This window comes from Dipodomys merriami, unplaced genomic scaffold (genome assembly GCF_024711535.1).
Source record: "Dipodomys merriami isolate MVZ:Mamm:240054 unplaced genomic scaffold, mDipMer1.0.p SCAF_38, whole genome shotgun sequence".
NCBI classification, from domain to species: domain Eukaryota; kingdom Metazoa; phylum Chordata; class Mammalia; order Rodentia; family Heteromyidae; genus Dipodomys; species Dipodomys merriami.
The window spans coordinates 4,829,776-4,901,864 of NW_027205381.1; the positions used below are offsets into that span (position 1 = coordinate 4,829,776).

The 72,089-nt window shown below is 42.2% G+C and overlaps 1 protein-coding gene and 1 pseudogene across 3 annotated transcripts; both read left to right on the top strand.

Moving 5' to 3' along the window:
- The first annotated feature begins 22,776 nt into the window (after positions 1-22,776).
- Tex51 (testis expressed 51) lies at positions 22,777-25,602 on the top strand. 3 transcript variants are annotated; one of them, XM_069989565.1, is made up of 8 exons: positions 22,777-22,976; positions 23,071-23,145; positions 23,358-23,447; positions 23,662-23,679; positions 23,769-23,852; positions 24,438-24,516; positions 24,599-24,647; positions 25,023-25,602. In XM_069989565.1, exons 1-8 carry the CDS (start codon positions 22,778-22,780, stop codon positions 25,128-25,130), a joined length of 702 nt encoding a protein of 233 aa, XP_069845666.1. In that variant the 5' UTR covers position 22,777; the 3' UTR covers positions 25,131-25,602. The 3 variants fall into 3 exon arrangements, with proteins under 3 accessions (XP_069845666.1, XP_069845668.1, XP_069845667.1); XM_069989567.1 differs by having other exon boundaries at positions 22,777-22,879; positions 23,076-23,145; XM_069989566.1 differs by lacking the exon at positions 23,662-23,679.
- Positions 25,603-37,612: 12,010 nt separating this feature from the next.
- On the top strand, positions 37,613-46,495 carry LOC138804968 (E3 ubiquitin-protein ligase RNF168 pseudogene; annotated as a pseudogene).
- Positions 46,496-72,089: the final 25,594 nt, after the last annotated feature.

Consider the following 72,089-nt stretch of genomic DNA (forward strand, 5'->3'; position numbering starts at 1 on the left):
GGCCTAGTGGGAGGTCTTTAGGTCACTGAGTGTGTGTCGTTGAAGAGAATAGTAGGATCATAGCCCCTTCCTCTTCTGTGCATTTTGGTGGCAAGGTTTTGCTTCACTAAATGTGCTGCCTCCCAAAAGGCCTGAAACCAACCTAGCCAACCTATTCTTGCCACCTCACCCTCCCCAACCATACATATTCTCCCACCAATTCATCTCAGAGAACATAAACAAGAAACAGTTTGGGAGGAATGTCTTTTTTATTTCCCATGAATGAGAATATCATTGCCTTTTTAAGACATTTTAGAAATTTTAATCCAATGGCAAAAAAATCATTATTTTCTCAAATTTAATTAATTTACTAAACTCCTCATGGTTCATTGGATTCAATCCTGTATCTGTGATCTTTCTGGGTCCATTACACTCATGGGATTCGACTTCATCTCTTCTAACTCATAAAAATCTCATCAAAATGGAAATAAAATGCAATTTTGAACTTTCTAATGAAAGTGCTTGTCTTGGCTCCCCAGCTCTTGGAATTAATAGCCCTTCTCCTCCACCCTGTCTGTCAAGAACACTTTAGTTCTGTGCCAACAGGAGGAAAAAGAAGATGCCAACATCATGCACAATTCCTGTAACCCTGGCCATTCCAGCTCCCACATCACATAGGAGGGTCAGAGGTAGATCACTGCCTACCTGTCCACAAACCCATTGACAATTATGGCTGGTTCTTAGGGTTACAGGTCCCACAGAGATTTTGTATTTTTTAATAAAAAGAAGGGAAGTACCATTTCAATTAAGGCAAAGAGGAGCCAATTTTCAGTTGGCCCTGGCACGGAAGTCAGAATAACAGGCTAGTTATCCAGGGTTGCACCCAAGTCATCTCTGCCTGCTCCTTCCACCAGACACACCCTGCCCTCCTGGGCTCAACCCTCAGAGGCCTCACACACTTATCATGGCACTGGATGGAAATAGAAATATCATTGTCTCCATGACCAAATTGAGGGTGTAAGAAGGTATGTAATAGCTTGCTTATGCTCACATAGCTGGCAGAAAGTGGAGCAGGATTAGTAAAAAGCACCACAGGGCCAACCTACATGATGCTGAAAGCTTGCTCCAGGCCAGCCTGGACTGAAAGCTATCTGGCTATGATCTTGTCTAGACTCCACAGCTTTCAAAGAGTAAGGTCAGTTATCAGGCTCAGTTAAAGAAGAGAGGAGCTCCAGAGAGTATCTGACCTGACCTGTCCTGCTGAAAGGTCTATCCCCAACCTCAAAGCCCATTTTGCTTCCCCTTCACCACCCTACATTTGACCCCTAACTAAAGTACAAATGGATGCTCTTCTCTCTGAACATACATAAGAGACTGGAATTTTTCAAATTGAACTTCTATTTAATCTGGGTGCCTCTGAGTATATCCAAACTGCTCTAGTCCAGGAAGTGTCTAGGGGCATATTTGGTTTTTCCAATTAATGTTTCCCCATCTAATCTCTGGATCTTGGATCCTGCCTCAGTTCCCAGATATTGAGGGAGCAAAGATGGTTGTTCCAATTGGTCCCCAGTATCTCTCAGCTCCTGTGATGATACACAAGAATATTTATAAGGATTTTAGCTCTCTGCTCCTCCCGAGAAAGACTATTCTTCCTCCTAGAGCAATTAGGTTAGGCCAGAGGATGTGTTCTAATCAAAAAAGAAAAAACATGAGATAAAATGATGTGTCTCACTTTGGGGAAGAAGCACTAAGAAGTATACAATTCACCATATTTCTTGCTATCTAGTACAGTCTGATGGTTAGTCATAATTGTTAACTTCATTGGCTTGAGAAAAATCTAGGGGATCAATAAAGCATGCCTCTGGGTTTGTCTGTGATAATGTTTCCAGAGACACATGCCAGGAAGGCTCTAACTTAGTGAATAGAGTGATATGTTAATAACTTCATAATATGATGGTGTATTGGGAGGTAGTAAAAGATAAAAGGTAGAGCCTAGTTGAAGGAAGCAAGTCACGGGGGATGTGTCTTTGAGGGCTATGGCTTACCTGGACTCTGCCTGTATCCTTCTTCCTCCTCTGCTTCCTGGCCATTATGATATGAGTTGATCAGCAACCACCATGTTTTCTCCTCCATAATGGACTCATGCTTCTGAAACAATGAGCCAAAATAAGTAATTCCTTCCTTTAAATGTTCTCAGATATTTGATCACAGGAATACAAAAGTAACTAACACAGAAAATCAATAATGTGGGTGGAGTCATTGCTGTAGTGTCATTCAGAAGCTTTTGGAAGTGATTTGGGGCAGAAAACTGAAAAGTTTGGAGAGAAGGGCTATAGAAGCCCTAGAATATGTAAGCCTAGTTTAATAGGTAATTCTGGTAAGAGCTCAGAAGACCAGATTGCTAGTAAGAATTCAAGCAGTGAAAGCCAAGCTTATGAGTTTCAGATTGGGAAATGGGAACCCTATCAGGAATTAGACAAGGAGTCAGTCGGTTCTATTCTGGAAAAATAATTATCTATATTTCGTCCTTGCCCTGAAACTTGCGATGAGGATGAGGTTAAAGGTGATAGACTAATTAATCTGTCAGGAAACCACAATTCCACTTGACCATGATTATTGCTAGTTGCTTTGAGGCAAATTTACAGTGATAATCAGGAGCACAAAAGGCAGAGCAGAATGACTTGATAAAGATACTGTCTGACCAGAAAAAGGGTGCACTGAAATTTGTGGACAAAGAGAATGATAATAGTGTCATTAAAAAGAAGCAAAGCACTTCAGAGCAGGACAATAGGAAAGCCTTTGGAACATTTTGTGAAATTGGCCAGACCCTACCCATCACAGAATCCAGGGTGTAAAATTATAAGCTTATTTGGGAGATATTCCCATGAGTAGATAGCATCTCTGGGGCATCCAACTAGAAAAAGGCCTACCCAAAGGAGTATTTCCCCATTGTTAGCCATCCACATACTCAGTGGCCCATGAAGCCTTTGTCCAAGGAGGCCTGGTAACTGCTTGAGCTGACACCAAACATTTTATTATCCATATGATGCTAGTCAGTGTAGGCACATGGAAAGTAAGAGTTAGGGGTCATGGAAGCTTCCACACAGATTTCACAGGAAAGCCTAGGAGACAGGAGAGTGTGGAGCAAGGGTAGGATTCCTGCAGGTAGCCCCTGAGGTATGCATGCATGAAGTTGTTGGGGTGACAAATATGCTACCTTAAGACTCTCCCCCAGGATGTGGAGGTTCTAGGAGCCTGGAAATCCAGCCGAGGAAAGCAGCAGTCAGTAAACATAGCCAGTCCAAGATAGAGGCCATATGGGCTGCAAGCACAAAGCCATGGAATGGTGTTGCTCAAGTCCACTGAACGTCACAGCACAATACCAAATGCCCAGACACTTGACATTGAGCTCTGGGATTTAATGTGTTCCCTGAAGGGTTTCAGGTTTGCTTTGGTCCCATTTCTCTTTTCTATACCCCATTCCTGCCCATTGGAATTAGAATACTTACTCTGTGCCATTATACCTTAAAATTACATAACTTGTTAGTTAGTTATGTGTATTGTTGTTTGTTTTTCCTCAGGGTTAGCACTCTCCTACTTGAGCCACAGCTCCACTTCCAACTTTTTAGGTGGTTAAAGATAAAAGTCTCCCAGATTTTCCTTCCCAGGCTGGCTTCAAACCACAATCCTCAGATCTCATCCTCCTGAGTAGCTAGGATTACAGGTGTGAGCCACCAGCACCAAGCTGTTTTTCCATTTTATTTAAGGGTTTTCCTAAAGTCTCAGAAAAGACTTTGGTCTTTGGCTTTTGAACAATAATGAAACTGTTAAGGCCAGGCTGACTCTTAAAGTTGAGCTGAATTATTTCACATTATGATATGGACTCAAGCCTTTTATTTATTTTTTTTCAAGCCTCTGAGAAGCCAAGAGTTGAATACTGTCATTTAAAATAATGCATTTGGACATTGACAATGGGTAGATTTGAAATGGTAATCATAATTTTAAACATTTTTTAGGGAATTAGTAAAACACACCTCTGAAGATCTGTGTGTAATGAAAGACAATTAGATACTGAGGGCTCTGACCTAATAAATTAATTACTCCCTTGGCGGATTCCTACTGTGATGGCCTCATTGAGAAGTGGTAAAAGGTGCAGATAGTCACTGGGGATATATCCTTAAGGGATACATCTTGCTTTGGCCTCTTTGTGTATTTCTTCTTTCTGCTTCCTCTCCACTATGGGGGAGACAGCCTCTGCCACATACTCTCATTGCCATAATGTTCTGCCTCACAACAGGCCCAAAAACACAAAGCCAGGTGACCCTGGAGTGAATCCTCTGAAGTCACAGGCCAAAATAGATCTTTTCTCCTTTTAAGTTGCTTATGGCAGATGTTTCATCACAAAGATGCAAAAGTAATGAATACATTCAGTGATGGTGCCAGCTTGCTGTCTTGCTGACAAAATACCTGAGCTAATCAACTTACAATTTCCGAGGTTTCAACTTAAAATTGTTTCACAGTCTTGTTTTGGTCCTGTGGTGGCACAGTATATCACAGCAGGACTGTGTAGAAGGGAAGGAAGCTGAGAAACAATGAATGGGAAGAAAGAGACCAAGATCCCAATATCTTCCTTAAGGCCATACCCCCAATGACCCAACTTCCTTTTCCTAGGCCCCCTCCGCCTAAAGGTCTCACTGTGATCCAATAATGCCACAGGTTGGGAGCCAAGTATTTAACATGTTGGCCTTTGTGGAGCATTCCAGATCCAAACTATAGCAGTGATGGAAGACTGGTACTTAGACAGCATCTTCATTGTCCTGAGTCCCTGAACATGTATAAATGTGGAGGCCCTTCATTAAAAGGGTGTTAAATTCTTCCCATGTATATTCCCAGAGAGTCATGTGGGTGACTTTTTGCAGCACAACCTAGCCACAAACATGTAATATATATATATATATATATATATATATAGTACTCTAACAAGTTACATACACACACCCTACAACCTCACCTATGCACGCACACACACACACACACACACACACACACACACACACACTCCTACAACCCCTGCATACATATGCCCCTATAGCCATACATATACTAATACCTACAGTCCCCCTGCCCCTGCCATGCATACTCATACTCCTATAACCACACACACAATTTACTGCTTTCCACTCCCACCCTGGGAAGGAATGTGTTTTAAGCATCAGCAAGATCCCGGCTCTGTGCTTGTCTTCAGGGAGCAAAAATGAGACAGCAGGATCCCTGCATCAACAAAATATGCACCTGAAAAACAGCTATGCAATTATACATGTAAAGCCACCAGAAAATCTCCCTCCTTTAACTTTTTCAGAATCGGTCTTCCAAAGCTTGTGTGAAACTACCTCACCAACATTTTGAGCGAGGCAGACATAATTCCACAAGTCTCACCAGTCCTTTATTCAGTCATCTCACTCTTCACTCTTTCTTAAACATCTCATCACCATTTTCAGGGTTTCTCTAGGTCTTCATCAGGCCCCATCTCAAAGAGCTTTTGTCAGGAAGATTCTTGTCTGGGACTGAGGCAATGTGGAATGATGGATTCTATCACCAGATGAGGGGCCATGTCTGTGGCTGTTCCTGGGTAACAAGATCAGCACCCAGTGGAGTAAGTAGCAGGTTAGGCAGTGTCTGGGGAATGAATGAGTGCTCACAGATGAAAACTGGGCTCTGTACTGGCCAGGCACTGCAAGAGGCAAAGCAAAGGGGTTAAAGCAACTTCCTTAGGAAGCTAGGTGGGCTAGCCAGACCCTAAGTACACAGCCAGAACAAGGGCTAAAGGTGAGACCTGGAAATGGGCAAGGCAAGATGGTGGCCTGGGCACCCTCCTCATACAATCTATTGCAGCTTTACAATATGGGAGCTTTGTATTCTCCAGTCTTAGAGCTTGAACTCAGGGCTTGGGCACTGTCTCTGTGCTTTTTTGCTTAAAGTTAATACTCTACCACTTGAGCTTTACTTCAAGTGTTTGGGGCAGTTAATTGCAGATAAGAGTCTCACATACTTTCCACCTGGCTTTCAAAACATGATCCTCTGATTTTAGCCTCCTAAGTAGCTAGGATCACAGGCATGAGCCTAACTTGTGGAGATTTTAAAAGATTCTGTCTTTAAACATCAGAGAACAAGTTAGTGATCCTGTGTTGGACAGTTATACCATCTAGTTTGCACGGAAAGACTTGTGTGAAAAGATAGGCCACTGTCCAGAGAATGCTTTAGAGAAAATAGATGAGAAACGGTCCAGCCAACAGGGGTACAAGAAGTGGAAGAGAAGATAGATACAGTGGACATTTCAAAGTCAAGGTATGGAAGAGCTGCCACCTCACTGATGCTTTTAAAACATTTCTACTCATGACCTCCCTCCATCCTCAAGATGTGTAAGAGCTTATTTATAACCCTTTCTGCATCTGAGAAACCTGAAACTCCAGTGGTCACAGGCATACCGGTATAGCCGAGAGCAGAGCAGCAAGGAAAACTACATGGTCATCGTTCCTCATTTCTATGCATGGGATGAAGAAAGTGGCTGAGTTCCAACTACCTGCACATCTTCCACATATCTGGGTCTCAAGTCTTCTGTACCCATAGCAGGTCTCATTCATGTGCTACTCACTGACTGATGTGGAAACTCCACATAGTCTGATTGTACATTTGAATTGGGTGCATTCTATGCTCCAAGTGTGAATATTAAAATCTACACTTATAAGCTGGGCACTGTTGGTTCACACCTATAATCTTAGCTACTCAGGAGACTGAGCTCTGAGGACTGCAATTCGAAGCCAGCCCACGCAGGAAAGTCTGTGCAACTCTTATCTGCAATTAACCACCAAAAAACTAAGCTGTGGCTTAAAATGATATAGCACTAGCCTTGAGTAAAAAAGCTTAGAGACAATGTCCAGGCCCTGAATTTAAGCACTATGACGGAGGGGAAAAAAATCCAGGCTTACATTACTAGTGAAGAGTAAATGAAAGAATATCACTCACATCCATTCAGAAGATCATTGTCAAAAGCAGAAAATAATAAGTAGTGGTGAGAATGTGGAAAGACTAAAACCCGTATGCACTGTTGAATGAAATGTAAAATGATGGAGCCACTATGGAAAATAGTACGGGGTGTCCTAAAACCAGCCAATCATCCACAGTCCCACTTCTAGTAAATACTTAAAGAATTGATAGCAAAATCTCAAATTGACACTTATACTCTTAAAACACAGCAGCTTTATTCACAACAAGCCAAAGGAAAGCAACATAGCAGCCCATCAGCAGGTAAACAGATGAACTAAATATGGTATATACCGCATTCAGCTTTAGAAAGCAAGGAAATTCTGACACATTCTATCACAGGAATGAACCTTAAGATTACAATGCTAAATTAAATAAGGCAGTCACAAAACAACAAACAGTGTTAACGGTTCTTCTGATATAAGGCCTCTAGAGTAGTCAACGTTTCAGAGACTGAAAATTGAATGGTGGATTGGGGATTGGGGAATTAGACTTTAATGGATACCAACTTTCGGTTGGAGAAAATGAAAAGAATTCTGGCGATGGATTGTGTTGCTGGGGTCTGAGCTCAGGGCTTCATACTTGCTGGGAAAGTAATCCACCACTAAGAGCCCTTTTTAATCTGGTTACTTTGAGTAGTGTTTTATTTTTTGCCTGGGCCAGCCTCAGCCGTGATCCATCTATTTACATTTCCTACCGTAACTGAGTGTGGTGGTGCTTGTTTATCATTGCTGGCTTTATCTGACTAAGCTACCACAGCTAGCATTTTCTGTGGAATCTCATAAACTTCTTCCCCTTGGCTAGCCTAGAACTGTGATTCTGCCAATCTCAGTCTCTTAAGAAGCTGGGATTACAGGTAGAAGCCACTTGACTCAATCATAGTATTTTATAATAAAATACTTTAATGTCCATATCTTTCACTTCCAACTGTGCAATGCTGGGAAACTAACTTTCTCTAAGCCTCAGGCCACTCATTCTAGTGTAGAGGTGCATTCCTGTTGGTATACTATTCAGGTTTCATAATGATGATGCATATAAACTTCCCTACATGTTGCCTGGCTCGATTGAGGTACTTAGCAAGTAGGCACAGTAACCTGCCTCCTGTGTGTCCTTGGTATGTACAGGGTACTTATCAAGGTCACAACTGGAAGAAGCCCTGTTGAAAATTCTGGATAATAAAGATGTAAGTTGAACACCCAGAAAGCAGGCAGAGAGTTGCCTGTTTGAAATAGGTTCCCAGACAAGATTCTTTAGCTCAAAGGGAAGCAAGGCCTGGCAGAAGCAACACCAGGTGGTAGGGAGAATGGACCTGCTAAGAAGTCAGCAGGGAGAGCAACTGTTGGGCATCAAGGTCTCAAAGGTTTGTTTATCAGCTTTTCTTGTGGAGTTCTAAGGATGCTTCTGGGAGAATGTGGTCTGCCTGCCCAGTACTGCCTGTCATAGCCTAGTGTCTAAGGTTATGCTGACAATTGGGGACCCATCCATCCACATGGCAGCACTTGGAATCTTGCTGGAAAGAGCCTCCATGGACCTGTAGTACAAAATCCTCACCCACCAAGCCAAGGGCAAGGAGGGGTGAGTGACCTCTGCCTCCCACCCAGCCCAGCTGTGAATGGAGAGACACAAGCCAAATCCCTATTCAAATTATGGCCCATACTGCTGCACTCCATAGGACAAGTCCTGTCCCATCATTCGGAGCCTAAATGCCCTTCTCACCTCCACTGCTCCCCAGTACTTACCTGCCTAGCCTGGCTTCACCCAGGCTCAAATGATCTTAGCTGGACCATGAATGAAGATATCTAGTCTTTGGAGACCCTCCCTTAGGCTAAGTCCTGCCTGAGCTCCAGTTCCTGATCCTCAGCCAGCTTCTTTCTTGCCCCATCCTTGGCCATAAGAATTCCCTGATACCAAACCAATTATGCCAGCACCATTTACTGAAGAGGCTGTCTTTCTTCCATTCTATTTTTTTAGCTCCCTTATCAAAGATTAGATGGCTATAAGTCTGTGGGTTTACTCCTGGGTTTTTCAATTCTATTCCATTAGTCCTGAGGTTTCTTCTTGTGCCAGTACCAAGCTGTTTTGATTACTATGGCTTTGTAGTAGAGTTTGAAATTTGGTGTTGATATTCCTCCAGCACTGTTCTTTCTGTTAAGGATCAGTTTTGCTATTTGGGGTCTTTTATTGTTCCTTATGAATTTTTGGATTGCCTCTTCTATTTCCTTGAAGAATGAGGTTGGAATATTGAAACCAATTGCTGATCCTAAAGCAGTCCTGTTTTCCTCAATCTCTTCCATCTGCCCATCTCCTTCCCCAGTTGACACTTACATATCCACAAGTAATTTTCCACCTGTCACACCCTTCCTGGCCTACAACCTTTGAAATTCAGAGGTTCAGCTTATGTCTCCTTGAGCAAAATGGCATAGAATTGTATTCAGTGTCCTGCTTTTTGCCTTACCTCATCTATTTGTACTCAAAGTCTGTAGATTCATAGGAGGGGTTCCCCTTAAGCCAGGACCCTCAGATCTAAATACACACAGTTATGTGTCATCTAGAGTCTACACCTATGGCTTCTTTCAGCTGTGGGCTCAGAGGTGCTCCAAGTCTATTCCAGAGTAATTTATGCTCCAATTGTTATCTTCAAGGTTATTCCCATGTGAATGAGAGTTTGTGGGGCCAAACCTAATACTGCCTAATGATGCCCAAAGAAACCAGGACAGGAGAAAGACTCGCCTGTGTGAAGAAACAGTTAGATAGCAGACATATGAGAGGAAACATATCTAATGTTTGTTATGTGTATGTATGTGTGTGCATGTGTATATGCTTGTGGTGCACGAATGTGTATGTATGTGTATATGTGTGTGTGTGTGTGTGTGTGTGCGCGTGCGCGCGTGTGCATGGGTGATATGGAAGGACTGCATCAGGCAAGAAAATAGTTTCTCATCATGGCTTTTTAGAACCACAGAATCAAAGCTGGGATATGGAGCTGAGACACCTGTTTTTAGGGAATGGGTTTAAGCATGATATTCAGGTTCTCTGAGCCTCTATTTTCTCATCTGTAAGATGGTAATAAACATGAACCTTAGGGTTGTGCAAAGGGTTAAAAGAACTGCTAGTATGAAGACTCCATGCCCACTTGGAAGGGAGAGGCAAATGTGCACACCATCCTCCCCACTCCATCCTTGGAGAGGAAGAACATAGGAACCATGAGGACCCCTCACCCACACAAAGAATAAGCAAAACCTGCCAGACAACTGGGCTCAATGCTGGGAAATTGTAAATGCAGTGTTATTATGGAGTGCTCCTATGTGATTTTCAGTATAATTAAGATGGATGGCTCGAATAATCCTGCAGGGCCCAATTCCGAGCCACATTAGCAGGCATTTACAGGGAGTTTTCATGCACTTTGTTTCCATGAGCATCAGGGGCCATCAAAGGGATGCATGGAAGGTGAGTTTTTAAACCAATGGCCCTAGACCAAAGCCAGTGGAGTGCTTAGATCAAAGCCCCAAGGGGACTCCTGGGCCACCTGCCCCGGAAAGCCCTTCTAACCTCTTGTCTCTACAGAACAAAGATATTCTCTGTGCTTACTCTCAGACTCTCAGATGTGGTACTTTAGTCACCGCACAGGCAGGACTCTGTATTGTCACCCTTTCAGCCTGGCAAGACAGGACTGGTTGGGAAAGAAGACTCTGAAACCTATCCAAGTCAGAGGAAGCATCTAATGAGGGTCAAGCCCACTTTGTTCAATTGCACAGGCCTCTTCTCTCCTATAGCATAGGCCACCCATCCATCACTGGAGGCTGATATAAGCTCTGTGCTAAAGATTTGGCCAACCCCTTCTCCCTACAATTGTATGCCATCCACAGCATCAATGCCAAGCTTACTATGTACTAAGCAGTATCCTTAGCTCTTTGTATGAATTATTTTAAAAAATTCCTACTACAACTATGTCATTATGGCTACAGAGTAAGTGGTGGGCTAGCAACTATGGCTGAGATTCAGACTCTCTCAGACTTTCTCATAACTGCTGCCCAGAACTGATTTCTGGGCACTAGGATGTTGTTCTTTATAAAGATGAACAATCCAAACTCAACCTACCAGATAGCCATGTTCCTTCAGGACTGAGTAGTCCCCAACCTCCTCCCCAGAGCCAAGCTGCTCCCCCCAAAGATATGTTCACAGATGGTTTACCTTGAGCATAAACTGTTCCACAGTGGGGCTTCCTCCATCATGACTGCACAGGCAGGATGCTCAGCAGAATCTGGGCAGTTCTGCATGGTACCCTACATGGTACCATCTCCAGGTCCCTTTTCTCTCCACAGTGGATGTATAGATAGGTAGCACTTCCTTGAAGTCAGACCTGGTTCAGTGTTTTTCTCATTCCTTGACAGCTTTGAACAAGCCACAATACTCTCTAAGCCTTAGTTTCCCCACTTTGAAATAAAGATAGACATACCTGCTGCACAAGGTTTTGGAGATGACCAATGGTGGCCATGCCATCCATATGATAGGAACCACAAGGGGCTATGGCAGGTGTGAGTAAGTGGGGGGAAATGTCCTCCTCTAAGGAAGATGGTCCTTTGCCCTCCAATGCACACCTGGGACAGAGCCTTAGACTAAATGCTATGAGATGAAGAAATCAAGTAGGAAGGAAATTCCAGCTGCAGATGCTCATCCCTTGGGCCTATTGGGGGACAGGGCTTCCTCACTGCAGAAGGAGCCTTCAAGCATGGCTGCTCTAACAGAATAGGACCTGGAGATCCCAGCCCCCAGCTCTAGATACTATTGCCTATGGAGAGGTGACAGGGGTGGGGGGAAAAGGCACCTATAAAACTTCATACCTACTCCTTCTGGGCCATGGCCCATAGTGTCCTCATGTAATGAGTCCCTCCTCAGTTCTGGCCTCTGCCTCCTTGGCTCCCAGAGATTCCCATGTTGCAGATCAGTGGCCTCCTTCTGGACACTGGCACAGACCAGAAACTGCCTTCACTGGGCTCTAAGAACCCTTAGGGTCTTATGAATCATAGAATCATCTGAAGAGACTCACTGGTTCTAACACTTCCAAGGTTGTAGTAATCATGCAGAGAACATGGCTTAGGGAAGGTCTCTAATGGCTTTATGTGGAGATTTCTAGCTATGACCTTGGCTTGCCCTTTTGTCTCAACTCTACACTCTGCACCCTTGGTGGAGCTACAGCATGATGCAGGAGGGAAAGGACAAGAACCAATGTCATCCACTGTACCCAAGAGTTTCTTCCTTGGAGTTCCAAACGACAAGAAAGTTTTCAAGCTTGGGGCTCTATGTAGGTCCAAAGCCCTTTTAAGATCCTATGAATAACCCCATCATAAAGATTGAGAAGTTGGGAAAATAAAACTTCACCTATAGCAGGAGTGACTCCTGCATCTTATATCCTTTGCTCACGCATTTCTTGCAGATGAAGCAGAGAATTCTCCTTACTAGGTGCCAGACATTGCCTCTTCTCCTGGGTCCTGAACAGAATCACACTTCTCAGTCACTTTGTAAGATACCATCATTTTTTTCTTCAGAGTCTTGGGCTTACAGTTGTTACACACAGCTGGTACTTTACCACTTTAGCTACCTCTCCAGCTCCACTTTTTGCTGATAATTTTGGAAATGGAATCTCACAGGCTTTTCTGACTTCAAAACACAATCCTCTAGATTTCAGATTCCTGAGTAGTTAGAATTAAAGGTGTGAGCCACCAGTGTCAGACATGAGGTACCCTCTTTGAAGTTAGGAGAGGTTATTTGACCACATTTCACACTGATGAGTGGAACTGTCATCTACCACTTGTCAGTCAGAAATATTAAGTATCCATGGGGAAAACTCCCATGCTTCCTCCTCATGGCAAAATGGCCCACAAGGACCACAAGAGAAACTGTTCCATCTTCTGGGTCTTTGGGTAGCTCAAGAAGTGGACACCCTACCAATACATACTGTCAATATATAACATGAAAGATAATTTTCCTTGTTTTTTCAAAGCTGCTGAGATTGGGCAGTGTTTGTTATCAGCCCCCCCCCCCACCTGTGTGCCTGACCGATACAATTACTATAAAGATCATAACGCTTGGGACTTCCAAGTATCAACAGAGGATGCTGAATATACGTTTTACTTTGGTCAAATGACTATGGATCTGATTTTTTATTTAATTTTATTTTATTTGTGAACATACTGTACAGAGGAGTTACAATTACATGGGCAGGATAATGCATACATTTGTTACCAAGCATTGCAGCCTCCTCCTTTGTTTACCCTTCACATCCTTTCCCAGCCTCCCCCCATCTCCCCCAATCCCAATCCTTCTCCTTCCCCCCCCCTCTTCCCCCCGCCCCCGCACCGACGTTGCAAAGCTCGTTTTGGACATGACAACTTGTACTTCTCATTGTTGCAACGGGTCCACCTGTATCCTTAAACAACTGGTTTTTCCCCATCTCCTCCACAAGTTATACTGACATCAAATATAGTGAAAGCAGGGGTTATACTGTGGGGGAGAGACATACAAAGCAACAAAGAGATAATCTTATAAATGCGTTAGAAACACATGCATTAAAGAAAAAAACATTAAAATACATATCTAAGGGTTCATTTTCCTGACATCACATTATCTGACCTTTTCTGCTTGACTCATACATATACTAGATATTACAAATAAGGGAAACCATGGGACCTATGTTTCTTTGGGCCTGGCTTACTTCACTTAATATAATTTTTTCCAAGTTTTTCCATTTCCTAACAAATGGGGCAATGTCATTCTTTCTGATGGAGGCATAGAATTCCATTGTGTATATATACCACATTTTCTTGATCCATTCATCTACTGAGGGGCATCTGGGTTGGTTCCATATCTTAGCTATGGTAAATAATGCTGCAATAAACATAGTTGTGCTGGTAGCTTTAGTGTGGTCTTGTTTGTAAACATTTGGGTAAATGCCCAAAAGTGGGATTGCTGGGTCATAGGGGAGTTCTATGTGAAGTCTTTTGAGGAACCTCCATACTGCTTTATGGATCTGATTTATTAATTTCTACACTGAAATATTTAGAACTAGGGCTGTCTTTTTAGGTATTTAATTAAAGCCTAACAGTAAAAATAAATGTAATTCAGCAATATGATCCAAGGATAAAATTTTATTTTCTGGATAAGATATAGTTTATTATGTCAAATTTAAATATTACCTTATAATCGTAAAATCCTTAAGAAGAATAAACTACTTTGAGAATGTCCTCCAAGACATCAAAACATTATAATCTTGCATTACCTAATCTTCTATGGAAGTTTTGCCACATTAAACCTTGTGCCTCATTTTATTAAGCTTTGTTGAAATCTAGCTCTATATTTTGGGAAAAAATAACAGTATTTTATTCTTAATGAATAAGAATGTACTCTTTAAACAAATATAAAATCCTTATCCTGCCCATGTAATTGTAACCTCTCTGTACAGTATGTTCTCAAATAAAATAAAATAAAATTTTTTAAAAATCCTTATAATGTTTGTATTTTCCTATTGTATCATTGCTTATCTGTTTATTGGAAGTATCCACTACATAAATCCATTACAAAATTTTTTAAAGATTAAGTGTGACTTAGTGGACAAAGCACCCAGTACAAAGCAGGTTCTGAAATGAAAACTGTGTTCCATTAACATTCAGAGGACAAGATTCCTCAGGCCACAGAAAGGAAATCATACACTCTAGAAGGAAGGGTGCATGCTTATGGACCCTGAGAGGCATGTAATTGGGAAATATTTTTACCATGGCAATTGCAGCTCAGGAGGTTGTAAGAAGACGCAGGTACTAGGAACAGAGTCTGAAGAAGGGTGGGAAGAAGCATGGAGCCCCATGCAGTGGAAAGTATACATCCAAGACTGATTCATGCACACATGTGCGCGCACACACACACACATATACATGTACTTGCAAGTATAGAAAGTACATGGTGTTTCAGCTTCCAGATTCCACTGTTGCCTGTGGCCTTGAACCTTCAGAAAAACCAAGAGGCTGGTGAGGCACCCTGCAGGCCATTCTTCTGCAGTAGACCAACCCCTGCACACACTGTGTATACAGGCTTCCCATTGAGGGAGCTGGATTTGCACCTGTGCCTGGCACACAGAATGCACCAGATAGCACTTAGTTATCCTTGCCAGCTCCTTCTAAAGACAAGGGAAAGGACTACTGCACATCTCCATCCTAAGAGATCACTGACATTAGATTTGCTTCCACCCTTGACACAGGCATTATGCTCTCAATTTGTGGCTAAATGATATGTGCCATTTCCTCTTCTTCAAAACAATGGTTGGGGACTCAGGACCCCATAAAGGTAACTGTAAAAGCCGGTGACTCTAAGCAAGGCATAAGAATCCTTTGCACCCAAAACCAAGAAGAAATATAAAATATGGTGTGTAAGGGGCAGGGGGTGAGCTCAGCTCCACAGGGAGAAGAGAACCTTGCATGTCAGCTGCATGAGCTGCATGCTCATAGCCTCACAGGGACATCCTCTGAGGGACAACCCAATTGCTGATAGCAGGGGAGACAAACCCCTGCAAAAAGATGACCTCAAAAATGTTATTGTGATGGCAACCCTATTTTTATGAGCAGGCTGGTAAGAACTGAAGGAATCATCAATCAACTAGAAAGAATGTCACACATCAGTCTGAAACTAATTACCTAATTAAAAACAAATCCATGGCCTGTGATAAAGATGAAAAAGATGTGGAAATCACTCAGGGTAGAGAGAAGTGAGTAGATTTGATGGGTGCAGTAGCTGGGGTAGGTGGTGGGAAATGGAAAGAACTTAAGAAGGAGAGCGAGTGAATGTGGAATAACCCTATATGACTGGAAGGCACCAGGCCTGAATTTAAACCTCTGGACCAGCTTCACTGAGTCCTGTTTCCAGCCAGGCCCAGCTCTAGCCTACATTATCCTCTACAAACAGCAGGGAGCTGGCCTGGGTCTCTTTGTCTTGTAGACCCAGGGCATGGGCCTTCTCTGTGGAGAGCACATCTGTGCCCACCAGGAGGTGGGACAGTAGAGAATCCATTAGATGCCACAGATACTTGACCTTGTCTCTTCCAACACCGATCAACCATGATTTCAATTTTTCCCAGGAGCATCATCTCACTTTAAATTCCTTCCAATTCCAGTCAAAATTCTTTTGATGGTCATTAAAATTACATGAGTGGCTTCATGCAATTTTAATGTTCTCTCCCAGCAAATTCTGCAGGAGCAATTCCCCTCAGGCAGCTCCACTGATCATTCTAAGAAGATTCAACAAAGCGTTTTAAGACACACGTTTTAAGCAGAAAGAAAATGAAATGAATATTTCATTTATGATGGCTCATCTGGTAATGAATTTTTTGTAAATTTTTTCATTTAAAAAAATCAAACAACTAAATTGAACCCTTTGTCGGAGCATTGACCAGATAGATGCCATCCTGCTGCAGTTATCAAATGTTCTTTTAACCAAGGTTCTTTGTAATAGTTGGACTGGATTTACAGGTCAATGACCTCTAAGATGATTACATCAACCAGGTGAGTTAATTTGGTCGTGCACTTTGTGTAATGTCCACTTGTCCCTAGAGCTATATCTGCCTCAATCCTAATATCCTCACTGCTCAGCACCTGCCAAGGAAAAGATCGTCATGATTTGATAGCCTCCTAGAAGAAGCTCCAGAGAGATCTCAGAAGCACTATAAAGCCTGTGTCCAGGTGAATCCATAGTAAAAATCTTAATGGATGATAGTGACTTTATGTGGTATTACATAATTTAAAACATGGTTATCATTTGTCCCTGTTTCTGAGAGCTAACCTCCAAACCTCAGAATTTCCTGAATGAGAGGAGAATCTTTGCTATTCCTGGTGGGCCCATGGGACCTCATACGATCACATATAGTCAGAATAACAGTATAATTCCATTTGTAGATTGGCTATACCAGAAAGACTAACCAAGGCTGGCTTTCTGAGTTTTGTGATCTGAGCCCAAATCTGGGGGAGGTGAAGAGGTCTAGAGGTTGATTGGTCAATGGCTCAATACACATACCCACACAGTAGTGAAAATTGACCACCAAGGCTCAAATGAGTTCCCTAGATGGTGAGTGCACTAAAAAGGGAATGCACTTGAGAACACAGAATTTCAAGTTTGGGACCTCTCAGGCCTTGTCTAATAAGACTCTTCATTTGATTGGTCCCAATTTGAATTCTTCTTTATGAATTGCAATCCCAACTAGTGATGACCTGGGTTCTGCAAACTATCCTAATGATTTATCATCCTGGAAGACTCAGTGAGAACCTCATATATTTTTAGCAAATGGGTAAGAAGAAGAGCTTGTGGGTTGACATCTGGAGGATGCTTATGGAGAACTTTGGCTTGAGCTTGTGAAGATTGTATTGACTCTGTGTTATTAATGAATGAACTGAATTTCAGCTATGCCTCCAGCTAACTTAGTGTCATACTAATGACTGTGTGGAACAAAGCCCTTAGTAACCCACATTAGTGAGTGCTGGTAGTCAGGAAGCTGTCAGCACTGTTGCAGAGTTCTGAAATGGACTTCAAGGTCCTTGTCTCCTGATATAATGTCCTCTTTCACTTGGGTGTGTAGCAACACTGTAAAAATGATTATGTTAACCTGGTATTATGTTATGCTACAAAAGAAAAGTTGAGGAGATTTTGTAGATATAACTGAGGTCTCAGTTGCCTTAAGTTCATCAAAGGCTTGAACCTTTCCTGCAGGAAGAGATTCAAACAATAGAAGAGTCTATGAAGACAAGCACTAGCAGGGAACTAAGAATAGCCATTAATGGCTTAAAGCAGCCCCCAGGCCTAGCCAGTCCTGTAGTCACAACTTCTGTAAACAACTGCTGTGATTTAGCCAAGTGTCCTCCAAAGACCCACGTTATTAAAGATGCCCTCCACAGAGCTGGGGCATCACTGTCAGATGCTGAGGCCTTACAACAATGGAGCTACATGTAAAGTGAGGTCACGGGGATGTAGCCTCAAAGAGGGTTTCTGATATCTTCCTCTTTCTTTTTCCTTCCTGGCCACCATGAAGTGAGCAAGTTATCATGGGATCACTGCTCTGCAAGCTGCCTTGCTACAGAACCAAAGTGAGCAGCCATTTGATCACAGACTTAGACCCCTGAAGCTGTGAACTAAAACAAATATACCTTAATGGATACGGAATCTCCACCTCTTTGCAGCATCTAACTATTGTTTATAAAGGACAATTGACCAAGAAGATATGAGATATGATAGAGAGAGAGAGAGACAGACAGACAGACATATAGGTAGATAAAAAGATAAAAGAATTTTATTCAGCTATCAGAAAAAAAATGCAATAATGTCATTTGCAAGGAAATGAAAGGACCTGAAAAAAAGCATACTGAATGAAATGAGCCATGCCTGGAAGCACAAAGGGCAAAGGTTTTTCTTATATTAGGATCTCAGACCCTTAGACAACTTCCAGGTCAACATAAACAGGGACATATATATATATATTTATATATATATATATAAATTACCAAGGTAACTATCGTGTCGTATATGCAGAAATGATACTCTATGGTGTAAACCTTTTGGACAATTAATACAGTTAGACAAAATTAATATTTGGAGGCTGAAACATGTTATAAATGATGGGGGTAATGGGAAGGAGACTATGGATGAAAAAACAGAACTGTGGCTGAATAGTCATAATACACAATGTACATCTGTGGAAAAGGAAGTGGGAAACTTGATGTGACTGGTGGGGAAAAGAATAGGTGAAAAGGGGGAAACTGATGGAAGGGGAAATCCTGATCAAAAGGCACCATGCACAGATATGGTTGTTTTTAATTTTAACTGCCTTGAAAATGGCCTAATACACAAAGAGCTCACGAAAACTAAACTCAAACAACCAACAAAATACAGTAAATAAATAAATAAATAAATAAATAAATACATTTAATTGCCTTACATAAAAAAAATGAAAATAGAAAACCCCAATCTCCTGATAGGGATTCATAAACTCAATCCTCTAACATGCTTTCAACACAGAACCCCATTCAACTAGACCCAAACTTCTAGATGACAGATTAAATAAAAAGAAAGGTATTTCTTTAAGCCACTAATTTTGTGGCAATTTGTCATGCAGCAAAAGAAAACTCACACACTGGGAACATTGTCACATGCCAACCCTGTCAAAATGAGAGGTGACCCTGTTGCAAATTCTTATTTGTTTCAGCAGAGGACAGTATGAGAGATGCCATCAGAATTCTGGGGAGACAAGCAACCAGATTCTGGTATGAGAATGGCAATGACTTGAATGCCTCTCCACATTTCATATACTAGGAACCTAATCTCCATGTTCATATGTTAATCATGTGGGGAGGCAGTGTCTTTGGAAGGTGTTTGGGTCATAAGGCTCTGCTCTCATGACTAGACGTGTATCAATGGTCACTCATTAAGGGAGTGTTGAGGGCATGATTTTATTATAAAGGTGAATTCTCTCTGCCTAATTTGTGTCTCCCCATATGATGCCATCCACCACGCCACCATGCAGCATGAAACACTTGCCAAATGCCACACAGAATCCCATGCCACACTCAGACTTCTCCGCCTCCACAATAGTGAGTCAAGTAAACTTATATTCGTTCTAAATGACCAGCCTTAGGTATTTTGTTATAACAACAAGTGGACAAAAACACGGAAAGGTAAAGGAATTCTTAGTCTGACACTATGTTTGGCCTCTAAAGGGGAAGTTTGATCTCTGTCTTCAAACCACTGCCCTGAACAGAAGGTATTAGACATGCAAGATGTAAAGTGATAACAAACATGAGGAAGATGATGCTAACACTGATGATGGAAAGGGCTGCCTTTGTTATGTGGAATCCAAACAACACATAACACATAACTGTATAAAATTCTAAACAAAAAGAAAACATCAGGACAAGCAAGTAAATGTGTTTAAAAAAAAAAAAAAAGGCTGAGTATGTGGCTTAGTGACAGAGTGTTTTCCTTGCATACATGAAGACCTGGGTTCAATTCCTCAGTACCACATACACAGAAAAAGCTGGAAGTGGTACTGTGGCTCAAGTGGTAGAGTGCTAGCCTTAAGCACAGCAAGATTCAGTGCCCAGACCCTAAGTTCAAGCCCCAGGACTGGCAAAAACAACCTCACGAGTGCCACCAGTAATAGGCAATGGGTTGGATTTCAGTCTCCTCCAGCCAGCAATATCTGTGATTCTATATTTGGATGTATCTTCAAATGGTTGATATATCCCTTTGCCTAATAGATGCTAAGGATGTTAAGGTGAACTATAAAGGTGTTGAGCCAGAGACAAGTAGATACCTGAACCCTGCACTCTTTGCAAGTTCCCTAATGGGAAAATATAAATCAATGGGGAGAAAGTGCAGCCCTCCAGTGCTTTAGCTTGAAGCTCAGCGTGGAATTCTACCAAGTACTACTGTATCTTATAGAAAACTGCTTTTCCTGTGCAACCATTTCCTCATGACCTAGTGCCATACTCTCTAAAGACCTACTCTTAACAGTTCATTCTCAACATCCACACTCAAGTCTCACTCCCAATTTGAGGAGTGACTGTTCCTACCAGTGAAAATCATTCAAAACTAAGAAGGGCTAAGAACTGAGAAGCTTCTTTCCCATTGCAGGTTTCTCTCCACCCAGGAAGAGCCCATTTTCACTCTATTATCCAGGGCTTCTCTTGACTGTTCCAGGTCCTGACTTCCACATCATCATCTTTCATGGATGATTTACTTACTCCAGTAGCTTTCTGAGACAATGTAAAAAGAGGTTAGTTTTACATCTAACCTGGCTGATATGGTATTAATCATTCTTCTTCCTTGATATTTGATTGGAAAGAATTCTAAGATGGAAATAGTTTTCTTGGAATTGGAAAACATTCTGTTGACTTCCTATATAGATCTTAAGAAGGCATTATCATCAACAGTCCATGGAACATGATACTTTAGAGTCATTTTTCTTATTCTTAGAAAATGGCATATCTATAGGGTAGGTATTCAAGGGGGGGGGTTGGAAACTCTACTATTTTAGTTCTAAAACTTTTTCTCTTCTATTATTTCTATTGGTTCCTTAGTCTCTCCTCCCATATATGGGCTCAATGGAGCAAACTCATACCTGATATAACACTGGCGGAAATATTATAAGCAGCGTGCTTGCATGCTGGGTGGCTTGAGCTCAGAGCACCAGCCTAAATGTCAGGGAATCCATTTCAACCCAGAGTCAATTATGACTCTATCCAAAGCCAGTGGGAGAGCAATAGGTCATCAGTACTCACACTTTCCTTCACAACACATAGCCCACCTAACTAATGCAGGCTAAATTTACCAGTGCAACTATTATTTATTCAACAAACCTTTGTGCCTATATAATGGAATTCCCCTTTGCATGTACTTCCTATTCAATTTCTGTTATAAGTAATCTTCACTTACTCTCGAGGAATTGTATTCGGTGTTGGAACACTTATATTAATCTAATTATCTTTTCTTTCTTATTTCCCACCTCTGTCTTTTTATACTGATATCTGGGACATTTCTGATATAATTTCAAATTTATGCTGTTTTATTTTTAATCCCTAACAACTGTTCTTACTCTCAGGTCTTTACTCTTTTCTTTTCTTTTTTTCTTTTTTTTTTTTTTTTTTGTCAGTCGTGGGGCCTGACTCTGGACCTAATCACTGTCCCTCAGCTCTTCACCTCAAGGTTAATGCTCCGGCTTTTTCTGATTATGTGGTACTGAGGAATTGAACCCAGGGCCTTACACATGCAAGACAAGCACTCTACCACTGAGCAACCTTCCCAGCCAGGTCTTTACTTTTATTTAACTGCTTCTTCATGTCTGGGGAGAGCAATATTTCACCTATTTAATTATAGTGGTGTTCTAAGTTTTTGCTTCCTATAATATTTCCATGCCCTTCATTTATCCTGCAGTTTATGTTTGCCTTTGAGTTCTACTAATTTGTCTTATATTCACATTGGAAGTATTTTCAATATGTGATGGTCTTCAGCTACCCATAACCTAACCCAAGGCATTCAGAAGTTGGTAAGAAGCACGGCATGAAAGGGCAGAGCTCGCCAGTGGAGGAGTGACAAGAATCTCAAAAGCTTTTTCTTTTACAGATTTTCTTCATTGTGCATTGCACTGAAGGTGGTTTCTCTCTCCAAACTTCATCAGATTCTGTCTATATACTCTGTCTACACTTTGATGAGAGGAACCATCTAACTCCATGCAGGGCCAGACTCAAGGCAGCTGCTATTTTATATAAACCATAAGAAAATGTATTTTCCAAATGCTTCTTCCATGGCTGTCCATTTCAATGCAGAACAGCATGAGGAGATTCAGATTCTCTTTCACTATGCTGCTCTTTCACTGCCTTCAGAATTCTTTTGGACTGTTCCCTACAAGATAAAGGCATTCAGATGGTTGAGACCGTACCACAAGGTACAACAGTCTTCTGCCTATCATATCTCCTTATCCTCACTGGACCCTTCAAAATATCTTCACAATGTATTCAAATTGTCAGTAACTCCATTTTCAGAGAAGCAACCAGGCACTGAGGTGCCATGTGGGTCTGACAACCCATGAATTCACCACAGTGGATCAATCCTTGCCTTACCACATGGAATTTACTTTTATTCTGCCAAGACAATGTGGTTCCCATGGGAACAGGGAGCCAGCCTTCCATATGGAACCTTGGACAGGATAGTGGGCACACCAGAGACACTAGAGATGCTGCCTCTCCTGCTCATCTGTCTCCTGCCAGTCACTGTGGGAAAGAGCTGTCTCCGCTGCTGGCCAGAGCTGCCTTCCTTGCTGGACTATGACCTACAGGTTCTCTGGGGCAGCCCTGGGCCTCCCGCAGAGCTCTCCCAAAGCCTCCACTCCTTCTTCATGGAGGACAACCCCATGCTCAAATTCTGGTATCTTGGTGAGCCACGGCCAGGAGAACAAGGGCCATTCTTTTGCCTGGCCTAGATCTTACTCTCCTGACTGACCTCCCTCTAACTATGACCCATTCTTAGATCAGGACCAACTGGAAGAAGAAACAGCCGTATTCTTCAAACAGATAGACCAAACCATTAAGAAGCTACGGGATGGTGAGGAAGCCAAGTGTCCCATGGGCCCTAGGGCTGGGTGGACAAGGCCCAGCCCTCCAAGGCCTTCTCCAGGGCAACTGTGACCATAATGCTGAGATGAGGAGAGCTAAGAAATGGGCACTGTGTGCTCCATGGAATTTCTACTTGGAAACATGGATTTGCAATCTCAAGCAAGTTATAAAATTGAGCATCCTTTCTCTTGTTGTACCCAGATAAAGTGTCACTTCTGGAAGAGATTAATTCACAAAAGAATCTCTTTGCCGAGAGATTAAATGAGAGATCTGATGAACTGAGGGAAAAGGGTAAGAGATGGGGCTGCCCTGGTCCACCACTCAAACTTTTACCCTCCGGACCCAGAGACCAAACCTAGGCTCTCCCCACACATCCCTGCCCTGCCCATAGGTTAGATGCCTGCCGTATCTTCCCAACCCCATGCCCTGCAAATACTCCCATCCCCTCCTGGCTCTTTCTGCCTCCCTAGCACCTCAGTTTCTCCACTATCCACCTTCTTGGCAGCCTGCAATGAGTCTTGTGGTAAGTATGTCCAGGGACTGGGCTCAAGAGAGGGGTGAGACCTCCCCTATTCCTGACCCCTCTGAGGTCCTGGCCCATCCCTCTCACAGATATCCAGTCCACAATGGAAGTCACGGAGTGTGCCAACTGTGGGATTTACCACCTGTCCTGCAATGATCCTTCGTTCTGCCCAGGTCAGTGACCTTCCATTTTGTATGGCTTTCTCCTTCGGACCCCCACCCCTGGAGCCCATCTTTCTTCTCTATCCAACCCAGGACTTTCTCAGCTGTTCTTCCTCTCCCTTGTAAAGGAAGGTGGCACCTCTGGAATTTCTTGATATCTTCATGTCCAGGTCCAAGGCCTTAGAATCATCTGCTTCTGGATCCTCATAGTCAACATGTCTGGAACATACCCTGTCCTGTCTTTACTGTTCCCAAGCCTGCCCTGCCTGCTCTGCTCAAGCCTTCCACCACTTAATCCTCTACTTTATTCCCTCCATCTTAGCATGAAGAGCCTCTATGTAGCTTTACTAAATGAATCTTAAATGTGTTCCTGTCTTTTCTTACTAACCTCTACCATTCTGCTCAGGCCTCTTTATTTCTTACCTGAGTTACAACCTTTCCTTACTAGCCTCCCTGTCCTTCCTGACTACACCTCATGCTGCTACCAAAAAACTCTTTCTCAAGGAGAAAAGCCTAACCATGATTTGCCCAGACCATAGCTTCCAGTGGCTCCTTTGCCTGACCTCCCAACCCCTGGGTCCCCTTTTCCCTCCCCAGCTATGATGATGCATAACTACAAGTGGACTCTGATCCTTGCAGTCTGTACTGGATTAATGCTGGCTATCGCTCTAACTGGGTGAGTGCCGTCTCCTCTCCCCAACATTCCCAAGGAAACACACATGTTCCCTTGACTGACCCTAACTTCACTTGGTCTCCAGATGTTTCTTGTTATGGTGCAAGAAGAAGGAAGAGGAGCCAGTAAATGAGGTACTAAAAGAGCTTAGCCCTTTCAGGAAAGAAAATATGGGTGCTTGAGGATCTCAAGGCCTGAAGGCACCTCTCTGCCACTGGAGATAAACACCCAGAATAGAGAGAGATCTCAGGCAACAAGTAAGGGGTTACATATCAGCCCTGCATATCAGCAGATATTCCCAGGGTGGGAATCCAGGACACAGGAGAGCCAAGTTCCAGTCCCCTCTTTATTGCTAAAGTCCCAATGTCTACCTTCCCTTACTGTGCTGCCAGAACCATAGCTGCTTTGTTCTTGCTGTTGGGTAACTTTGGTCAGGGGAAACTCCCAGAAGGAGATCAAAGAAATCAGGGTTAGGGTAGAAACCCTCTCTGCTTCTTTTTTCTTCTCAGGAACCAGATGTGACTCCCGAAAATGAAATAAAGAAAGATCAAGACTCAAGCTACTACTCTCTGAAAACGAACTCATCTCTGGACATGGAACCACTCTCTCCTCAATGACTTCCACCCCGGGGCCGTGAGCTCTCTGAGGTTCTGAGGCCCAGGAGGCTACATGTTCAACCACTCTCTCAATCTCCTCCCCCCTCCCTCTCTCTTGTTCTCTCTCCAGTTTGCCTATTCACACATATTTACTTTTGCAAATAAGCACTCCATTAAAATATCTCTTCCTATCCTAATTGCCCTTTACGCTTTCGGCTGGGACCAGCACTGAGACAACATCATGGTCTGGATATGTGGTGTATGAAGCATCCCCAGGGAGACTTCTGTGTTGAAGACTTGATCCCCAGCTGCTGGATCCAAGCCGTGCCCCACCCCATTCTACCAACAGGCCCGCCTTACCACTGGCCCAGAGAAAACAGAGCCATTCACCCATGAACTGAAGCCTCAAACTTGAACCAAAATAATTCTTTCCTCCCTTCTACACTGCTTTTTCAAGTATTTGTCACAGCAATGAAAAGTTACCTAATACAGATGAGATCCCCCTGACCTCAACCCTGTATCATTCTCTTGTCTTCTCTTCCTTCCTCATAACTTGTCACTGTCCAAACCAGAAATACCCTCTTCTGCCCTAGTCCCCATAGGCTCATGGAAGCCTCACCTAATTCTAACACCAGAAAGAAAGGCAGGGTAACCTGGGAGCCTCAGAGGGACCCCGTCTCTGGGAATAGGGCAGAAAAGACAGGAGGCCAGCTTAAGGGGCAGGCAGGTGGACATCAGAAATCAGGTTTCAAGGCCACTGCTAGCAAAGCCACCAAGTCCTGGCCAGGATGTCACCAATGTTTTCCTCATACTATCAGAAAATTATTTCCCTGGCCACTTTTCAGGACTGGATAAATTATGTTTTAATGGGTAACAGCTTCTTTAATTTCATATTAATACTCCAATTAAAAACACTGACAAACTACCTCACAATAAATGGAAAAGATCAGAAGGGTTCTCTGAAGGAAAAAGACAAAACCAAACATGCAAAATATCCTCCCCCAAAGTTGATCTTTCTCCTTTTATAATCTAAATGTGTAAAGTTTTATGAAAAATTGATCATTATACACAATACACATCTTCTAGAGCATTTCTAAAGGAAATTACAGTTTTTGATCTTCAAGAATAAGACTAAGAATAGCGAAGGGGTGGGAACAGTGAAATCTGGGGAGCAGTATCTTTCTAGACACAGCAAGCTGTCAGGTCATCAGTCAGTTGGTGGTTATAGCTCAGTACATGATTTGCAAGGCAACTAAGCAATCAGAACACATTCATTTCCCCTTCTTAGAGGTAACAATTCTTTTAAAAGCTATGAAATATCCATAAAAGAATGTTGATTTTGGTAGAGTTTTTCCTTCCAAAGGGAGCAAATAATAAATGGGGGCGGGAGCCTTTCATCCCTAAATTTATATGCACAAATGAAATTAGACTGTAAGCATAAATGGCTACTCAGTCAAAGAGTTGAAGCAGTTGCTATTCTACCTAGATAGTTTCAAAACATGACCCAGAAAACCAAATACATACGCTATGACTCAAATAGGAAGCACTTCATTGTTGTTCAAACAGGTTTAATTAACTGCCAGGGTAACATTTTTAAGATGGGGTGCTGTACCTTACTGCACCTGAGATGGATGATTAAATGCTCTGGGAAATTCATAACAAACAGGTGCCCAACTGACTCAGGAAAGGAAAATGAGGACAGATCTTCAACTACAGCAACTACAACCCCTGATTTTTCGTTTTATTTAGTTTTGCTAGCCCTGGGGCTTGAACTCAGGGCCTCAGCACTGTCCCTGAGCCTCTTTGTGCTCAAGGCTACTGCTCTACCACTTGAGCCACAGTGACACTCTGGCTTTTTCTAAGTAGCTTATTGGAGGTAAAAGTTTCATGGATCTTCCTGCCCAGTCTGGATTCAACTGTGCACCTCAGATCTCAATCTCCTAACTTCTGAGTAGCTAGGATTACAAACATGAGCCACTGGTGCCCAGCTACAACCCCTGCTTTGGGATGGGACAGAAATTCTACACAACAAGCTTTTCCCTAGGAAAGGGCGCCAGGCCCAATCTAGTGCTTGCAGTCCAATGAAACATGGAGCTAGGGAAAGAGAATTTGTCAAGTCTTTTCTGCTTATTTGGATCATAGGCGTGTTGGTGTTCTTTCTGTGTTGTTGTTTCCTGGAATCCACCTCAGCTACAATATAGAAGCATTCTGACCTGAATCCCCTCACCCACTTCCTACAGCCCCATGTTATTCCATTCTGAGACCTGAAGACATCCAGTCACACATGAAGTACTACCTCTAACCCAGGCAGAAATCTCTGAGCCCTGTAGGGCACCAAGCTAGCACATGGGCAAATGGATACAGCAGAGAGGAGTCACACCTCCCTCCAACTCTTGGCTGTGTGTTAGCCTGGTTTACTAAATTCCAATGGGCTTCTTAACTCAGCTTCTGCCTGCTTCTTGAAGGAAGCCACCCCTCCTCCCACCCTGGTCCTCTCCCTGCCTGGAGTTCCCAAAAAGAAAAGTACGACTTGTGTCCCACAGAATGACATTCTACTCCTGGTCAAGAAACCTTCAAAGTTTCTGGTGATGACATCAGAAATGTCATTGTGACATATTAATGGAATCTCATGGTGCTGAAAGGTAGAAGCTTTGGAATATGAATAAAATTAGATTAGGTCATCAGGATGAGCCCCTTTATTATATCCTGGTGACTTGCTTTATAAGAAAGACCAGAACACACACACACACACACACACACACACACACACACACACACACACACACACACACACACACACACACACACACATCACACATCACACATCACACATCACACATCACACAGATGAACTGTCTGTTTCACCATATAATTCCTTGGACTACCTTGGATGAAAGTCTATCATCAGATGGATTCCTGGGCCTTGAACTTCCAGGATCGAGCCAAAGTAAACCTCTTTTCCTAAACTACCTACTCTGTGATAACTTGTCATTAGCAACAGAAAATCAGCCAGACACATGTTTGGAACCCTAGCTACTCTAGAGGCTGCGAGCTAGAGGATCTGCTCACCATGCCAGCTAAGATAGAAGAGTCCATGAGATTCCATCTCCAGTTAAACAGCAAAAAGCAAGGCTGAAGAGTGGTTCAGGTAGTAGAACATCAGCCGTGCGCATAAAAGCTGAGTAAGAGAGCAAAGCCCTGAATTTAAACCCAGTATTAGAGCGCATGTATACACACACACACACACACACACACACACACACACACACACACACACACACACACACACACACACACACAAGTCCACATGTCATGGCATTGAGGTCTAGAGGCTGACTTGAGTACAGCTTAATCTGCAGAGCATCAGACTTAGAAAGCACAGGCCCTGAGTTCAAACACCAGTACCACCAAAACCAAAAATAATGAGAGAGCTCAGTGATTGCTGAACTCCTAAGTTTTCAGGCCCCTAAAGTAGTCTCTTGAACAAGCATATCAATGTATTGTGTACCCAAAAGACCAGTTCCTACTCATTGTGTCACTTCCTAGTGATATGACTACACTTTCTTCATCAAATCTACACACAAAAACTTGGATATTTTTCTATATTTTCATGTGCACATAAAACCTTGGTAAGTGGGTTATGCCTTTTTCTTGTTAACATCCTTTGCTATGCGGTGTCATCCATGGCTTTTAAAATGAATGAACATGGATACCATGCATTTCCTCTCACACAAAGGGAAGAGAAGAAGAGCATGGGGGAGCCAGAGGCAAGACAGTGCAGAGCTGTGGATCAATGTTGGGAATTTGGGAGTTTTGTGGAAGATGAGACAGCCCTGAAGGTTTGGAAACAGAAAAACAATAAGATATGATGTGTGCCTTAAATACCAATGATAGACACAGAAATAGGAAGATAAGTAAGTATGGGGAAGATGAGCATGCTAGAGCTCCCTGAATCTGAGTGAGCACCTTCCTTTCTCTGAGCTGTTTAATGCACTGCACAGAAGACACTGTGGCCCTGGGAGACTCCGGCGCTGTGTGAGTCACTCTCACCTCTCAGGTGTCTAACAAGCAAGTGACTCAGGATTCAGGCTAGAGCTGAAAACCCATGTGCTGACTTCCTCTGGGCTTAGGGTTCAATGGATCCACATGGCTGCAGAGAATTAGAAATATAAGTGTGCTCATCAAGAAACAATTCCTAAAAGGTCTGGTTTCCAGTGGAGGATTGAGGGCATTTATCTATTTCGTTTCCTCCTGAGACTTCATTAAAACTACACTAAAAGATTTTTTAAATCATAAACTCAGAAAGATATGAAGAACGGGGGAAAGACCGCAGCAATTAAACTTTGGTAGCTTGGAGGTGAGTGAATTAATAAGCCTGAAATGCAAATCCGAAGCCAGCAATGAGCCAGGCTCCAGTGGCTCACACCTACCTACACACTCCTACCTACCTACGCAGGAGGCTAGCCAGCCCAAGCAGAAAAATCCTAGATACTCTTAGCTCCAATTCTCACAGAACGCCAGAACTGGAAGAATGGCTCAAATGGGAGAGCACCAGCTATGAGCAAACTATCTGAGTAAGAAACTTTGAGTTGAAGCCCCAGTATGGATAGACACACACACACACACACACACACACACACACACACACACACACACACACACACACACACACACACACACACACACATGCTATCAATGGAAAAAAGACCTATCCAACCTAGACTCTGGTATCCTAAATGCCATCATAGTGAAATAGCCGTCAAGTGCCCTCCGCAGGCAGTGAGAACAAACAACAGTGGAGAGAAAATAGTGGTTCCCACAGTGGCCTCAATGGCTGACAAGCATTCAACCCACTATCATTACCACCATGCCTGGGTAGCATGAACAATAGAACTGAAGGACTTCTCCTCCCATCCTCACCTCTACCACTGCTCAAATATCCCAGGTGCTGGCACCCCTGGAGCTCTCTGCACCACATGGGTGAGGCAGATGCTGAAGGACAGGGTGTCCTTCAAGGACAGGGTGCTTGAGACTGTAAATGAAGAGCCAAACAGGTGGCTTCTGGATACTGTGCAGCTGGAATGGGATGATGGTGTGTGTGTGTGTGTGTGTGTGTGTGTGTGTGTGTGTGTGTGTGTGTGTGTGTGTGTGTGTGTGTGTGTGTGTGTGTGTGTGTGTGTGTGTTGTGGGGCTTGAACTCAGAGCCTTGAGCACTGTCCCTGAGCTTTTTTCCTCAAGGCTAGTTCTCTACCACTTTGAGCCACAGCGCTATTCCAGTTTTCAGGTAGTTAATTGGAGATAAGGGTCTCATGGACTTTCCTGCCCCAGCTGGCTTCCAACCACAATCCTCAAATCTTAGACTTCTGAGTAGCTATAGTTACAGGTATGAGCCACTGGCACTCAGCCAGCTGGGATGATTTATTGGAGGGTCTAACTCCCCCTTGCCCACACTGCTGTCAGTGGGTCTCTGACCTTTGTACTGACCATCTCTCTATTTTCTGTACTCTGTTTTGCTATGTGGGGCACTGCTGACCCTGAAAGGCTCCACCCCTTTCCAGCACAGCTAATTTAATTCCTAGAGATTGCCAACAATTGTCTACCTTGCCTTGATCTTCAGATATCAGCCCCCTGAGTAGCTAGGATTACTAGTGTGAGCACCATCACCCAGCTAGAATGTACCTTCAGCACAAGCCAACAAGCCTGATCCCTCACCTCCAACTACCTTTCAGCTGAGCTCTCATGCTCCTACTGAATACTCAGTGTGATCACTCACAGGGCCAGGCCCCAATGTGTGGCCAGCCCCAAGCCACAGAGATGCTGGAAGTGTTTAAATCACTTGTTCCTAATTTGCTTTCAATGTCACATTTGTTCCTGCTAGGACAAATCACAGTTGAGCTTGGTCCAGTCTTCCCTTACTTCCTCTCCATCCTGGCCTCTCTTGGTGCTTCCCCATGGGGTTCATCTTGGCATGCATACCTCCTATTTTCACCATCATTTGAAAAAAAAATCCTTCATTATGATGTCATGTCTATGTCTGTATGTCTCACTACATCTGATTAAAAACAAATCTTACGTGCCTCCAGAGCTCTTGGCACCATGAACATAGTGGTTTGGTGCCAGATGGAGATGATATGTCTCTAGACTATACTTGGCTCACTAACTGGACCCAGTAGGCTGCAGTTACTGCCTAGGATGGCTCCATGCCTTCTGGATCACCTGCACCTGCACAGCTGCTTCACAGCACTGTCTGCATATGTTGCCAATCTCCCCACTTGCTCTGTCTTCTGCCCACACCTGGTGCTTCTGCAAGTGCCCCACCAGCACCACCACCATGATGTCACATGTCTTAGAGTCTTTGAATAAAATGATTGCATACATCTCCTCACCTGTTGGCTCTACAATCCTGAAAATAAGAACAATATTTAAAGACAATCCCCGTCCCCCGCCCCCCACCATACAGGAACTAAAAGATTCTTCTCTGTCCAGCCTAAGAGGAAGACATAAAGATGCTAGCACCTAGGACTGAGTTCCATAGCAAAGACTCACCCCAGCCCTCAGATTCCTATCTCCTGTTTATGTTCCCACATTTTATCATGAACAGATGGTCGTGTGTGCTAAAGAAAACCTTTCCAAAGAAAAGAAAGGAGCTGGGCACTAGAGGCTCATGCCTATAATCCTAGCTACTCAGGAGATTGACATCTGAGGATCAAGCTTCAGTGCCAGCCCAGGCAAGAAAGTCCAAGCCTAACCACTAAAAAGCCAGAAGCCCAGCTGTGGCTCAAGAGGTAGAGTATAAAAAAAAGAGCAAAAAAGCTAAGGGCCATTACCCAGACCTTAAGTACTGGCACAAAAAGAAAGAAGGAGGAGGAGGGGGAGGGAACAGGAGAAGGAAGAGGAGGAGGAGGGGGAGGAGGAGGGGAGAGGAGGAAGAGGAAGAAGGGAAGGGGAAAAGAAAGAGGAGGAGAAAAAGGAGAAGGAGAAGGAGAAGGAGGAGGAAGAGGAGAAGAAGGAGAAGGAGGAGGAAGGGGAGGAAGAGGAGGAAGAGGGAGGACTTGTGGCTAATACAGCCCATTATACTCAATGTACATATGTGAAAATGGAAGCAGGTAACTTGAAGGGATGGATGAAGTTGAGAAAAATGGGAGAAAAGGAGGGAAGAGGATATTGATTGAGATGTATTGTGCTCATTAATTGACATGTTCAGTAGTTGAAACCCTTTATACTACTACATAAATAAGAAAAATAACTTAATTTTAAAATGCTATAATTAAAATCTGCATTTATAAAACAAGAATAGGGTGCTATAAAAGAGGAAATTTTAGTTAACAAAAAAATAACTTTTAGGAAACTAAACACATAGCAGTGAAAGCAAAAGAAAAATAAAAGTTTTGAAATCTCCAAGACTATAAAGACAAGCATTGTAAACAGGAGAGAAACTAGTGAATTAATGGCCACTCAACATGTAAATAAGAATTGCTGACAGCAAAGAGAAAATGGAGAGAATACTGATGCAGCTGGGTGCAGTAGTTCATGCCTGTCATCCTAGCCACATGAGGAAAAGATTGAGAGAACTGTAATTTGAAGTGATCGTAGGCAAAAATACCACATGACCTCAAACTCAACCAATAAAAAGCTAGATACAAAAAAATACTGGATAGGAAGGGATGGGAAGGGGAAACAAAGGAGGAGGCAATAATTCTTGACAAGAAATGTACTCATTACCTTGCTCATGTAATTGTAACCCCTCTGTATGGTATTTTCACAATTAAAAAAAAAACTGGATACAATGGTTCATACCTTTCATCCTAGCTATGTGGGAAGCGTAAATGGGAGTATCATACTCAAGGTTGGCCTGGGAATAAATGTGAGACTATTTCCCCAAAAAATGTGCTGGGGGCATGACTCAAATGGTAGAGTACCTGCTTCACAAGCATGAGGGCCTGAGACCAAACTCTTTACTGTGATGATGATGATGATGATGATGATGATGATGATGATGATGATGATGATGATGATGATTGATTGATTGAATAAATTAATCAGAATACTCAGAAATGAGTTCATAAATTTCTACATTAAAAGGGCACCTATAGGCTCAATATAAAAGGAGAAAACAAACTTCACCAAGTCACCTTTCATTGAATTATAGTTTCTTCTTTTTATTGTTTTTGTTTTTGTTTGTCATAGGGCTTGAACTCAAGGCCTGGGTGCTGTCCCTAACCTCTTTTGCCCAAAAATGATACTTTACTACTTTGAGCTACAGCACCACTTCCAGTTTTCCGGTGATTAATTAAAGATATAGTCTCATGGACTTTGCTACCCAGGCTGGTTTTGAACCACGATTCTCAGTTGTCAGCCTACTGAATAGTTATGATTACAGATGTGTAAGCCACCAACGCAATGCTGAATTTCAGTTTCTAAGTACAGAGAAAAGAAGTGAAAACTACCAAATGATAAAAACAGCTCATACAAGAATCACCAATGAAATATGTGGGCCCTTGGAGGTCTGTGCCAATCTTCAAACCCATAACAGATGGCAAAGCGTCAAAGGGGCAAATGTTTGAGTGTCTAAAGAGTAGGGAAAGCACACACTGATTATCCTCACATGAGGATGGACCCAACAGGATGGCCTGTCCACCAAGTCTTCTCCAGGCAAGTTGTTAATGCTAAGAAATAATTACATCTAAAAAGGACCTGCATCTTTGCCTTAGAAACCCATCGTGGGAGAGAAATCTTATCTACAAGTTCCAGCCACAGTGGACAAAAGAGAATTATACAACCATTGGGGATCATTTAACAATTCTACCGCACTTCTCCCCCTTACTCAAACAAAAGAAAAATCTGCCAAAGGAATGACACTCTCGTGGTGTATGTCAAGGCCTCTGGAACCAGCTTCCTTTCAGGACTTCCCAAGACAATGGCATTTTATATCAAGACCATGTTTCTTTAGTTACTGAGCAGTCCCTAAAACATGAAGCTGGGTAACACAACCTAACCATGGCATGCACTTTGAGTTTAGGCTAAGTGGTGATGGATGATACAACATTCCTGGCTCTCAGCTCTGTCTTCTGATTGGTGAGTGCCTGGGTCAGGGCCATATAGATACAAAGGCTTGGCCCATTCAGTAGAGGAGCCAGGATGGCCCCAGGTAACTGATGGATGGAGAGGGCCAGTGGGATCGATACCTTTTCTATTCAGAAGGGCAGAGACTCCCAGCTACAAATATTCTGAGTCTCTTATCTATCCTGGATTGGCTGCCCTACCCTTCCCTACCCCACCTCCCACCTTTCTTAAAGCCTGCAAGACAAGGACGAGGGGTATCCTTAACACCCACTACCGTGACCACCACATTGACAAATGGAAGAGACTTCATTTTTAGCTTCCGCATGGGGAAAGGAAGAAAATCACCAATGTTAAAATTTCTTAATGAGGCAGAGCTACATTTAACTTCTATTCCCAGTCATTCCCAGCGACAGGACTGATTAGTATTCATGGAAATAAATGACATCCTTCCTGCAAGAACTTGCACTCCCTTCAGAGGGCAAGATGGGTCCCCATGAGAGAATGTGAGAACCATAACGGAGCCTGAGGCCAAGGCAGCTGAGCAAACTACATGCTGCTGCGTATGGGAGTCCCTGGAACGAGGACCCTGCTGTTCCAGAGGGGCCTATGGGCTTATAGGAGCTTTAAGTCCACCCTCATCACCCTGGGACCCCAGTGTAGGTGGATCTGGTTTCTGTACATGGCATCCTCACTCTCTGCCTCTTGCTCTAAGGAAATACATCTTCTGCCTGGGAGTCCATTGAAGCTGTGCAGCAGTGTTTTGAAATGGCCAATTTCATGAAAAAGGACCCTCAGCCAGCTGTCCCAGCTGGTGCCTGACAGCAGACAAGCATTGTTCACTATTGCAAAAATAGAGGGGGAAAGGTTGGTTCAAGCAGGCAGCCCAGAGCATGAGTTCCCAGGCTCAGTGTCCCTGAGAGCCTCAGAACATACCTGATCCCAGAAAGCTGTGCCCACTCCTAGGTCAGGACTACCCCAATGGCTACGGCCAACCTAGCACCCAGGAAACCCACTATCCTTGTTTGCCCATCAAGAAGAGGTTCCCAGGGCACAGAAAGGTTCCTGGGAGGTTCCTAAGGAGGAGTTGATCATCATCTTAACATCTGTTTACCCCTCAGCCAATAAATTAACTTCCAACTTGATCCAAGCCAGGCACAGTGGCTCACACCTGTAATCCTAGCTACCACTCAGGAGGCTAAGATAGGGAAAACCTCAATTCCAATAATTTTTGCTGATGATGCCATTGAGGAACAATTAGACAGTATATAATAAATCTAAGATGCACATAGAGTAGACCCTTGGTATCCAAGAAAATATGATTCCAAAGAGACTATTGAAAAAAATGAGCATGCTCAGGATGCAGAACTACATACTCCAAAATTACTTGACTTACCTATACCTATATTCTAAAATTACTCAACTTACTTACAGTAGAGCTGAGCATCCATAACTTGAAACTACATGGATAGACTATATTATTGATACAAAATTTACTGTTGTACATATTAGTAGTGTTTGCCAAAAGCTAAATCTCATTTCATGCTCTTTTTCTTGAATATAGTAGATGTTTTGATTCATTTTTCCTGAAAAATCACCTAACTCCTTCTAAAGAAATGCTACCTTTCAATAAATCTTTAATTTTTTAGTTAATCTCTTCAATTACACACATTCACTTTCACCATGCTTTTAGGACATCATTTGCTTTTTTAGAGACGTGATATACTTTCACAAAATTATACACGGGGAAACTCGGCAGATCCCACACAGCTAACACGGGACTGATTGAGAGCTAAATTTAACATACCCACTAAGTCATAGCTCAGTGCAGGAATTCAAAATTGTTGTTCTTGAAATATCTTTGGATGTTTTATGTAGTATAAGAACTGCATAATTTTTACTTCTTGCAAGAATTTAGTCTGATTAAGTATTTAGAAAATGCTACAACGCCATTATAACATTATGGATATATTATGATAGCCATAAAAAAGAGGAGTTGCAATCTGTAAGAATAGACAAATAGATACTTTGACACAACTCCAATACCATACTCTACAATAAAACATGATGACATGGATTTGTTAATATTAACCCTAATTGTAGCTATACATATTGAGGCTGTACATATTTTGACTTTTCTATAATGGCCATGGGTTATGCATAGGATGAGTTAGTAGAGTTGTTACAAGGACTGAGTTAGACTTTTGGGACTCAAAAATCTAGTTTCACCACCTACAAGCCATATGACTGGGGAAGCGATAGGAATTCTCTGCTCTTCAGTTTCCTCTTCTGGGAATGGAATGGTCCCATATCTGCTCTGAAAATCTTTAATGATAAAATGCAATGATCAGCACAGTGCCTGGCATAGGAAAGGGCTTGACTATTGTTTAGTTTTATATTTAGAACTCAAAGTTGGCAGCCAATTATCTTGTCCTTTTCATATACCTCTAATCATAATTGGAAGAAAAGTTCATTATTCATGCTTGGAATCCAATATAGATATAGATATATATATCTAACTATATTTATATATATATATATATATATATATTAAAAAGAAAAAATAGAATCAATGATTTGTCCAGCCACTTATCCATTGAAGCTACTAGCCATACCAGTTGCTGGCTGAGGTCCATCCAGCCTCTAAATGAGACAAGGTGGACAGAGTCAGACCCTACAACTGGCCCCACACCTGAGTTGAACCTAGGCCTGGCATCTAGGTCTCTGACCAAGCTCACTCCTGACTCCAGGATCAGCCTCCATAGGTAACATTCCACTAGCCTAACCTGTACCCAGCTCAGGACTTCATGCTCACAATACATCCTATATCCTGCCCCACTCACCTTTTCCTCTCACTCCTCCAGTGCTCAGCCACCCTCAGAGCCTTCTCATCTGAGGACTTCCCATAGGAAGTAGCACATTACCGATGAGCACCTGCCTTGTGCTGACTCAGGATTGATTTCCTCAGACAACTACCCCAGTCTATTTCTCATTCTCTCAAGAAACATGTGAGGTAAATAAGATATTTAAATGGGAAAAAACCCTGAGCTCCACATCAACCCCAAATCCAGTTTCTTAGGAGGTGCCCAACACAGTAATACAAATAACATGGCATGTCCTGATATAAAATGCTAAAGTACCTTTCCTGCTCACTAGCCAATCAGCATAAATCTTAACAAATAATTGCTTTTCATCAGCAGCAAGACCTCTCAGAGCCAGCAAAAGCTGATATGCATTCCCTCATTAACACTTGGAATTCATCAAGTCTCTCTACCAATAATAGTGTCGGAAATTTCCTTGTATCCCCATCCTGGCCAGCATTTGTTTTTATTGTTATTTTGGTTTGTGTGTGGGTTTTTTGGTGACAACCTTTCTAACTGATTGAGATGGTATATGTGGCACAACTTTATTTAAAAATTATTCTTTATGGAGGGGGGACCAAGATGGCGACGGAGCAGTAGGGAAACGCCATAGCTGTCTCCAACCAAAAAGAGAGTTCGAGTTCCAACGCTTAATCTCCCCAAGAGACCGACAACAACAAAAAGATGAACACTCAGAGAAAAACCAGAGGCAGAGAATAACAAAAAAAGAAAGAGGAAAAGAAGAATTTCAGAACAGAGAAAAGTGAAGACCCCTCCCCCAACCTTTACTGGCCGCGCGGCAGTGCGACAAGCCGCCGGCCAGCCGGCCCAGCGGGGACTGTGGGAGCCCCAGAGTCACAGCAGAGACACAGGGGGCCGCTTTCAGATCACCAGGTACTGGTTTGCAGAACAGCGGATCGCCAGGAACAGAGAAACCTACCAGCCGGGAGTCTCCACGAGGATCCCACCCCCCCCCACTCTCCACCCGAGCAGAGAGGCTCCATCCCGCCAAAGCTGCTTGGCAACAGCAGCGCGACAAAGGGACCTATCGGCAGACCACCCGCCCGCCCGATCTCGATCGCAGCGACCTGGCTGGGCCGCTTGCACCCCAGAGGTACTGCGAAGAAGCTGCCTGAGCGTGGACACTTTTGACCCGACAGCTTCGACAGAGGCAGAGACAGAAAAGAATCACACAGAGCCACCACCGCCCAACCCAGCCCGGATTGCAACAACAACTGACGACCTACACCACACAGAAACAACCAGCTCCAGGGTGAGTACCCCACAGGGGAAGTGTATCCCTCAAGGGAGACCAGAGCTGGAGGGAATCCCCAGACCCTGACCTAGACTCCCTACCCCAACACCCGGACCACAGGACCCACTAAAACTGGGAACTGTTTGAGAGCTCCACCAGCCCGTGGAGCACACTTAGCTGGCCAGGCTAGAGCAAGAGCACCCCTGGAAGGGAGCTTAAATGCCCAAGCCAGGAACAGCGCCCCTGGGTCAAGACTACCAATAGTGGAAGAAATTTGAACTGTGTCCCCCAGGCTGTATAACCTAGGTGGTATACACATCAGCACAGGCCTAACGAGTGCGCTCCAGGCTGCATAACCTAGGTGGTACACACATCAGCACAGGCCTACCAAGCGCGCTCCAGGCTGGGGCCGGAACCAGGCCCGGGGATCCGGCGCCTGAACAACACAACCAACTCCTCCCAATTGAAGTAAAAAGCTGAGCATACGCCTCAACAGAGGGGAGAAAACCAGGAAACAACACTCCCCGGGAAGCACGCCTGTGACAACAAAAGACCTGGAGGCCCAGGACAAGAGAAGCCCAAACCCCACCAAAACTCCACCCATATACCCTAGACTGGGAATTGGGCAACACAGGCTGCCAGCACCTGATAGTAAGCAGGAGCTCAGACTGTTAAGGCGGCTCAGCAATAGAGTGATAGTCTTGGATGTATGAGGCCCTGGATCTGATTCCTCAGCATCACAAAAGCAAAAAGGGTCAGAAGTGGTGCTGGGGCTCAAATGGTAGGGTGCCAGCCTTGAGCTGAAAAGCTGAGGGACAGCACCCAAACCTAGAGTTCAAGCCCACAACCAGCCCAAAACAAACAAACAAAAACACATCAGGAGCCCATAGCAGACTCCAGTATTTGGGAGAGTGCATCCAGAGCATCTGTTCTTCACAAGAGCACCCGTAGGAGCAAACACAAGCAGTCTAGGCTGCTCAACCCTTCCAAAGGCGGGAACTGCCAGCAATCTACAGCAGAGAGCTGAGAATCCTAAGTAAGTCAGAATAGCAGCTGGAAATAGGCTCCCAACAGAACCCAGATCAGGCACAGACTCTCTCTACCAATACAGAATCAGCAACCAAGCAAAGACAGACACACCAAAACAAAATTGAAGAGCAGTCTCCTGAACCTCCATGCGAAAATCACAGAGAAAAATCACAAGGTTTACCACCACCCAGGACAGCAAGCTCACCTCAAAAGCCAGCAGCCATGCAGGGGAGAGCCCCAGTGGGAGCAAAGCAGGAATGGAAGACAAAAGCTACATCCAAGGGTTGCTGGAGGCAATGACTCAAGAAATGAAGCGAGAAATTGATCAGAAATTGAAAGAGCACAAGGATGAACTATCCAAAGAGATACAGGGTATCAAACAAGAGATGCATGCAAAAATAGAAGCTGCACAAACCTCAGTAAGAAGTGAGATAAACGCCAAATTAGAGGTAATGCATACCTCATTGAGAGGTGAGATCAGTACTCTGAGAACCAACATTGAATCCATAAAGGGATCCATTTCCTCCATGCAAACCACAATAGAAGCCACTGTCAACAGAGTGAATGAAATGGAAGGTAGAGTGTCAGATACAGAAGACAGAATACACCAACTGGACCAAAAAGTGACAGATATGGAAAAATCACTCAAATTAAACCAAAGGGATATTCAAGAGCAAGCAGATAATGGTAAAAAATTTAACCTTCGCATAATTGGAGTGGACAAAGGTGAGGAATTCCAGAGCAAGGGAATGCAACACCTATTTAACAATATAATCAATGAAAATTTTCCCCACCTCAAAAATGACCATCTTAACTACATTACTAAAGCTTATCGAACACCCAACAAGCAAGATCCCAGGAGAAACACTTCTAGACACATTATAGTAAAAATGATAGATCTGAATAATAAGGAAACAATCCTGCATGCAGCAAAAATGAAGAAGGAGCTATACTACAATGGGAAAAAAATAAGAATTACTGCAATGAATGCAAGAAAAGCCTGGGAAAGCACCATACGAGCCCTGAGAGCCGATAACTGCCAACCCAGACTGATATACCCGGCAAAGCTAGCATTCACATTCGATGGAGAACTGAAAACTTTTAATAGCAAAGAAAAACTAAATGAATACATAAACATTAAGCCAGCATTACAAAGAATTCTAAGACGGGGGACACAACCTGAAGAAAGCAACCAGGAACTGGGGCCTGCCCCAAACAGGTGTTACTCAAAGTCTAACTGAGCAAGCACAGGAGGAAAGGAAAGAAGAAAAACTTAGGAAAACGGAATGGCAGGGACAACAATGCATCTCTCTATACTTTCTCTTAATATAAATGGGCTGAATTCGCCAATTAAAAGAAAATGAACTGCGGAATGGATCAGAAAACAAGACCCATCCATCTGTTGCCTTCAGGAGACCCACCTCTCAGCCAAACATACAAACAAACTCAGAGTGAAGGGGTCGAAAAGGATCTACCAATCAAACACCCCCAGTAAGAAAGCAGGTGTTGCAATCCTGATATCAGACAAAATAAACTTTTCATTAAAATCAGTACAGAAAGACAAGGACAGACACTACATATTAATAAAGGGAACAATCCAAGAGGAGGATATAACCATCATCAACTTATATGCCCCAAATATTGGTGCACCCAGATATGTCAAACAAATGCTCTCAAACTTACAGAATAAAATAGATCCCAATACGATAATACTAGGAGACTTTAACACACCACTCTCACCAAGGGACAGGTCTACCAACCAGAGGATTGGCAAAGAAGCTACCGAATTAAGAGAGGCCATACTTCAAGTGGAATTAACTGACATCTACCGAGTATTTCACCCTAAAACAACACAGTACACATTCTTCTCAGCAGCTCACGGAACTTTCTCCAAAATAGACCATATCATAGTTCATGCAAGGAACTTAAGCAAATACAAAGGGATCGACATAATCCCCTGTATCCTATCTGACCACAGTGGAATCAAGCTAGCTCTCAATAACAAAGCATACCGCAGAAATTTCTCTAATACATGGAAATTGAACAGCACACTCATTAACAATGCCTGGATAACAGAAGAGATCAGAGAAGAAATAAAGCATTTCCTACAACTCAATGAAAATGAAAACACCTCACAAAGAAACTTGTAGGACACAGCAAAAGCAGTCCTGAGGGGCAAATTTATTGCCCTCAGTGCCCACATCAAGAGAATGGAGACAGACCAAGTAAATAATCTCATGTTGCAATTAAAACAGCTACAAAAACAAGAAAAAATGGGACCTAAAGCTACTAGACGAAGCCAGATAACCAAATTAAAAGCAGAGATTAACCAATTAGAAAATCAGAAAACCATAACCAAAATAAACAAAACAAAAAGCTGGTTCTTTGAAAAAATAAACAAAATTGATGGGCCATTGGCTAGATTAATTAAAAAAAGAAGAGAGGAAACCCATATTAATAGGATTAGGGATGCCACGGGAAACATCACAGCACGTATCCAAGATATCCAAACAATTCTAACAGACTACTTTCAAAAGCTATACTCTCTAAAGGAAGAAAATCGGGCAGAAATGGATGCATTTTTAGAGAAATACAAGTTGCCCAAACTGAGCAAAGAAGAAGTTAACCAATTAAATAAGCCAATATCCTATAATGAGATACAGGAAGCTATCAAAAGTCTTCCAACAAAAAAAAGCCCAGGACCAGATGGATTCACAGCAGAATTCTATAAGACCTTTAAACAAGAACTAATACCCATACTCCTCAAGCTCTTCAGAGAAACAGAGAAGGAGGGAGCTATCCCAAACTCATTCTACAAAGCCAATATCACACTCATCCCCAAACCAGGCAAAGACCCAACCAAAAAGGAGAATTACAGGCCAATCTCCTTGATGAACACAGATGCAAAGATCCTTAACAAGATTCTAGCTAACAGAATCCAGAAACACATAAAAAAAATAATTCACTATGACCAGGTAGGCTTCATCCCAGAGACACAGGGATGGTTTAACATACGTAAGTCAATAAATGTAATCCAACATATCAACAGAGCCAAGGTCAAGAATCACATGATTATCACCACAGATGCAGAAAAGGCCTTTGACAAAATTCAACATTCATTCATGCTAAAAGCTCTGGAGAAAATAAGAATAGAAGGAACATTTCTAAAAACAATAAAAGCCATTTATGACAGACCCATAGCCAATATTATACTTAATGGGGAAAAGCTACAACCAATTCTCCTAAAATCAGGAACAAGGCAAGGATGCCCACTGTCTCCAATCCTCTTCAATATAGTCCTAGAACCCTTAGCCAGGGCAATAAGGCAAGAAAAAGACATTAAAGGGATCCGCATAGGGAAAGAAGAAGTTAAGCTATCCCTTTTTGCAGACGACATGATACTATACCTCCACGATCCCAAAAACTCCATCCCAAACTCTTAGAAATCATAAATCACTTCGGCAAAATAGCAGGATACAAAATAAACCCACAAAAATCGGTTGCCTTCCTATACACTGATAATGTACAGGAAGAGAGGGAAATAAAGGGAGCAACCCCATTCACAATAACCTCCCGAAAAATAAAATATTTAGGAATTAACCTAACCAAAGATGTAAAAGAACTATTTAATGAGAACTATAAAAAGTTAAAGAAAGAAATTGCAGAAGACACTAGGAAATGGAAAGACCTCCCATGCTCCTGGATAGGCCGACTTAATATAGTAAAGATGGTAATACTTCCAAAACTAATATACAAATTCAATGCAATTCCTATTAAAATCCCAATGACGTACATCACTGAAATACAGAAAACAGTCCAAAAATTCATATGGAACAACAAAAGACCTAGAATAGCCAAAACAATTCTAGGGGATAAAGACAATATGGGAGGGCTATCCATGCCGAACTTCAAACTCTACTACAGAGCTATAATAACAAAGACAGCATGGTACTGGCACAAAAACAGACCCGAAGACCAATGGAACAGAATAGAAGATCCAGAAATAAATCCGCAGGCCTACAAGCAGCTGATATTCGATAAAGGAGCCAAAGACATACAATGGAAGAAACACAGCCTCTTCAACCGCTGGTGCTGGGAAAACTGGACAGCCACATGCAGAAAACTAAAAGTGGACCCCAGCCTATCACCATGCACCAACATCAACTCAAAATGGATTAAAGACCTTAACATTAAACCTGAATCTCTGAAACTACTGCAGGACAGAGTAGGAGAGACACTTGAACTAATAGGCACAGGAAGGAACTTCCTGAACAGAGTCCCAGGGTCACAACAAATTGGAGAGAGACTCGACAAATGGGACTACCTTAAAATAAAAAGCTTCTGCACAGATAAAGCTATCGCAACCAAGCTAGAAAGACAACCAACTAATTGGGAAAAAATATTTACCAGCAATATATCAGACAAGGGGTTAACATCCTGTATATACAGGGAACTCAAGAAACTAATCCCTCCCAAACCTAACAAACCAATTACTAAATGGGCAAGGGAACTAAAGAGGGACTTCTCAAATGAAGAAATAAAAATGGCAAAGAAACACATGAGGAAATCTTCATCATCCCTGGTGGTGAAGGAAATGCAAATAAAGACAACCCTGAGATACCACCTTACCCCAGTCAGAATGTCCCACATCCACAAATCAGCCAACGACAAATGCTGGAGGGGATGTGGAGAAAGAGGAACCCTATTACACTGCTGGTGGGAATGTACACTTATACAACCACTTTGGAAAGCAGTCTGGAGGGTCCTTAGAAAGCTAAAGATTGACCTCCCTTACAACCCAGTCATACCACTTCTAGGCATCTACCCTGAACAACAGGAACCATTATACAAGGACACGTGCACCTCCATGTTTATTGCAGCACTGTTCGCAATAGCTAGGATATGGAAACAACCTAGATGCCCCACCACAGATGAATGGATCCAAAAATTGTGGTATCTATACACAATGGAATATTATGCAGCCATTAGAAATGACAAAATAATGGCATTTGCAGGGAAATGGATGGAGCTAGAAGGAATCATGTTGAGCGAGGTAAGCCAAGAACGAAGAGACAAACAGTACATGGTCTCCCTGATAAGTGGATGATAAATCCAAAATGTTAGGTGATATGACAAAACTAACAGGACTTAAGAAACAAAGAACTCCCACTCATCTGGTTGAACCACTACCAAATATCCCCATGCTGCTGATCACATATAGGGTATATAACATGTGAGCACCGTTATATATTAACAGACTGTGATAGACAATTTGCTCCAGGAAAGTTAGAATGAACTTGTGACTTTAAACGAGCATCATTATTCCACAATACTGTGAATTACCGGAAATTAAGTAATCACTTAATCACAATCAAAAAAAAAAAAAAAGAACCTTGGGGAAGGGAGGGAGGGAGGGGATGGTAGGGGGAAAACAATTGAGGGGGTAACAATGCTCAAGAGGAAGTGTACTCATTACCTCACTCATGTAACTGTAACCCTCTGTATAGTATCTTTACAATAAAAAAAATTAAAAAAAATTATTCTTTATGTCAATGGTGTTTTGAATGTAACTGAAAACTTTCTTAGGGTCTTTGGGCAAGAATCAGAGGAAATCACTGACAACTAACAGTCAATTTTTCTATTAAGTTAACCTGAGGAACTGAAGAAAGAGTATGAAGAAGAGATAAGCAAGGTGGAGGCAGAATGACCATCCACTGAGGAAGAAAAAAATAAAGCTAGTGAAGAGTACATACAGAGATTGTTGGCAGAGGAAGAAGAGGCAGAAAAAAAGACAAAAGCAAGATGGAAGAGCAACTGAAAAGTGATGAAAAGCTGGCAAGAAGACTAAGTATCAATATTAACAATTTTGATGAGGCTTCTCCCCTGAATTCCAGAAAATCTGATACAGTTACACCCAAGTCACCAAAGAAAGATAAGAACAAACAAAGAAATACTGGAAATATTCAGAAGTATTTGTCACCTAAGTCTCAATTTCATTCATCATCACAGCCTTAAGTTGTACAAGAAGACAGGAAAAACTCCAAGAAAAAAACTCTAAGAAAGTTGACAATAGTGATGCCAAAAGTCCTACGTGGCCAGATACCAGAACCAAAGAAGATATGCCAACACATTCTCCACAGATATACCTTGAAACTCAGGAACAAGGTGCAGCATCCTCAATAAAGTCACCTTTGCTACAGTTACATGCCTGTGAAGGAAGAGCCCTAACAAGATCACATGATGACAAAAAGATTGTGTCAGAGTCATGAGGGGCCTAACACTGATTCTAAAGAAGCTACATTTACACCTGGTGGCATCACAGAGAATGGGTGTACTATGTCAGGTAGGACGCAGAAGATTGAAAACAGCATAGATTCAGCAGAAAATAAAGAGCCCCACCTGTTGACTAGTAATGGTATTTCCAAAAGGAAAAATGAGTCCTCATTTGAAGCAGTCAAGGATCTATGCTTTTCTTCAAAAAGAAGAAAAGTGTTCCCCAAATCTTCTTCAGATCAAAAGGAAACAGGAAAATTTTTTACCCAAAAACTGATGGAGTATATACTTTTTGAGAGACATAAAGGAGAAGAGCAGTACAGGTTATGTTATTAGCACTGAAACTTCAGAAGGATGTAGATAAAGAACAAATGATGCCAAACAAGCAAAAAGGACCCCCCAGATGGGTATCCACTATTGCTATATCCTCACCTCCAGAAAACTAGCTCAATGGACAAAGGAAAAATTCCAAAGATAGGAACTTCAAAAAACAAATTGATACAGTGCTCAAAATGGGGGAGAAGCTCAAGAGATGGAAATCAGAAGCCTTCTTCTAGAATACAGTTGAAATATTCAGCTAATGGAAAAAAAGATGCCAAAGTCTACCAGAGATAATTGTAATTTAAATAAAAGTGCTCATTCTGGGCTGGGAAGGTGGATCAGTGGAAGAATGCTTGCCTAGCATGTATGAAGCTGTGGGTTCAATTCCTCAACACCACATAAACAGAAAAATCCAGAAGTGACATTGTGGCTCAAGTGATAGAGTGCTAGCCTTGAGCAAAAGAAGTCCAGGGACAGTGCCAAGCCCTGAGTTCAAGCCCCAGGACTGGCAAAAAATAAAAATTAAAAAGTGCTCCCTTCAGCCTAGTAATTCACAGAAAAATATTTTTCAAATGTTTCAGAGATAAAAGCAGTAATGCAGGAGTAATAGGGAATATTTCATAACCTAACAGAGCTGGGTTGTAAAGCTCTTTTTTATTAAAGAATCCTTACAAGTTTATTGTAAGTTCCTGCTCTGTAATCATAGTTGTTATCATTAAATATTGTCATTACAAGGGAAGAATGTATAAATGTGTCTCTGTAAAACTCAGTAGTTAACAGGTGCCCTTATCTTTTCCATTGTTAGTAACCGTGTCATATACTGAATTTGCCATCCTCATGGATATAAAAATGCCTTAGTCAAAGTCCAAGAAGTCTTGAAGAGCTGTTCTCTTTCCAGGATTTCATGTTTGAAATGGCAGCTTCTCACCTTTTGTCAGGAACAGTGATCAAAGCAAGATTGCACTATACCAAGTGGTTAAAAAAAAAAAATCTAGGTTGAGTTTAAAAGCCCAAGGAATACTTGAAATGTACAACACTAATTTTCCATCTCAATTTAAATTTTAAGCATTATATTGTTTGTTTCCTTTGGTTTAAAATGGTTTAGGATCTATGTTAAATCAGTTTTCTGGAAAACTGGAATTCAGTTACAGAAAAGAAACTAAATTATTTATAGAAAGGAGAGTTTGAGTTGGGTTGGGGCTGGGTGGGGTGCCTTGGCAGTCAGGAACCAAACCAGGGAATTAGGGAACAGGTCTAGAATGAACATCAAATTCCTTTTTATTTTTTTAAATTTAATTACATTGGTGTTGATTTAGAGGTGATATACAATGGGATTATCTTTACATATGTAAGGTAGTAAGTACATTTCCTTCCTTCTGTCCTTAGCTGTGCAGAAACCTTTTATTTTAACGTAGTTCCATTTGTCAAGTTTCTCTCCTATCTCTTGTGCCCCTAGGTCTCTATTCAGGAAGTTCAGCAGGTTCCTTTTGTCAGAACATTTTCCCTTACGCTTTCTTTGCTAAATCACATAGAAAACATTTTGGTTTTACAGCATTTTGACACCATAGTATCTAATATAAAAAGCTACTTATCTGAATTTTGGGGAATTTGTGTTTCTACTAAACTGCTATTGCTATTCCAGGGAAAACAAAGACAGAATTAACTGTAAGAAAATTCTATTGTAGTATGTTGTAAAAGCTGGAACAAGCATGTGTTTATGGACAGAAACAGGAAGTATGCTATATGGGGTTTGTCCTGTCTTGTCCCTGGAAGTTAAATCACAAAGCACTGATTTTATTTAGTGATGTTTAACTTAGAGACTTTATAAGAACAACTTTCAGCAAACAATAGTTTTAATAACATTTTTGCTGTTGTGTTAGTAATCCACTTAATGTCAATAAACAATAAGCTCTTCCAGCACGAATTCTAGCTTTAAGTAGTTGGTATTTTCCTGTGTCATCAAACTTCTTTTCCTTCCAAATTTGTGGTTAAATTTCTCTCATTCTTTGCATACTTTATAGTATCTATAGGATTATTGACTGGGTAAAGATGAGTAAAGTTCCAATTCAAAATTGTTTTCCCTTTTTTAAAAAAAAGGCCCTCTGTATAATAATTGTGATGAAATATAGTCAGAAACAAAATTTGTCTAAAACAGACTAAAATCAGTCTGATCGAATCCATGTGTAATTAATATTCAATATGCAATTGAGTATACAATTTCACTTAATGTTTTAGGGTAGACATTATCAGAACTCTTTGAATTGACAGTTATTTAACTCCTGAAATAGACACAATAGCCCATAATGTGACATATTTAAGATTAATTATTTAACTACTAATATGTCTATGAAGAAGTCTTCCTGATTAAAGTTGGTTTAAGATAACTTTTCATTTCTTTATTAGCCTTTCTGTCATTCATAGAAATAGAAACTAATAACATTTTTGTGTCAGGAGAGTCAGAAGACTGTACTGCTTTTATCTTTCATTTTTGTGGAAGATATGCTAGAATGTTTAATTTCTCACTGAGAAATTAAGCTTTAGCTGCACAGATAAGAATAATCTGAAAAACTAAAGGAATTATTAAAGATAAAAACTTGCTTTCACATGGTTCTATAGTATTTAAGGTTCAATATACATAGAAAAAAAAGTCAAATCTTATGTTTTAATATAGTTTATAGCCATATCAGCCCTTCTTATAATAAGCTACACAGCAGTCCCTTGGTAACCACATGTGTGGATCCAAGAAGACTCTGGCATGACCTCTCCAGATGCCAAGAACTCATTCTATATACCGTGGATGCTTGATTCATTTTTCTCATAGCTTCCACCCAACTTCCACTAACCACTTGCTGCCTTTCAATAAATCTCAAATTTTCACTTTCTCACTTAAAATAAGCACCTACACTTTTACCTGGCTTTTGAGGGGCCATTTGCTTTGGGGAGGAAGATTATCACAAATTGGAACACAGGGCAACTCAGCAGATTACTCAAAGATTTAAACATAGCTAACAACCTAGGATCCAGTAAGCACTTCTCTGCATCTACTGAACTATGGAATATGTTTGTGGGAATTTTTTTGGTTTAAAACTTTTCTTTTTTTTAATTTAATTTTATTTTATTTGTGAACATACTGTACAGAGGGGTTACAATTACATGGGCAGGATAATGCGTACATTTCTTACCAAGCATTGCAGCCTCCTCCTTTGTTTACCCTTCACCTCCCTTCCCAGCCTACCCCCTCCCCTCCCACCCAATCCTTCCCCCCCCACCGACATTGTAAAGCTCGTTTTTGACATGACAATTTGTACTTCTCATTATTGCAACAGGTCCACCTGAATCCTTAAACGACTTGTTTTTCCCCATCTCCTCCACAAGTTATACTGACATCAAATATATTGAAAGCGGGGGTTATACTGTGGGGGAGGGACATACAAAGCAACAAAGAAATAATCTTATAAATGCATTAGAAACGCATGAAAGAAAAAAAATTAAAATACCTATCTAAGGGTTCATTTTCCTAACATCACATTATCTGACTTTTTTGGTTTAAAACTTTTCTTTGATTTTATTTATTTAGTTAATTTAGGTTCATTTTTACTGTAATCATCCACATGTAATAAATCCACAAATAAGGTAGAGAACATTTCCAGCACTTCAGTGAGCTCCCTTAAGTACTTCTCAGTTAGCAGCATCCCTAGGACCCCGCTCAAAGGAATGTGCTGTGGGTTGAATTGTTCCTCTACCCAAAGATCATATGTTGATGCCCTAACTCCAAGTAATAGCTATATCTGAGAAAGAGCCCTAACTAGTAATTAATGTTAAATGAAGTCAGGGTAAGGAGACTTAATCCAATATAATTAGTGCCCTTGAAGGGAGCAATGGGATTTCTTAAATGCACATGCCAAGGAAAGGCCATAGGACACACTGTTGTCTAAACCCCTCCAGCTATGAATTTCATTACATCTGATAGAGCTGGCTCATACACAGCCTCTGTCCTGACTTCTACTTCACTGATCAGTTTGCCTGTGTGGATCCTGGTCTCCCTCGTGGAGACTCAGCCCTTGCTGAGGAGCTGAGGAGGCAACAGAGCCATATGACATCAAACATCATCCCACTGAACTGGGACTCATGACCCTGACAGACACGGACTTGGAGCCATGTGGAGAAGTTAGATTGCTGCGGAAAAGGAGAGGTGAAAGAGTAAAGCTCAGGAATCTTCCGCCTCCACAACCTATCTGTCCCAATTGAGGCCCAAAGTGAGGGTGGGGAGGTAGGCTCTATCTATCTTATGGACAGGTTTACAGGTTTCCTGTATTTTTAGACAATTTCTCACTAGCTTTCTCTTGTGGCCAGCCCTGTAAGTATGAGTGAAGTGCGTGGGAAGAGGGCAGCCATAAAGATCTTTAATTAAATCTGTCCCAGAAATAAGAAAAGACTTATTTGGCCAGAAGAGAGGCTTCAAGCTACATACACAAGAGGTCTGTTATTTTTCCCATGAAGTTAAGACGGGAAGAGTTACTTTTCTTCAAAGTAGGGATCACGGGGGAATTCTAACTCTTTTTCTTTCTCCCTAATTGTATAACAGTAGAAGTGTGGTTAGCTCTGGGAGAACTTCTGGAAAGGGAAAGAAACAAACCATAAAATCCCTGATAAAATACTTTTATAGGGTTCTTTGAACACTGAGGAATAACAAAGCAGAATCCTTTCCTACAACAGAAAGAGCCCTGGGCTTAAGTTTTCCAGGATAGGCATGTGACCCAGCTGCATGATCTGGGGGTTCTTCCCCTATGAACTTGGGTCTCTTATTCTCTAACAGGACAGGAGATAGCTTTAGTTAAATGTAAATAAACTTTTTCTGGAGCCATAGGTGGTAACAGGATTGACTAGTCAGGAGATGAGGGAAAACTGAGATTCTACATGGACCTTGGTATTTCTCTGGCTGCTATGTCCCCTTAAACAAAATCCTCTTTGAGGAACACAAAAAAGGCACAATGCCTATGTGCCTCTGATCATACAAAATAACAGTTACCAAAACGAACTCCAGAAAATGAAAACAAGAGGTTTTTATTTTCTTGGTTGCTGGGGTTTTTTTGTCTTATTTGTTCATTTATCTGTCTTTGGTAGGGTAAAGGGAGACACATAAATGGAGGGAAAAAAAGTAAACAAATGCAGCAGTGGAACTCATTAGACATTATGTAGAAAATGAACTATACAATTTGTGTCTGGGGATGGAAGAGAAAAACAGGAGAGAGTAGAGGAAGGGTTGACCTTGTCCAAAAACAAATGTGCTCTTTACCTGACTTATATAACTGTAACCCATCTGTATATCACCTTTATAGTCACAATTACTTTTTTAAAAAATTAAAGGAGCCTCCTTCACCTTACATGAGCTTCATCTACTAATGTTCCTTGTTTTACTTTGTATCTGGAACATTCTTAAACATTAGGAGCACCAAAATGAACCAATCATGGATCCCATGCTGGCAGAGCTAGAAGGAGGCACACAGAGGGCTGGGGACGTACTTGGGACATTAAGCCCAAACAGAAAGGAAGGCAGAGCACAAAAAATGTGGTCCCTGAACTGTATTTGTAATGGTGAACAGGAGCCACCAATGTTGGGGTAGATGAGCAATAAAGCAGAGGGAAATACAAGTAAATGTATAGAGGGGCTAAAGATAGGGTAGAATGGCAGGGGAGAGGCAGGCTACTAAGCACACCACAGGCTAATCACCTAGAATTTCTCCCACTGGCAAGAATAGCTTGAGGCAAAGATGTGATGCAATCTGATACACTTTAGCAAAAAGACAGCCAGAAGAAAGAGTACATAATGACACTCCAGCCATTACCTAGAAAAGCAGCAGGATAGGAGGAGGCTGGGATGGTGATGATTTTAGTTCAGGACATTGTGGACTTTGTGGCTTCAGCAAGGTACCCAGAAAGGAGTTCTGGATATAACTGGATGTCTAATTATAAAAGTCAGGAGAGAGACCTCTAGGATGAAATATACAGAGCTGACAGCCATCAGCCTTAAGTGTGAACACACTGTCCCTCAACACTGTCAGGCTGTAAGAGACACAGCATCACACCTCTAAACCTTCTCCCCCACTTCCACCACCCAAGAATCCCAGTGGCTCCCACAGACCAAAGAGGAGACAGTCAACTTTCTGGACAATGAAGCAAGAGCTGCGGAGTATCACCATGGAGAACTGTCCCTTCTCTGCACTGTTTCTGAAGGAGGTACAAACACCTGCTTGCCTTGCTTCCAGAACAAACCCAATACCAGTGGCCCCTGCCTAGACTGCGAGAGTTCAGACCTCCATGTAACAGGACTCAGAGCAGCAGCCCTCCCCATGGCTCAAGACCCAGGAAATGTTCATTCCTCCCTTTCTCTCACACTTGTGTCTATGGCTTTTCAGTTTCAAAAGGCACAGAGAATAGACAGAGATGACTCAACACCAGCACTGTTTATTGGAGAGAAATTCCTGCAGAGGGAGCCTCCATCCAAGGCTAGAGACTCACCCCTGCATACAGGCTAGTACTTTTAAAGTGGATTGTAGGAATGCTGGAGTTGTCTAGTGGGTATTGGTATGAGACATGGCATGATGGACATAGATAGTGTGCAAAAATGACTACAGCAGGAGCAAGGGAAGAAGGGGTGGAGGAGGTATCTTTTTAAAGCTCTAGTCTATTAAAGCAGTAGTAAGTTCTGATTTGGAGCAAGCCACATGAGTTATAGCTGGCCAAAGAGAGTGGCTAAAGTGAGAAGTGATCATAAATCAAGACTTTGGTCTGGGGTCTCAAAATAAGAACACCTGGCCCTTCAGACCTAACAGGGCTTATTATGGATGAGCTAGATTTATTTCTCAAATAAACTAATACATCACATTGGACAAAGCCCACATAATTTAAAATTCTGAAAGTACAAAAGAAAAGAGTCTTTCTACCCCATCTTCTGATTACCCAGTTCCCTGACCCAGCTGTGCACAGCCCCACATGCACTTTCTGACATGCACATGACTGCTTACACAAATCCTACACCTGCAGCACCAAAGAGCTGCATGCACTGCTCTGAACCTTAATCCTTAATGTGTTGTGATATATTCTAGATAGGCTCAGAAAGCATTCTCATTCAGACATGAAGATTGTGTCACCATCCTGATTTGCATAACTAGTTCCTTGTTGGTACCTTGGTGGTTGGTCTCTATTTTGCTATTGCTGACTCATGATACTGCTCAGCTGTCATTTCCCACATATGTGCCACACCCTCCATCACACCAAGAGTTGAGATAGATCACACTTGCAGTTTGATTTTCCAAAGTTAGCTGACGTTAAATAAAGGAGAGGAGGAGAACCAGCAGTGAATGGATGAATATAGCAGCTCCAATTATCCAGAGTCGATTCTGAACAGAATTTAAGAAGTAAGATGCTTACTAATGGATGGCCTTTGGAATCCACATCTGTAGGAGAGGAGCAAGCATGTGTGAAGAAGTTTGGTGACCATGCAGGCCAATACTAAGGCACTTGAGGCAAAATATTCAGTCAACAAGTATGTTCTACATGGAGCTGAAATCAGTAAGCTTTAATTCCCTCTTCTCATCCGGGCATGGCCACCATGCTTCCCAGCAAGGGGCCTCCAGCCAAGGGAAATGTATTGTTTTCAGTTGTTTTGTTTTTCTTTCTTTTTTTGTTTGTGTTCTTGGATTTTTGTTTTGTTTTGTCTCATATGCAAGTTTATCTGATTCCCAGAAGGAAAAGGGAATCACATAAACAACAGGACAAAGGATGGTACTCACTAGGCACTAAGTTGGAAATGTACTTTACAACATGGGGGAAGGAGAGTGGGGAGGAGAAAGCAGGAGAAAAGGAGGGAGGAGGTAGCAGTTTCCAAAAAGAAATGTACTCATCACCTTACTCATGTAACTGTAACCCCCCTGTTCATCACCTTTACAATAAATAAGAAGAAAAAAATTGCTAAAGGCTCCATGCCAACAGCAGTCACAACAGCATAAGAAAAAGACTTTCCTTAAAAGTAGGTCAAGGTGGTCCATTGGCTAGATTAATTAAAAAAAGAAGAGAGGAAACCCATATTAATAGGATTAGGGATGCCACAGGAAACATCACAACACGTACCCAAGATATCCAAACAATTCTAACAGACTACTTTCAAAAGCTATACTCTCTAAAGGAAGAAAATCGGGCAGAAATGGATGCATTTTTAGAGAAATACAAGTTGCCCAAACTGAGCAAAGAAGAAGTTAACCAATTAAATAAGCCAATATCCTATAATGAGATACAGGAAGCTATCAAAAGTCTTCCAACAAAAAAAAGCCCAGGACCAGATGGATTCACAGCAGAATTCTATAAGACCTTTAAACAAGAACTAATACCCATACTCCTCAAGCTCTTCAGAGAAACAGAGAAGGAGGGAGCTATCCCAAACTCATTCTACAAAGCCAATATCACACTCATCCCCAAACCAGGCAAAGACCCAACCAAAAAGGAGAATTACAGGCCAATCTCCTTGATGAACACAGATGCAAAGATCCTTAACAAGATTCTAGCTAACAGAATCCAAAAACACATAAAAAAATTATACATTATGACCAGGTAGGCTTCATTCCAGAGACACAGGGATGGTTTAACATACGTAAGTCAATAAATGTAATCCAACATATCAACAGAGCCAAGGCCAAGAATCACATGATTATTGCCACAGATGCAGAAAAGGCCTTTGATAAAATTCAACATTCATTCATGCTAAAAGCTCTGGAGAAAATAGGAATAGAAGGAACATTTCTAAAAACAATAAAAGCCGTTTATGACAGACCAATAGCCAATATTATACTTAATGGAGAAAAGCTACAACCAATTCTCCTAAAATCAGGAACAAGGCAAGGATGCCCACTGTCTCCAATCCTCTTCAATATTGTCCTGGAACCCTTAGCCAGGGCAATAAGGCAAGAAAAAGACATTAAAGGGATCCGCATAGGGAAAGAAGAAGTTAAACTATCCCTTTTTGCAGATGACATGATACTATACCTTCACGATCCCAAAAACTCCATCCCCAAACTCGTAGAAATCATAAATCACTTCGGCAAAATAGCAGGATACAAAATAAACCCACAAAAATCAGTTGCCTTCCTGTACACTGACAATGTACAAGAAGAGAGGGAAATAAGGGAGCAACCCCATTCACAATAACCTCCCGAAAAATAAAATATTTAGGAATTAACCTAACCAAAGATGTAAAAGAACTATTTAATGAGAACTATAAAAAGTTAAAGAAAGAAATTGCAGAAGACACTAGGAAATGGAAAGACCTCCCATGCTCCTGGATAGGCCGACTTAATATAGTAAAGATGGTAATACTTCCAAAACTAATATACAAATTCAATGCAATTCCTATTAAAATCCAAATGACGTACATCACTGAAATACAGAAAACAGTCCAAAAATTCATATGGAACAACAAAAGACCTAGAATAGCCAAAACAATTCTAGGGGATAAAGACAATATGGGAGGGCTATCCATGCCGAACTTCAAACTCTACTACAGAGCTATAATAACAAAGACAGCATGGTACTGGCACAAAAACAGACCCGAGGACCAATGGAACAGAATAGAAGATCCAGAAATAAATCCACAAGCCTACAGCCAGCTGATATTCGATAAAGGAGCCAAAGACATACAATGGAAGAAACACAGCTTCTTCAACTGCTGGTGCTGGGAAAACTGGGCAGCCACATGCAGAAAACTAAAAGTGGACCTCAGCCTATCACCATGCACCAACATCAACTCACAATGGATTAAAGACCTTAACATTAAACCTGAATCTCTGAAACTACTGCAGGACAGAGTAGGAGAGACACTTGAACTAATAGGCACAGGAAGGAACTTCCTGAATAAAGTCCCAGGGTCACAACAAGTTGGAGAGAGACTCGACAAATGGGACTATCTTAAAATAAAAAGCTTCCGCACAGCTAAATCTATCGCAACTAAGCTAGAAAGACAACCAACTAATTGGGAAAAAATATTTACCAGCAATATATCAGACAAGAGGTTAACATCCTGTATATACAGGGAGCTCAAGAAACTAATCCCTCCCAAACCTAACAAACCAATTACTAAATGGGCAAGGGAACTAAAGAGGGACTTCTCAAATGAAGAAATAAAAATGGCAAAGAAACACATGAGGAAATCTTCATCATCCCTGGTGGTGAAGGAAATGCAAATAAAGACAACCCTGAGATACCACCTTACCCCAGTCAGAATGTCCCACATCCACAAATCAGCCAACGACAAATGCTGGAGGGGATGTGGAGAAAGAGGAAACCTATTACACTGCTGGTGGGAATGTACACTTATACAACCACTTTGGAAAGCAGTCTGGAGGGTCCTTAGAAAGCTAAAGATTGACCTCCCTTACGACCCAGTCATACCACTTCTAGGCATTTACCCTGAACAACAGGAACCAATATACAAGGACACGTGCACCTCCATGTTTATTGCAGCACTGTTCGCAATAGCTAGGATATGGAAACAACCTAGATGCCCCACCACAGATGAATGGATCCAAAAATTGTGGTATCTATACACAATGGAATATTATGCAGCCATTAGAAATGACAAAATAATGGCATTTGCAGGGAAATGGATGGAGCTAGAAGGAATCATGTTGAGCGAGGTAAGCCAAGAAAGAAGAGACAAATGGTACATGGTCTCCCTGATAGGCGGATGATAAATCCAAAATGTTAGGCAATATGACAAATCTAACAGGGCTTAAGAAACAAAGAACTCCCACTCATCTGGTTGAACCACTACTAAATATCCCCATGCTGCTGATCACATATATGGTATATAACATGTGAACACCGTTATATGTTACAGACTGTGATAGACAATTTGCTCCAGGAAAGTTAGAATGAACTTGTGACTTTAAATGAACATCATTATTCCACAATACTGTGAAATTCCGGAAATTATGTAATCACTTAATCACAATTAAAAAAAAAAAAGAACCTTGGGGAAGGGAGGGAGAGGGGGATGGTAGGGGGAAAACAATGGAGGGGGTAACAATGTTCAAGAGGAAGTGTACTCAATACCTCACTCATGTAACTGTAACTCTCTGTATAGTATCTTTACAATTAAAAAAAAAAAAAGATTTCATAACCTCAAAAAAAAAAAAAAAGTAGTTCAAGGCAGTAACTTTCCATGTCTTTTCAAACAGAAAAGGACCTGGAGAAATAACAGTCCCCAAAGAAATAGATTGGAAAACACCAAGAAACATGGTTTGATAAGCAGAGATTGAGTGAATGATTGAGTGGGGGCCAATTCTAAAACACAGGGTATGTTGACCACAAAATGTCATCAAAGTAATCCCAGCAGTGCCACCAAATGACCAAGGTGACAACACGAGTCCATGACATCAGGGCTCCTATCCCACACTGACCAGGTGTGTTGTGGACATGTCTGTATGTATATCCTGCTCTCCCACTGTGTCTAGGAACCAAGGTCATTCCCAGTCAGGGTCCTGCTGTCCATGGTGCTGCCAATCATTATCCATTCTGTGTACCTCAGCCCTGTGGGAGTGGGTAAGAGGTGGGAGAGAAAGTTCTAGAGTGTTCTGGAAAATGCATGTTGACCTAGCATTTAAAGTCTTTCAGCTTTAGATTCCTTTACTACAAAATATAAATACTGGAACTTCCTTACAAGATATATGAGAGATTTATGAAGGAAACATAAGAAGTCCTTGGACATAGCAGACAATCCTCTGCACTCTTGTGTTAATATTGGTGTGAAGACAGACAAAGATGACTTTAATACTCAAGGAATTCAACTTTATGCAAACAAAACTGTTGACAGCAAAATCTCAGCTTCCTCTTTTCCTCTCACCTGTTGTTTCCCATCTCTTCTCTTTCTCCATTTAATGAGAGGAGACTCTAATTAAATCCATGCCCTCTTTCCTTCTTTGCTTTCCTACTGTCCCTCCTCCTCCTCTCCCCCACTCCCCTGAATCTCTCAGTCATTCCAGGGTGCTCCACTACATTCTAATGGAGATTGTGACAACAGAAAACCTGTGAGAGCCATAGAAATGGCTCACAGCCAGAGCATTCAACCCGGACAGAGAGCTTTTCTTCTTGTGCTCAATTATAGAAGCCTGTGAGCCTGAGACGTTGGTAAAGTTGATCCTCAGGTCTTTGGCAAAGCTGATCTCTTCCCAGTGGTTCTCAAAATGGGTTCCCAGACACACAATATTTGCATTACTTTGGAACTTCTCATGAATGTCAATTCTGTGCCTTTTCCCTAGGACTTTTCAATCAGAACTTCTGGGACTAATGACCCAGAAATCTGGATTTAACAAGCCCTCCAGTTTTCTCTATGGGAATTAATGCCCTAACCTAAAAACCTTTGGGGAGAGGGCTACAGAGAAAATGTTTTCCCTGGAACTGGTATGGTCATTCCACCTTTTTCTACTCTATTCTAGCCAACAGTGTGGCTTCCTATTTACTCTCTCTAAGCCACAACCACACATTCATCCCTAGAAGTGGTCTTTCAAGTCCAGGTTTCTTGAGTGTTTGGCAATTCAGCTGCTGTTTGTAATTCATAAGGCACACATCTGAACATCTTCAATGGTTCCCACTGCTCATAGAACCAAGGTCAAGACCCCTATACTGATTTCCCTTTCTCTTGAGGGGGGGAGGGCATATCAAGTGCCTAAAGAGAAGGATAATGTGCAAGTTATACCCAGCATCCCACACTAAAGAGTAGAGACATCCTGGAGAGACAAGCACTTTGGAAGAGACATGCCATCCTTCATAAACCATAGAATATTTTGAAAAAAATAATTTCAGCAAGCTTGCCTATTGTTAGCAAATTTATTACCAATTAATGACCCCCCAAATAATGACATTAAGAAGCGTATCAAAGGGAAGGAAATCAATTTTTCTCAGCCCTTCTAAGTTCATAGTTGGGACAAAACTCCCATAAGAACAAAACCATTCATGATTAAAAACAAACAGGTTGGGGCTGGGAAGGTGGCTCAGTGGTAGAGCACTTGCCTTGTATGCATGAGGCCCTGGGTTCAATTCTCAATATCATCAAAACAGAAGAAAGGGTCTGGGAAGGCGGCTCAGTGGTAGAGTGCTTGCCTTGCATGCATGAGGCCCTGAGTTCAATTCCTCAGCACCACATAAGCAGAAAAAAAAGCCGGAAGTGGTACTGTGGTTCAAGTGGTAGAGCGCTAGCCTTGAGCTGAAGAGCTGAGGGACAGCGCCCAGGCCCAGAGTTCAGGCCGGACCCCCCCCCCAAAAAAAACCAGGTTTATTAATATATGCAGTGCCACTGAACTCATTGTATAGGGTCTCACCCTAAATACCACTTCAACAAAGAACAATACATTTTATAGAAGTGATAAGACAAAGGAAAAACAGTGTCATGTCTCCAAGCCAGGACAAGTGTGAGAAGGTAAATCCATGAGAAGAAATCCTGTTTGCAGATTCCTTGGTACTGATGATCCTGAATTGACATGAAAGTATTGTAAAGAACACTTTAGAGACTGAGAGTTTTAGAGTAGAGGTAGAGTGTGTTTGCATTGCAAAAGAGGAAGGGGAAGAGCAAGAAGAGAGAAGAGAAGGAAGAAGAGGAAGAGAATGTACATCTAGGTTTTTGATGGGAAAAGAGGGAAGAGGCTAGAAAAAGTATTGTCTTTGTGACTCTGTGCCCGCTTTTAGCAATGAAAGAAGAAAGCAAGTGTAAGGTCCGCTCCTGAATGGTGAGCAGACTCCACCCTCCTCACAGCAAAGTCTCCACCCAGTACCTGCATTACCTAGGCAACTGGGACACCTGGAAGAGGTCACATCTGCATCTGCTGAGGTCACATCTGAATTTGATGTGGCCACACCTTTCTCCACCCATACCCTAGCCCCAGGCCCAGACGCCCTCTCTCTGCTCTTTTCTAGCTCTTTCCTCTCTTTTTTCTAGCTCCCTTCTCTTTCCTAGCTCTCTTTCCCACCTTTCCCAGACACACTCTCTCTCTCTGCTCTTTTCTAGCTCTTTCTCAGCTCTTTCTTTCTCTTCTCTTTCCCAGCTCTCTCTCTCTTTCCCAGCTCTCCCTGCTCTCTTTCCCAGGCCTTTAGCCAGCCACATGGAGTGCCAACCTTGCCCGGTCCCAACAGGTCTACTGAATAAACCTACCCCTTACCTGAATACCACGTGCGTGGTGCAGTTCTTACTCGGCTACCTCTTTTTAAAAACCTAACAGCAAGTACCCTTGACTTTTGGCTACCTTCAGCTTTATAATCTATACATTTGGAGAAGAAATATATTACTTTCAGTGTTGATGAATCTCCTCTTCTGCCTTTGAAAATGTACTAGATGTGATTTAAAAAGCCAGACCTCTTTGTGAGTGACTGTTGACTGCTCCTTCTCTACTGAGAGCAGTGCCAGAATTTGACAAGCCCCGCATCTGAATAAGAAAGGGAAGAACAGACTGAGCCAGTGAAGACTGGAGCATCCCACTGATACCTGCTGTTGGAGCCCATCAGGAATCACTCCTGGAGACATCACTTGTGTGCCAGTGACTGTGCTCAGCCTCTTCTGTTAACTCATTTAAACCTTGACCTTTCCTCTTTCTGTGAGTTGCTACTAGAATTGCTATTGATACTGAAAGCTTAGACTATGAACTCAATGCCAACTCACAACTAATGAGCAGGGTTTTGGCAAAAAGGATGCCAGACCATCCCCACCCAATAAATAAATAAATAAATAAATAAACAAGCAAGCAAACAAATAAGGTGCCATTCCTCTTCCTAAATGGTAAAATGCATTTTAAAGGAAAGTATAGGTGTTTGGAAGCTTCTGATCCAGTCTCAGAAGCTGGAGCAGCATACTCTGATAACAGATTTCCTCCTTCCTATGGTACTTAAAGAGTTAAGAGGCAAAGGTTCCTCAAAAGTCTTCACATAGATCTCCCCTATGATCCAGCAATCCCACTTTTGGGCATTTACCCAAATGTTTACAAACAAGACCACACTAAAGCTACCAGCACAACTATGTTTATTGCAGCATTATTTACCATAGCTAAGATATGGAACCAACCCAGATGCCCCTCAGTAGATGAATGGATCAAGAAAATGTGGTATATATACACAATGGAATTCTATGCCTCCATCAGAAAGAATGACATTGCCCCATTTGTTAGGAAATGGAAAGGTTTGGAAAAAATTATATTAAGTGAAGTAAGCCAGGCCCAAAGAAGCATAGGTCCCATGGTTTCCCTTATTTGCAATATCTAGTATAGGTATGAGTCAAGCGGAAAAGGTCAGATAATGTGATGTTAGGAAAATGAACCCTTAAATATGTATTTTAATGTTTTCGTTTCTTTCATGCATGTGTTTCTAACGCATTTATAAGATTATTTCTTTGCTGCTTTGTATGTCCCTCCCCTACAGTGTAACCCCCGCTTTCACTATATTTGATGTCAGTATAACATGTGGAGGAGATGGGGACAAACAAGTCATTTAAGGATTCAGGTGGACCTGTTGCAACAATGAGAAGTACAAAATGTCATGTCAAAACCAACTTTACAATGTTGGTGTGGGGGGGGAGGGGGGTATAATTGGGTGGGGGGAGGGGGGAGGCTGGGAAGGGAGGTGAAGGGTAAACAAAGGAGGAGGCTGCAATGCTTGGTAAGAAATGTATGCATTATCCTGCCCATGTAATTGTAGCCCCTCTGTACAGTATGTTCTCAAATAAAATTAAATTAAATTAAAAAAAAAAAAAAGAGGCAGAGGCATGGTGACCCAGCAGGTGCATGGAATAATGTTAATCTTGAACCTCCCTGCCTAGAGGAATGATACAGGGAGGAAAATGAAGAAATAAAAATAAAAGGCCTCAAAGAATTGAGCAAATCAAGTTGGCTAGTGAGTGCTTTCCTCGCTGGGTTAAAACTACAGTTGCATGCACACTTAAGTGTCTGTTTCCATTATGCTGTTGTTAGTATATTACTACTACAGTGGTAACATGGCTATAATTCAAGTTAGAAGAAAAGCAGCCAATCAGGGAATTACAGCCAGTAAAACTTGGTAGGGTTGGCTGATAACTTGCCTGGCAGCCAAATGGGAGTAGTAGGCTACAAAAGAATGAGGAAATAAGGACAAAAGAATAAAGAAACAAGGACAGGGCAGAAAATCCTTGGTATAACAACCTTATAGGAAACGGAAAAGAAAACCACCAATCAGAAGGCCATCCAATTATCACTATCTAAAATAAGGCCAAGCCCTTAAAATAGAAAAAGGAGGATTATAGTCAACATGGCAGACACAGATTTACACCCTTGTCTTCCCAGTGGCATATCTACGCCATGTGCAATCTTCCTGTGTCATCCTTCTCTCCTAAAAATTTTTTCTATCATCTTTACTTATGTTCACATCTCGCCTGAATTCTTCTTTTGCCTGATCCAAGGACTTTGGCTGCTTAGCTTTTAAACTTTCTGGTAATGTATTTGATGCATTAGCTGGGAAGTTAGGGATTAATTATCTGCTTTTATGACTTGGATTCATCAAATGGTTCCAGTTGTATCACTAAAGTATTACACTGTGCCAGGCACCAGTGTCTCATGCCTGTAATCATAACTATTTAGGAGCCTGAAATCTGAGGATCACGGGTCAAAGCTAGCCTGCGCAGGAAGTCCATGAGACTCTTATCTCCAATAAATTCAGCAAAAGCCAGACGTGGTGCTGTAGCTCAAGTGGTAGTACACTAGCCTTGAGCATAAAGAAGCTCAAGGACAGCACCCAGACCCAGAGTTCAAGCCCCAGGAACAGCAAAAACAAAAATAAAAAAGTCTTACACCATGCTGATTTAGATAATACTACTCATTTCCACACCATTTTAGTAAAATAAATCAGTACTTTAATGAAGCTGCTTTAGTTTTCTAGTTTACTTCCAGTGAGCATATGTGTATGGATTCTGAAGATACATATTAGGTGTCTACTTGGAGTGAAACTCAATGTCCCATCTAGCATACAAAATGGATCAATGGATGGTATTTTCTAAGCCCCCTGAGTGTAAGTCTGAAGGCATGTGACTGACTTATGATAGAGAAGAAGGGTAGAGGTAATAATAATAATAAATAAAAACCAACTGTGTGCTTGCACAGAAAAACTTTCCACCCTATTCCTCTGCTGGGCCCCATTTTGAAAATGATGGCATGGTCCTTGAAAGATTTCCTGGAACTCATCATCCACCAACCAACCTCTAGCCACATGGGTCTTAAACAACTATTATATCTCATGCCATAGAAATTGACACTGGAAGCTACCTGTCATCACAGGTATCATTATTATACCCAGAATTCTATGCCAGAGGCCCAATTGGAGAGGGGGATATTTAGTGAAAGGAGTCCCCCCTGCCAGTGCCACTCAGCCCAATGTGCCAACTAGAGAGTCAGTAGTGGTAAAGAGCAAAGAAGATTTAAATCTGACATGCTCAATTGTCATGCATGGTGATACTGTTCAGGGATTCATTTCTCTCCTCATTAAAGAATTAAAAGACAGGAAAAGTGTTTAAAGCTGACAATGAAAGTTTATTTGAAAGTGAAAGGAAAGCCATAAAAGAAAGTAGTGAGACTATTTGAAAAGGGACACAAAGAGGAGTCCAGTGGAGTCCTCTTAGAGGGCAGTTTTTGTAGTACTGGCTTCCTCCCCTTTCTCCTCCCTTGGGCTTTGCTCTGATTGTTTGATGGCTTATGCCTGTGCCACTCTGGCTCATTCCATTGGTAGAATAAGCACCCAGGCAATTATGAAAAGAAACATTAAAGAGAGAATTCATGGCATTATGCGAAAAAAGAGTGTTTATACATGCATCTGAGGTTCAATGGAAACAAGAAACACTATGATGGACCAAATATTTATCTGCCACATATTATGTTGTAGTAAAGGGGCTAAGTGATTCTTACATCCTCATGTCTCTTGCTGGGTGGACAGAATTCTATACCCAGAGCTAAAAAGCCTAAAGGTGAGAGAGGACATTCATTGAATGTAGATGCCACACTCAAGGTGAGCTAGGAGGACTCTGTTTCAGAAAAAATGTAGATGCCATAGCCTTAGGAAATCCATAGAGAATGCTCTGGTTCTACCTTGATTATCTTCCTAAATGGCTTGAATCACCCACTTCTGGTAGTGCCTAAGTATACCCTATATGGAAGGTTGAAGCTTAGCTTCCCTAGATGGAAAAGTTCCACTGGTACCTGAGCTTGTACCTGAGTATGTCCATATAAGGTCTGCTTCTGTTAAGGCTTGGTCTCCACCCCAAGCATGTGGTTGTTATCTCTAAAAGATTGGTGCAAGCTCTGTTCAGGACTGCTGGTCTTTGAGACAGGAGTCCACCATGCAGTCACCAGCCTTTTAATAAAGCTCCAAGATTCAAGCTCTCAAAATGTGGCTTCTCTGTTTTCTCATCTTATAACAATGTCCACTCCTTTTTTATCCCTATCTACTTAATAGTTCCCCTATCTTCACCTCCATAGCTTAAGGATCATCATCCTTCAGCTGCCATCAGTGGTGATTATCCCCTTATGCCCATTCCTCCAATCTTCAACATAGCAATACATGAAACTGGATGCAGAAAGAAGTTATTTGCATTTTCCTCTCGTTCTCTTGGGATGAATTGAGTCCAGGCTTTCCTTTGCCTCAGTTTGACTTCACATGGCTGTGTTTACCAAGGGATGCTTTATTTACCTGGATGTAGAATTGGATAGGTGTGAATTTCAAAATAACAGCTCTGTAGGACTGACATTATCATTTCACAAAAGCCAGCAGAATGGCTGGTGGGAAGTGTTTTCACGCACTGACTAATCTCTTTTCACACATCTTTGCTCCAGGTTGGATGCTTTTTATCACCTGCAGAAGGAATTGAATAGCTGTGAGTTCCAAAGCCAGGATGCTTACATCATGCTTCAGCATTTCAAAGAAAAATCAAAGGAGCCTTTAAGAACTGCTTTTATGTTTCTCAAAGTTATTCTGGACTGTTTTCAGGCTTCTAGGAAGTAATTTTTTTATCCAAGTCCAACACACAGCCCCAACTGAGAAAAACTGAAAAGGCACAGTTTCACAGGGAGGAAGAACTCAGAGACCAGCATAGAACCTTCTGCCACTGGCCAAAGAGGGATCTCCTAACCCTGCTGCATCCCCTGATGATGGAATTCCCTCTTCGGAGAGCAGCTCCCCATCATACCACTCCAACCCTGAGGCTCTTCCTTTTATCCAGCAAATGGCTGCTTCTCTGAAAAGCTATCTGTCTATCCTGTCTGTGAGGTTTGCAGTCAGGGAGCTGAGTCCCTTACTATAAAACTACCCATGGATGTCTCAGGGCAGCTGTTGCTGATTTCCTTCACTTTCTTGTCTCCCTAACCAATGTCATCATTATTTGCTTCCAACACTGACATGACATGGCTGGGTCTCTCCCAGTAAACCTGTGTGCCTTCTTCTGCTGTATATCCTCACAGTCTTTATTTTTCAGAGCAGTTTCAGGTACAGAGCTAAACTGACCAAATGTACGGAGCTTTCCTATGTACCACTGTATGAACCCATCAACTTATCATAGTAACAGCTCATGGAGACAACGATTGCATGCCAGTTACTGTTCCCAGAATCTTCTGTTAACTCTTTTAGCTTTGACCATGCCTTTCCCATCCACATACCCTACTCAAGGGTACATTTGTAGTAACTGATGAGCTTACATCCACAAGTCATTACCACCCAGTGGACTAGTTACATTAAGGTTCATTCTCAGTGATGCATGCTATATGAGTTGATATGTATATGATGACGAGTGCCCACCATTACAGTGAAAGGGAACCTGAGAAATAAGGACTAATAACCTTGACCCATAAATTAATTGGGAGCAGGAAAAGGGCTGGGGATCCCAGGCTTCTCCATTTTGGGTCTAAGTTCTTTGGCCTGCGCTATTCTCTCCTGCAGTCCCTTAGCAGCCATCTTGGAATCCAAGAAGGACTGGACCACCTACCCTGGTGTCAATGACTCTTGTAGCAACAGGACCCCACCTGAACCATCATGAGATATAATGGACCGCCAGACTCAATTGAGAGGTTAGTCAATCAGGGACAGGTAAGACAGTTAGGGCAATGAAAAGACTCCTTTAGATAGATAGGGAAGTACTGGCTGCTCTATAGAAACATTCCAAATATCCCAGCTCTCTTTGTCCCAACAGGAAAAGAGAAAGTGGGACAGACCTGAAAGGGAGCTACAGGTAAATTACAAATCATACTTCAACTCCAAAGGCTGAAAGGGTACAACTGATCAAAATACCACCTTCCAAGGACATAAACATTGTAGTAATCAAAACTTAAAACTATACAGATAAAACCCTATAGACCTAGCCACACAAGTGACAACAATCCTCTCTCTTAGGACCTGTCTCTAGCTGAAACTATCTTTCTTTCTTTCTTTCTTTCCTTCCTTCTTCTATTCTTTCCCTCTCTTTTTCTCCCTTTCCCCCCTCCCTTTATCCTTCTATCTCTCATTTCTCTTTTGCTCAGCTTTCAGCTTTTTTGCTCACAGCTAGTGCTCTACCATGTGTTGCCATGCCTCTACATCCAGCTTTGGGCTGGTTAATTGGAGATAAAGAATCTTGCAAATTTGTCTGTATGGTTTTGACCCTCAATCCTCAGATCTCGATCCTCTTGAATCGCTAGGATTATCAGCATGAGACACCTGATCCCGGCTTTTATTTCTTGTCTTCTTTTTTAAATAAACTCCACACTTTCATGCCCACCCTCCATTACCTGTGAGTTTCTTCATGAATTTCTCAAGACAAGGACCTAGCAAAGCAAGGCCATGACGTGAAACCCACTGAAGCAAGTGGGCAGATGTTGCCATCACTTGTCAAATAACCTTTAAGACTTTCAGGGCCAGACCAGGCCAGCTACCATAACAAGCATGGAATGGATGGCATGTAATAAACCTCTTTCTCTGTCCTTTACCATGTCTCCTTATTTGGTGCAAATGGGCAAGTGGCTGGGCTTGACATGTGGAACTCCTGAAGTTTGAGTCTGAGGTCTAAAAGCTCAGGTTTTCACATTGTACAGAGGAGTTTCACTGCATTTAAAATCCTTGCGGAAAGGAGTTTCCTTTCACTTTTTTAGGGTCCTGCTGAGCCTGACTATAAGCGACAGGTCAGCAGAAGAACATGTATTAGGTCAGCAAGAGAGAAGCTCACCCATTAGGTCAGCAGGAAAAAAAGCATACACATTTATTCTAAAATTTTTCTGTGATATGGAACCTTCCTAAGAAAATGAAAACTCAGAGAAATAGGAAGCTACATGTGTGTGTATGTGCATGGGTGCTTGTGTGCACACATGTGTGCATGCCAGTCCTGGGGCTTGCTCAGGCTTGGGCATTGTCACTGAGCTTTTTCTGGTTTTTTGTTTGGTTTTGTGTTTTCAGAAGGCAAGCACTCTACCACTTGAGCCACCTCCGCTTATAGCTTTTTTTTAATTATTAGTATTAATTGAAGATAAGAGACTCATGGAATTTCCTGCCCAGGCTGGCTTTGAGCAGTGGCTAGGCTTACAGGAGTGAGCCACCAGTGGCTGGCTTATGTATGCTTTTATGCTAAGTGTAATGAAAGAGAGTTGCGAGAAAATATGACTGGGCAAAGGAGGTGTCTGCTAATGGTGTGACAAACTGAAGGGAACTTCAGATTCTTGTGTAGGGTGGCATCTAACATTCCTCTTTTAGAGTATGGAGCAAGCCATCTGGCAAATGAAGGTCTTCAAGGGAGAGGAGAAAGAAATGCCATATTGGGGGGGGGGGGGTAATTATATTCTAAGCCCCAAGCCTCTGGCACCCTCCTTCTTATAGATTTTTGCACAGCACCATTACTCACAGTGGGAGGTATGCCTTATGCAACAGCTGCTCAAAAGCTGTTTTTGCTGAAAAGCACTGACTCCTTCCTGGGCCCATGAATTAACTAAAAGCAGGAGTGAAGCCTGGCATCCCTGCCTCCATTTTGTTCGTCTTTTCTCTAAGTCATTCTCTCTGTAGTCACTTTGCAATTAGCTTGGAATCTTATCGATCCATTTCATGACAAGAGACCTAAACTAGACTACCCTATAGAACAACAGAGCATCCTCACGACAGACCATCATCAGGTAACAAGACCACTAGTGATCATGATAACCATTTTTCTGGAACCCCTTGAGGGACAGCTATCTGACTCTGGTTAGGTAGTAAGGGATGGAAAAGGGAAGCTGAGGCAAAGGCCAACATGGCCGGGAACAATGGGAACAGCATATATCACCTTTCTTATTCACGTTGGTACCTGGGAAGTGGGTTCCAAAATCATTACATGTTTAAGTATTCTGAAACACTTTGTCCGATGCAAAGGTAAAGGCAAGCTCTCCCATTTGGGCGACTCATGTTCCTTGGTGCAAGGGAATCTAATTTAAAAAGGAACTTCTTTGTTTGGGTTATCCAATCAGAAAGCACTTTACAAAAGGCCACGCTGAAGGCCAGACACTCTACTTCTGCATGCATGTTCCAAGATGGGGGAGCCAATCAGATAAGAACTTACATGCTGTAGTTCCCAAAGGGGCGGAGAATCCAATAAGAAAGGCCCCTAGCAGCCCAGGACCACTATTTCACGAACCAAACTAAGATACATTCCCCAAAGAGGGAGGGGGGCGAGGAACCAAACAACTGAAAGATTGAGACCAAGAAGCTGTGGATTGTTTTTCCTGGGACTGGAAAATCCCCTCTCCATTCTTGGAGAGTCCGTTAACTTTTCTTTCACTTTGAAAACTTTGTTCATTTTAAACACTTTCCTGCTTTTTTATTCTTTAATTGGCAGGGAAAACAAACCTTCCGCTAGATAGTATCTATCATCTTTTGGAAGCAAGAATTGAAATAATGATCAACCAGGCCGTACTCTGACCAGGAATGTGTAATCATTACTCATACCTTTCAACCCCTGTCCCCAGTTCTCCTTAAAGCTAATGCACATGTTGTACCTTGAAGATTGCTGAAGATGTACCAAAATGTTGCCCTGTCATAAATCTGTCTCTGCCCTTCATCAAGTCAGTATTTGGCATGTCAGGGCAGTAACAGTGTCTAATGTATAGAATTCAGGGACTTTGGAGTCTGAAACTCCAGCTTCACTAACAGGGCACCATTCCCCTCTTTTCCAGGGCTGAGGCTGCTCATCTGAGCCCAAAAGACCCTGCAGCCAAACCTCTTGTTGAAATAGTGCCTGTTTGAGTTCTCTCTCCCAATCACTTAAAATCTTGATTCTGTCACCTATCACGTTCAGTTCCCTACCCAAGTTCTGGTCTTTTCTGCTTTGGGTCAATGTGTGGGGAGACTTAAAGCAGTCTCACAGCTACTGGCCACAGCAAAATGTCTTGGCATGCTTCTTATTCCTGTCCCAGGGATCTCTTGATAAAAAAATAAAAGACATTAAAATAGGGCCGGGAATGTGGCTTCGTGGTAGAGTGTTTGCCTAGCATGCATGAAGCGCTGGGTTCGATTCCTCAGTACTACATACTCAGAAAAAACTGGAAGTGGTGCTGTGGCTCAAATGGTAGAGTCCCAGCCTTGACCAAATGAAGCTTAGGGGCAAGCCCTGAGTTCAAGCCCCAGGACTGACCAAAAAAAGGTATAAATAACTTTACTGTTCATTCAGAAATTTCCCAATAGGTCTATTTATTCTTCAAAATAATGACAGTGACATTTTATACTCCAAGACTCTCAACCCCTTTGCCCTTAAATTCATTCCTTACAGTGCTCAATAGTTCCAAATTGCTAGATCATCATCCTTAGCCAAACTACCCTTTACCCCTGGCTAATATATGCATTGCCAGGGACCACTGGCTCACACTTATAACTCTATCTACAAGGAAAAATGTGATTTAGAGGATCACAATTCCAGGTGGAAATATCTGGGCAGAAAAGTCTGTAAGACTCCAAGTTGGACAGTGATGGCTCACACTTGGCCATTTAGGAGGCTGATATCTGAGGGTTGTAGTTCAAAGCCAGCTGGGCAGGAAAGGCCCTGAGACTCTCATCTCCAAATAACCACCAAAACACTGGCAATGGAACTTTAGCTCAATAGATAGGGCACCAGCCTTGAGCAAAAAAGCTAAGTACAACACCTCAGCCTTTAACAATCTCAGCAAGTATCCTACCTTGGCCCCTTCCCTAAGACATTAAGAACTAAATAGTATTTTTCTTTGTCATAGTGAGCAATAAACCCATTTTCTTCCTATACAAAAAAAAATGATTTTGATGACAACTTAAAGAGTCTGTTTACCAGTAAAATATGAAAAAATAATGCCTCTCTTAATGGTCCATTAGAAGGATTGTTGAATTTTTTTAAATGAGATATTAGGTATTGAATTCAAGGCCTTGCACTTGCTCCGTTGCTTACTTGGCTGTTGCTCTTCTACTTGAGCTACATCTCCAGCTCTGCTTTTTGGCTGATTATTTTGGAGATGGAATCTCACAGACTTTTCTGTCTAGGGTAGCTTTGAACTGTGATCCTTTGAATATCATGCTCTGGAGTAGCTAGAATTACAGGCATAAGTCACCATGCTTGGCTTCCATTTTTTTGGTTTGGGAGTTCTTTTGTGCCCGTCCTGGAGCTTGAATTCAGGGCCTGGGTGCTGTACCTAAGCTTTATTTGCTCAAAGCTAGGCCTCTACTACTTTGGCCACAGCTCCACATCCAGCTCTTTTTGGTAGCTAATTGGAGATAAGAGTCTCAAAGGCTTTCTTGCCCAGATTAGTTTCTAACCACGATCCTCAGAGCTCAGCCTTGAGTAATGAGGATTGCAGGTGTGAGCCAGAAGCACCCAGAAATTTTTCTTTTTCTTTTTCTTTTTTTTTTTTTTTTTTTTTTTTGAGGCCTGAACTCTGGGCCTGGGCGCCGTCCCTCAGCTCTTCAGCTCAAAGCTAGCTCTCTACCACTTGAGCCACAGCACCACTTCCAGCTTTTTTTCTTTTTGCTTATGTGGTGCTGGGGAATTGAACCCAGGGCCTCATGCATGTAAGGCAAGCGCTCTACCACTGAGCCACCTTCCCAGCCCCCAGAAATACTTCTATAAATGGTATTAAGTGCTCATTTTGTACCTCGTTTCAAATCATGGTGCCTGCCACGCAGTGAATGTCTAGTATAAATTCATTGGTAGATATAATTAACGACAAGCAAGGCACTAAAACTTTCCTTTCCCAGAGCATCAAACCTGAAAAACAAAAGGAGAAAGTTCAAGAGTAGACAGGAGGGCTGGGAAGGTGGCTCAGAGATAGAGTGCTTGCCTCACATGCATGAGGCCCTGGGTTCAATTCCTCAGCACCACATAAGCAGAAAAAGCCGAAAGTGGTGCTGTGGCTCAAGTGGTAGAGTGCTAGCCTTAAGCTGAAGAGCTCAGGGACAGTGCCCAGGCCTAGAGTTCAAGCCTCAAAAAAAAGAGTAGACAGGAGAGAGAGAGAGAGAGAGAGAGAGAGAGAGAGAGAGAGAGAGAGAGAGAGAGAGAATAGAGCTTTCACATTCTTTACCAATCTGTCAATCAATATGTAAATGCATCAACACCCCCCAAAAGTACAGATATCTGAGAGTAGTAAAGAAGAGCTGTCCTCCAAAGCCCTTTTTCCCTTTCCATGGAACCTAAGGCACAGCCAAAAGCAACTACCTTCCAGGACTGTATAATCCAGGACTGTATACCATGCATCTGGGGGAGTGTCGCTGGTCCCACCTATGAGCTGCAACCAGCAGCAATGTGGGTGACAGCTGAGGGGTTCTTTCTTCTTTCTCCTTCCGCCATGTGAATGACATTAGTATGATGGAGTCCTCCCATTCTGACTCTAGAATTACACACTTTTACTAGTGAGGATACACGTGGTACCCTATCCGCTGCTCAGCTGCGGTCTCCAGCCTGAGAGATCCCCTGCTTTCTCAGTTTGGTGATTTCCCACATGTACCTCGTGCCCAGACGCTCCCTTGTCCAACACTTGCCTGTGTCGTGATCTCTGTGACCTCCCTGCCTTTAGGTCCCCAGGAACATCAAGTCCACACATAAACATCAGAGTTACCATTTCCCCTAGTGTGCTCTCCCAGGAAGGGCTCAGCAACTCAGAGGGGCACAGAAGCTGGAAATGCTGGGGTCTC

Bases quoted from the DNA above. Each gene is read 5' to 3' on its own strand.
- Tex51 (XM_069989565.1), top strand. From the start codon at position 22,778: ATGCTGCCTCTCCTGCTCATCTGTCTCCTGCCAGTCACTGTGGGAAAG. The intron at 23,146-23,357 runs GTGAGGAAGCCA...TGTTGTACCCAG, and splicing joins CATTAAGAAGCTACGGGATG to ATAAAGTGTCACTTCTGGAA. The intron at 23,853-24,437 runs GTCAGTGACCTT...TTCCCTCCCCAG, and splicing joins TGATCCTTCGTTCTGCCCAG to CTATGATGATGCATAACTAC.